Source organism: Vigna unguiculata, chromosome 4, assembly GCF_037176805.1.
Source record: "Vigna unguiculata cultivar grain cowpea cultivar isolate G323 ecotype 2 chromosome 4, ASM3717680v1, whole genome shotgun sequence".
NCBI classification, from domain to species: domain Eukaryota; kingdom Viridiplantae; phylum Streptophyta; class Magnoliopsida; order Fabales; family Fabaceae; genus Vigna; species Vigna unguiculata.
Window position 1 is genome coordinate 19,451,073 of NC_140795.1, and position 72,089 is coordinate 19,523,161.

The 72,089-nt window shown below is 37.0% G+C and overlaps 1 protein-coding gene across 1 annotated transcript; it reads right to left on the bottom strand.

Annotated features, from left to right (window-relative positions):
• Window positions 1–30,585: 30,585 nt before the first annotated feature.
• Window positions 30,586–31,570, bottom strand: LOC114180221 (ribulose bisphosphate carboxylase small subunit, chloroplastic 1-like). The gene is made up of 3 exons (XM_028066513.2): window positions 31,271–31,570; window positions 31,053–31,187; window positions 30,586–30,965 (listed from the first exon to the last, which is right to left on the bottom strand). The coding sequence occupies exons 1-3, from the start codon at window positions 31,445–31,447 to the stop codon at window positions 30,735–30,737; spliced, it is 543 nt and encodes a 180-aa protein (XP_027922314.1). The 5' UTR covers window positions 31,448–31,570; the 3' UTR covers window positions 30,586–30,734.
• Window positions 31,571–72,089: the final 40,519 nt, after the last annotated feature.

Sequence of the window (72,089 nt, forward strand, 5' to 3'; positions counted from 1 at the left end):
ATAGTAATTTTCCTTAAAACCATTTACAAAAATATTCATTTCTGAAAAACTTGGTTCACCAAAACTAATGCACCATTAAGGTCCATATAAAACCATTTCAGCATAAGGCATTAAATAAAACTTATTACAAATCCTTGTAAAAGAGAATCAACTTCCAAAAATCGCTAACTATTACATGGAAATCCAAAACAATTTCAAAATGCTTTAAGTAAAACTCCCAAGTCCTTCCCACAAGCTACTCACAAATATGCATCTTCACTAGCATCTGCATCAACATCTCCTCCTATATAACACAAGTTATACGATCATCGCATGTGAAAACCACAACCACAAACATACAAGGATGAGCTACCCATGTGACACATCACATAACAATGTACATTAACATAGGACTCAACTAGCATTACCATAATATAACATAACTCATCCAAGATATCAACTATCACATGTTCTAAACACCACAACATGTAATAATCGACATTACCACCAAGTAACATCCAACAATATTACATTCTCTCACAACCAACCACTCTATTTTTCCTGCGCAACAATTCCTCTTTGAAAAGTCCCTTCCCCTACTTTTCACAGACTTACAAACAATAACTCCACCTGCTTAACAAAGCCTTGCGTATGAGCACTCTTGCTAAGCTCATACCAAAGACTTATAAAGGAACAAAACCTTTTTACCCTGACTCGACAAAGCCCTCTAGGTAAAAGAACCATCCTGGCTATACGGTTGTTAGAGAATTCATACTATTCCATCACATATGTATACACATGCATGCAACATCCCATCAAATGATCAATGTAAAATCTCGTCTAGATATTACGAATTTTAAATAATAAAATAAGGAAATAATAACTAAGCATCATTTATTGAAACATCGTTTTCCAAAAACGTGGGAAAATTTAAAACTTTATTACATTATAAAGTATATCAAATCTTTGATTTATAAAGTCAAATATAAAACCCATGTCCATAATCCAAACATTTACATAATACATAAAATTCATAAGATAATAAGATTATGAATATAATTTTCCAACTAGCCCATGCTCCGACACTACGCCTCACCAGATCCACCTATAACATCATTTCCTCCTGTGTACCGCATACACGATCATTGTCAAACACAAGTAGATAGGGTGAGCTAACAATTAAAATAATCATACATACAAACATATATATATATATATATATATATATATATATATATCACAATCACACCAAAGGAATTCCATCTTTGATTCCATACCACATGGCCACCACCATGTTAATTGTGTTCTACGTCTTCTGATGAGTACCTCAAGATGTCTTGCTGCCACACCTACCAGCCACAACTGGTAGAGCACGTGAGGGAAACCATGCCACGGACCACACTCCGTAACGCCAGGTGTAGTTCCCAATACGAATAACATTTGTAACGTCCCAAGACTACCAAACTCATCAACTTAATACTGAGGAGGGCAATCTAACTGGACCAATCTGTACGCGACACCACACGCACACTCATATCGGTAACACTCGCCAACCCGAGCCACAACTCAATAGTTCCTTGTGTTCATCCACCATCTCGAGCCACAACTCAAGAGATGCCATTTCGAGCCACAACTCAAGGAATGCCACGTGTTTAACCCCTATCTCGTGCCACAAGTCAAGGGATATGTTCTGAGCCACAACTCAAGGAACACCAGCAAGCCGGTCTTTGAGATATCATCAAAGCCTTGTAGACCATGCATATCCAAATCATGCAAAACAACTTCTGTTGTAGCAACATCACTTGGTGTTGCTCTGAGTCGCCAAGCGCAACACACTTCTAGATCGCCTATCGGGGAAACACGTACTGTCAGGCGCCAAGCGTCTGTGCACCCACTGTTTGTAGGTATCGCCCGGTGGGACACACCTCATCGCCAGGTGCCACTTGTAACAGGACTCTTCTAATTTGGTAGCTTTCGCTTGGCATGTCAATCCCCACCGCTAGGCGCTACACCAGTACTTGCATAGTACTAGTTTTTGATAAGCACTACAGACCCCTATTTCACGTATTTCCAATCATGGCAACCATACTTACTCTCTAAATTAGATAATTCCATCTTGCTATGTTACTCATATAACATAGTTTCATCATTTTTCACTTAATCACTAGATACACCTTAGCTTTGCATTTATCAACTCTCTAAGTCAAGTATTTCATTACACCATAGGATCCATATTCCTCAGTACCATATTTCTCTAATTTATACCAGAGTCCTAAACGTACCTAGAACCTATCACATATTCCACTGTTGTGTCAATCCTAACTCAATTACAAGGAACCTGCCAATTATACCTTATCTTAGAATTTTTTTAACACATCTTTATCTTAGGCAACTTCCCATTACATTCCAACTCTTAATTCAAATTATGGCTCATCATCCAGTGATGTTCTAGTTTTAAATGATCTCTATTGCACTATCATCTATTCGATTATTTTAACACAACTTATTCATTATAATTCTTTCTAGTTCCACTCCATGCATTAATCATTCTCCCTAATACCATATCCAACCTTTTTCAGTTATGCTTTTACATATCACAACTAACCCTACATTGAATTTCACACTCGTTGCCAACTCAGGTTCACCCTCCACTGTTCTGCACATGTCGGCTGCGGCACGATATGCCCTGCCATGCGATGCATCAGTTTCTGGAATTTCCGGAACTGATTTTGCACCTGCATAAGTTCTCAGTCCTAATTTCTCTCGATTTTTCCAATTAATAAGCCACCCCAATGTGTTTAGGTTCAAAATTCTTTTACACTGCTTCCAACTCACGAAATTATATGAACATGTTCCCATTAATTGGATTCAGAATCTCAAAACCCCCAATTCTCAAACCCTAAAAGATGTTCATACAATTTTTCTTCCAATTTAACCCCCAATTACATATAATTCAACGAGATATGACTTATAATCACTCACAAACAATTAGTACTATCTTTCTCCCCGATCAAAATAATCTTAGAAACCCCCCAATACCAAAATCGAGTCAAATTGGCTGGCGTCGCCTGATGGGTGTTCATCACCGCCAGACAATTCAAACAAAACCCAGAAAACTAGTGAGCAGCCAAGCGTCGCTTGGCAGATAGGCTCTTACCTTCAGGCGGTTCCACCTATAGAACCTAGAAACAAGCATAATGGAATGAGTCGCCTGGTGGTAGTTCATGGTCCGCCAGGCAGTTTTTGGAAAATTTCCAAAAACCTAGAATTTTCGAGTTCATTCAAATGGAAGCATGTAAATTCACATCATACATCATGCAATTAACATAACAACATAAATTTTCGGGTTCAGCTCCCCTAATGATGAAGGATTATCTTGTTCCTTTATAAGATTATTGAATATGGTGTGAGTTGATTAAGAAAGCTAAGTGAAATCCCCACTGGACAATAAGATAGCAAGCTATCTAGATGTGAAGGTTCCTTTCACAAAGCTCAAGAGATGATATGATGGATTGATTCAAACAAAAAGGAAATGGAAAACACAAAAACCATAGAAAACCAAGAACAAGTAAAAGAAGTAGAAAACATAAAATGGATAGGAAAGAAATGGTAAAAATGTGAGAAGCACGCCACTACCAGGCTAGGCTAGAAGTCATGTCAACCTTGAAGATGAGTGGATGTGTGCCGCCACTTGCTATGCAAGATAAGGCTTAAAAGTATTCACTCCCTAGGGAGGAAACTCTCATAAATGGTTGAGACACAAAAGTGTTTTTACTTCAAAATGTTCAACCCTTTTACATGTCTAGGAGCACCCCTTATATAGAAGAGTTTAGGGGCCTCTAAGCAAATAAAAGATACCTAAGGATGTCTCTACAAAAACCTAACCCTAGCTTCTAGAAACTAGGTCAAATAAGGTTACAAAAGTGAGAGACAAAAGAGCCAACTATGGTGTGTGCAAGGCTAATTTCGTTCTAGCACAAAAGGAGACAAAGAATGTGTCTCATATGTCTCCAAAAAGTGGCCAAAGTGTGCTAAAAACAAAGGAGACTAAAGGTACATAGGTACACTTGTTTTATGCTTTTTACTTTATGCTTTATGTCTTTGCTTTACTCTCTCATCCACATCATTTATGCTCCCCAATCACCATGCGCCACCTAACATTGCTTTCTTACTCCTAATTAACCTACAAAGCAAATAAACATAGATTAGCATGTTGGCTTAAGTCAAGTCAACTATAGTCAACAAGTCAAACCTAGTCAAAGGTCAACAAGTCAACTAAAGTTGATTCAACTAAGTCAACTTAGGGAATCAAAAATAACAAACACAAATGAAAGGGATGAAGGATTAATGAACTTCCTTTCTAAACATGCTTAGTCTTCTTAAGCATGTGCCTCCATCCTTGGTTGGGGTCAATCCTTCATCATCCTTCCCTTCTTGGAGAGAATTTGACCACAAATTCTTTAAGCCTTTGTAGATGGAGCTTGACTTGATTTGGGGGAGGTTTTGTGCCTCCCTTTTATGCGCTCTTGTTCCATCCTTTCTAAGGGTATTGCCCCTAGCTTTGGTTAGGCCATCCCTCTTTTCTAGACCACTCTGCTTCTCATGCTTGCGCATTGGGTCTTCCTTTTGAGCCTTGCAAGAGAAGGAAGAATGGTGATGTCCATCTTGCTTTGGAAATCTATTTTTAGAGGCAAGTAACACTTTGGAGGTAACTTGCTCTTTTTCTTTTTCATCTTTTCTCTTATCTTTCATTTTATTTTGGTCCTCATTTGCTTGATTGGGTGAGAGAGGTAGGAGTGTGAACTTTTTGCCTTGTAAGGAGAAATCATAGGTGTTAGCATGGCCATCATAAAAGACCTTTCTATCAAATTGCCATGGCCTACCTAACAAAATATGAGTTTCTTTCATAGGCACAACATCACATAACACCTCATCTTTAAAATTTCCAATTGAAAAGTTAATGAGGACTTGTTGAGTTACTTTAATGTCTTCTTTCTTAAGCCATGATAGCTTGCAGGGCTTAGCATGAGGGATAGTTTTCAAGCCAAGCTTGTCCACAACCCTTGTGCTAGCCACATTTACACAACTTCCATTATCTGTAAGGAGGGGACATAGTTTGTCTTTGATATGACACCTTGAATGAAAAAGGTTTTGTCTTTGAGAAGGGTCAAGTTCCTTGGAAACTTGTCTTAGTTGGTGCCTTATCAATAACAATCCACCTTCAAGGGGTTTAATCCTTTCACTTGAAGAAGAAGTGTGGGAAGAAGTGCTTTTGGGGGAAGGGGGAGAAAAATGTTCACTCTCTATTTCTTTTTGAAGGTTTAAGGCCATGGTTCTTTTGGTAGGACAATTTGAAGTTATGTGCCCATATCCCAAACACTTAAAACATTTTATAGAACTTGTCCTTGTACCTTGAGAAGAATTAGGAGTTTCATTAGAAGGCCTAAATGAATTAGTCCTAGGAGGTGGGTCTTGGGAACTCTTGGGTGGTGTTTTATCATGTTTTCTTTCTTTATCTTTCCAAGTACTAGAATAGTAGTCATTGTATGAACCACTCCTCTTGGCCTCTTTTTTCTTTTGCAATTGAGTTTCAACTTTGGTAACCAAATGTAAAACTTTGTCAAGAGAGAAGTACTCATATAACTCTACTAAATCTTGTATGTCCCTCCTTAACCCACTCACAAATCTAGCTACTTTTTCCTCTTCACTTTCAAATTAGAGTCCTACTTTTAGAAGCATGAACTCCATCAACTTGTAATATTCATCCACACACATGGACCCTTGTTGAAGCCTTTGGAGCTTCAAAAGAGTCTTCGTCCTATAGTAGAAAGGAACAAATCTAGCACCCATCAAATTTTTAAGGTCCCTCCAAGAAGTCGCGAGTGACTCTTGGTTAATATTGTCCATACATAATTGATGCCACCAAGTCATGGCATAATCCTCAATCTCTAAGACTACCAAATCTACTTGCTTTTGATCACTAACTACATGAATGGTAAAAATTTGGTCCACTTTTTGTTCCCACTCAATGTAGATGTTTGGGTCATTTTCTCCTTTGAACTTAGGAATCTTTGGAGTTTGCTTCTCTTGTGATGGGTTGTGCCTAGAATGCCTTCTTTTCCTAGCCTTTCTTTCTTGCTCCCTAGCTTCAAGCCTTTGAATGTGCTATTGGATTCTTAGGTCACTTTGCTCCTTGTCCTTTCTCAATTGTTCAAAGGACTCCTTCCTAGACAACTCCAAATCCTGAAGCAATCTCATCAATGTATTGTTTTTGTTTGGAGTAGGTGCATTTGATGAACTTGCCATGATTCCTACAATAAAACACTCAAAGCCAAAACAAAATAAATGAATTAGGGGTTAGACAACATGAAAACCAAGACCAATTCCAACCCAAAATGTAACCCAAGTGTTTAGATCACTCTCCCAAAGTAACAAGGCAAGGCTAGCACTCAAAATCCACCAAAGGAGTGAAGCAAACACTTTTAAAAACTTTTTCAAAACCTTTCAAATGCAAGACAAGTGATTCGGCCACAACATCCCAAAAGTTTCAAGAAAAGAAAACTACTAAGACACAACAAAGAACACTTAGTAACAAACAAGAAAAGCACAAAAACAAGAAAGTTTAACTTCTAAGGAAATTTTGTTTCAAAGACAAAACTTGAACAAGACTAAAGCAATGAAAAACACTTTTAAAGACTCTATGGAAAGCATTTGAACAAGCCAAGATTATACCTCAAATTATGCATACACCAAGAAAGATCATAACCAAGTTAAAGCATGGAACTAATTTGCCAATATCACCCAAAATCCAAGTATAAAATTTGGTAGCATAACACCTAGTAAAAATGGCCAAATAGATTCACCAAGCAACACATTAGCTCTCGGCCAAACTATTTTTGGTCATGAAAATAATTTTTCTTTTCAAAACTAGGTACTTAAGATGATGAAAAGGATATTTTAGGGTGTCTTGAACACTTAGTTCCTTAAAAATTAGGTCAAAATCAATTTCAAGGAGCATGCTAAAACAAAAGGCATAGATCTCATGCAATAGCTCAAATACTTAGAAACAAGAATAAGAAAACTCAAAGAAGCATATGACATATGACTCAAGCAAAAGTTAGACACATTTAAAGACTCAACATGACATACACAAAGACACAAACATGTAGCTATCATGCATTTAAACTCATGGATTTGCGGCTCAAAGACTAAGCATCCAAAGACATGTTATCCAACCACATTTAGGAGTAAGAAGAGTAACAAAAATAGTAGTCAAAACTGCCCAACATAACCTGAAAAATGTTGATTCGCGGTGATCTCGGCAGCTCTGACCTTTGCTCACTATTTCAATCATAACTCTCTCCACAAAACTCCAAACGCATTGGTTCTTTTTTTTGTTAGAAAGTAGACTAAAAGAGCTTTCGTTTGCCATCAAGAACGTAATTTTTGGATGACTGAGCAGGTGCAGTTTAATCTTTTAAAATCGTGAACAGTTTCTGCCAGCATTGTTTTTGTGTGCAATGGAAGTGGATTTGAACCATACAAAGATAGCTACAACCAGACAAGGTTAGCACATGAAAAACACCATATTCAAGATAACCTAGGCTCTAGATACCAAATGATGAAGGATTATGTTGTTTCTTTTTAAGATTATTGAATATGGTGTGAGTTGATTAAGAAAGCTAAGTGAAATCCCCACTGGACAATAAGATAGCAAGCTATCTAGATGTGAAGGTTCCTTTCACAAAGCTCAAGAGATGATATTATGGATTGATTCAAACAAAAAGGAAATGGAAAACACAAAAACCATAGAAAACCAAGAACAAGTAAAAGAAGTAGAAAACATAAAATGGATAGGAAAGAAATGGTAAAAATGTGAGAAGCACGCCACTACCAGGCTAGGCTAGAAGTCATGTCAACCTTGAAGATGAGTGGATGTGTGTTGCCACTTGCTATGCAAGATAAGGCTTAAAAGTATTCACTCCCTAGGGAGGAAACTCTCACAAATGGTTGAGACACAAGAGTGTTTTTACTTCAAAATGTTCAACCCTTTTACATGTCTAGGAGCACCCCTTATATAGAAGAGTTTAGGGGCCTCTAAGCAAATAAAAGATACCTAAGGATGTCTCTACAAAAACCTAACCCTAGCTTCTAGAAACTAGGTCAAATAAGGTTACAAAAGTGAGAGACAAAAGAGCCAACTATGGTGTGTGCAAGGCTAATTTCGTTCTAGCACAAAAGGAGACAAAGAATGTGTCTCATATGTCTCTAAAAAGTGGCCAAAGTGTGCTAAAAACAAAGGAGACTAAAGGTACATAGGTACACTTGTTTTATGCTTTTTACTTTATGCTTTATGCCTTTGCTTTACTCTCTCATCCACATCATTTATGCTCCCCAATCACCATGCGCCACCTAACATTGCTTTCTTACTCCTAGTTAACCTACAAAGCAAATAAACATAGATTAGCATGTTGGCTTAAGTCAAGTCAACTATATTCAACAAGTCAAACCTAGTCAAAGGTCAACAAGTCAACTAAAGTTGATTCAACTAAGTCAACTTAGGGAATCAAAAATAACAAACACAAATGAAAGGGATGAAGGATTAATGAACTTCCTTTCTAAACATGCTTAGTCTTCTTAAGCATGTGCCTCCATCCTTCATCACCTAACCTCATTTCCTTGTAAAGATTTAAGAATTTCAAGTCTTTCTTAGTCAACAATGGCCTCTCTTGTCTTTTCCCTGTTCAGCTTCGTTTCACTCAAGATCCACAATTTCTCCCTGGAATTTCACTCCTCAAAATGCTCTCCAATGGCAGGCACCAAAACTCTCTCTCTCTCCCACCCCTTAATTCTCACTAAAATTTGCCTTAATTAGCAATGATGAAGGGGAAAACGAAAATTGGCATTAAGCTTACTTAATTGCCATTCAAGGTCCATTAGTGGCTATTTTTCCAGCCTCCTTGGTTGTCCATTGTTAGCTAAGGTTTCTCTGCCCTTTCACATTCATGCCAAAACTAATTTTAGCAAAAAGAAGGCTTAATTTCGATCTTCCAAGGCTTAAACCCATAACCATGCCAATGCCAAATCAATGCACAACCATTCAACCAATTCACATTTCGTCATAATTCTTATAATTCTAAGATTATATTATCACTCAACATGATCAAACATATTATTAAAATAATAATCAATTAAATAACACATAAATGGCATACATAGGACTTGAACCCAAGTCCTCTCACACAATCATGTACTCTCAACCACTTAAGCTAGTATTTTTCCATATCATAATACTCAACATTTAATGGCTAATAGGCTTCCACTACCTGCATTTATTAAATTTCGCGGGTCTTACAGATTCCTTAAACATTGCCCATAGTGTTGCACATTGTTGAACTCTTCCATAATACAAGTTTTAACTTTCCTCACTTGAACACCCCTTTGCCTAAGTCCAACAAAATCCTTCTAAGCCTTCTTGGATAACTTCACTTGAACTCTTCAACTTTTGATGCTTGAGTTGTTGGAGGAGAGTCTCAAACCCTTCAGTTCTCAACCATGAATATCTTTGCACCTAAAGAATGTTGATTTACTTTCTGGTCATCTCTATGAGGAACACTTGGATGTTGTCCTCATTTCCTTCAAACCAAGCTTCAATTCTCCCTCAATGTTCGTGATTTGGAGAGCTAGGAGTGGGAGGAGTGGAGTGTTCTTCATCAAATTAAACATGGCATTGTTAATGAAGAGGAATGATGATTGTGGGTGTGGTTGTTTCTAAGAGATTCGGATGCAAATGCATGTTTGCAAGTGTAGTATTTATAAATGAATACGTTGAATGGATAAGTAGTCATTTGAATTATGCATATTTATTTCATTTATTTTTGTTTAGGTTACCAAACCAGAGTAAATGCACCACATTTCATAATCAAAATAAAATGTTATGTTTCCAATGAGTTTTCATGAATAGATCAATCAGTTCAGATCATGTAAGGTGCATGCGCAATAGAATCACACAACACATATGCTTTATGGTCAAGATACGTAGCTGGTGCAATAGTTGTTGGGAGTAGTTTGTACCTGACCATATGACCTTTGCTTTGACCCACTCAACTTTTGAATCTATTCTATTCAAATATTTGTTGTTTAAGTTAAATCAACATAGGTTCTAAAAATCAACAAACTAAAAGTTCATTAGATCACAGTTCTCTGCACACAAAATCTTTTTTAGCATTATCTCTAATGAAGTGATGTCTTATGTCAATGTGCTTGGTTTTAGAGTGTTGCATTGGATTCTTAGTTAGATTGATTTCACTAGTATTATCACAATATAAGGGTACCACTAGTGCAAAAATGGCTTATAATGTCACCTATTCCACGTCTGTTCAAGAAAACCCTAACGTTAAAAATGACTGGTGGCATTTTTGTAAATGAAACATCAAAATTAACGTCGACTGCCAGACCAATCGAAGTTAATTTAAAAAATAACGTCGGCCCCTCCACCCTTAACTTTGAGTAATGTCAGGTGCCAAGCGACAGACGTTGATTAACGTCGGTGCTCCTAGCGACAAACATTGAGTAACATTTGTGCACAACGGGTTCGACGTCAAATTCAATCTATAGTTTAAAAAAACACGAAACCCTTTTTCTGGTTCGTATTCCTTCACGCTCCCCTTCTTCCATAGTGACCCCAATGGCGACGACGAGTTTTCCACCACCACAAAAGGTGATTTTTAATTCGTTTAACTCGAATGAAACTTGATTGGCACCTTTGGTTTACATTTTTAAATATTTTCACCAATCGTTTTGGCTAGGATTCGCATGGCAACAGCAGTGGCGAGGTTGTACAACTCTAGCGACCTCCAAAAGCAGTAACAACAGACAAGCAACTCCTATAGTGACCACCCTAAAAGTACTTTTCTCAAACGTTGGATCTTCGAATCTTCACCTGTCAACCCTGTGCTTCCAATTAGTAATGGTTTTCTTTTAGGGTTTCAATTTTTTTTTTCACTTTGCCGTTAATTTCTCACTTTGGCATCTTTGTTGTTTATTTATGTGAAAAGATTCAGTTTTAGATGTCGCGTTTCAAAATCTATATTGCATCTAAGACTGATTGCATTACTCATTCAGTGGCCATGCCATCTCTGTTTCGGGTTTGGTTGATTGTGGTTACTTCGTAGTTATTTCACGTGTTCAAACAGAACAGGTTTTTCCCTTCTTTCAACGCGAAAATGAACATTTGTTGTTCAATCCCCTGACGTTAATTGACGTTTATTGTTCAATCCCCTGGCGTTAACTAACGTCGGTGTATATTTTTTACGTTAATTTTGACGTCAACCAATACGACGCCGGAGTTTGGGCATACGTCAAAGGCCAAAAATATCAGACATCAAAAGCTTGTTTTTGTGATAGTGTACGTTTACCAACTTCACTCCATAATCCAAAAGTTGATATTTTAGCCAAATGATTTAAGCACAACCATGTCCAACTGCTATGTATTTTGCCTCAGTTGTGAGAGTGCCACGCAGACTTGCTTCTTGCTATTCCATGATATTAAGCTTGAGTCAAGTAGGTAACATATTTCACTTGTGTTTTTCCTATCCAATTTGCATCCTGCATAGTCAGAATCTGAAAAAACTACTAAGAGTTATCTTAGAGTCACTTGGATACCATTATCCAACATTAATTGTCCCTTTCAAATACTTGATCATCCTTTTTGCAGCTTAATAAGACTCCTTTGGATTGGATTGAAATCTAGCACACAAGCATACACTAAACTGAATATTTGGCGTACTTGTTGTTAGATAGATCAAAGAACAAATCAACCCTCTATATTTGGTTTAGTCAACTTGCTGCCCAACCTTAATTGCATCCATAAGATAATTTTTGGCAATATGAGTGACAACTTCTTTGCAATTCTCCATTTCAAACTTTTTTAGTAGATCAAAAGAATATTTTGATTGGCTTAAAAATGTTCCTTGCTTGAGTTGCTTAACTTGCATCACTAAAAAGTAGGTTAGCTCACCTATCATAGATATTTCAAATTCACCCTATATAGTTGCAATAAACTCTTCACACATGGAGTTATTATTTGAGCGAAAGATAATATCATCAACATAAAATTGAACAAGTATAACATCATTATTATGTTTTCTAATGAAAAGTATTTTATCAACAACACCACTAGCATAACATTTTGATAAAAGAAAGTTGCTTAACCTTTCATACCACTGTTGTGTGTAACACCCTAGACAAATATTACTTGGTATGGTAAATATACTTAAACAAATCGTCTAATTTCATTCCCAAATACGGGAAAATTCAAATCTTTAATGATTCATCTAAAATAAAACCAATAAATCTCAAATACATTATTACAAGTCTGAAATCCAAAAACCAACTTAAAATACAATATTCAAATTATGTTTCTTTATTAAAAACCCTAAGCTAGCCCGCATCAATTCACCTATGCCTCACTAACATCACTTGAAATCACATTTGCTCTTGTGTGACAAGGCCACACGATCATCGCCCAACCACAAATAGAAAGGATGAGCTTAACAGAACTAAAATACAATTATAACATGAATATCTGATGGAGCTCCAAGTATGGATTTGGAATGGAGAAGCTCCATGAGAGTGCAACGTAGTGGAATGGACTCAAGGAGGAGGGCTCTTACGACAATGAAATGCTTAGAGAAAGTAGAAGTCTAGAATAGGTTCTATCCTAGAGGAAGGTGGCTATAGGAGACTAAGGAGAATCCTAGTCATGGCTCTCAATAAGGTAAATGTGTAGAGTGTTCTCAACATCAAGGCATCTACTATTCATCAAGAGTAACCTTTACACAAGCATAGGAAGCTCTCATTTATAGTAGAGAAACCTTCCTTAATGCAATGTAAATGAGAGTGCAAATGAAATGGAAATTTATGACTTGGCCACCAACTTGGTCACGGATCCGTTGATGCAAGGATCACGTGCCAAGTGTCCTAGTCACACTTCTCATGCTTTGTCACGCTTAGCACCATGTGGAAAATGAGCCTTGAGATGAACTATTGGCAAAGTGCACAATTGGGTTTGAATTAGCTCAATTTTGAAATCTAATCACAAAGTTCAACAACCCATTATTTTCTAAAGTATGGCCTAACATATGGCCTAAAAATAAAGACTATACTAATGCTTTTAATCGAAACCCATCATATTTTCATATCCTCTTTAGCCCATTAGAAAAGCATTTGAAGGCTTTGAAATTTATTGCCATCTTGATGTAAGTCCTCTTCAATCTTTCTCATCATGCTTATAGTTATTGGGCCTTTTTGTGGGCTTGGGCCATGAGGTGAATGTGGGCCATCTAATCTTTGGGTGGATTCATCAATATCTCGCCCATCCAACGTAATCTGACAAGCTTACCATACTTTGACACCATACATCCCAAAGTAACTATGCAACCATAGTCTCACATCCTATATGAGACTAGCACATCCAACCACATTGATATACTAATCAAACATAGCCTTAAGGATACCACACCCCTGTATGAACATACCCGCTCGTAGTCCAACATATGTGAGCACAACCAAATACGAACATCCCCACTCATAAATAATCAAGTGTGAATGCAAATTCCTACGAACCTCCCTACTCGTACTACCCTCACAAGAGTACCAACAATACGAACCTCCATGTCCGCATTCATCACACATATAACTCAATTACAAACCTCCCTGCTCGTAATAAATTCAAGCATATTATAAACCAATGTTCTCAACGAGAATAGATTACTAGGTCATCACACCTACGCATGTAAAACACACAAAACCTATAACCTGCCACTAGACTATCGCTTGATAGAGGAGAAGTGCCGCCTGGCAATTTTTTATTGTTGACTGCCTAGTGGTTCAACGACACCGCCTAACACCACACACTCCAAGGCCTCCATGTTCCCCCTATCACCTAACGGTCCAACAACACTACCAGACGCTATACCAACAACGTGAAAATGCATATTTATAGTTCCTAAAATAGTGTCCAATCCACCAAACGCTCAATACAGAGCTGCCAAAATTACATTACATATATTCATGTGTCTCCACATGACCCAAAGTGCACCAACACACAACATATACCCCAATCTTAATTTAACACATATGCATTCACCAAATTGAGAGCATGTCAATACTTAAATTTATCAAGGAACCAGTCATGCTTATAGGGCACTGAAAACTAGAAGCAAAACAATGGACCCAATTCATGCCAACCTATAAACATACCTTAAACAACACCTACAATTGTTTGTTTACTCCAAACCCTCATACCAACCCAAGTTTAACATCATCACATAGTCATATATTCATACATTAGACTCACAACAATAGCAATTTTGCCCAATTTACCTAATTACCACATACATAAAAGCAAAGTAACCTCCAACAAATAAACCCAACTCAAAACAACCACAACCAACCATAAGGGGCTGTTGTGAACTAGGCATCGCCTGGCGGTGCATACCTACCGCTAGGAAATGCATCAAGATTCATGTGTAAAATCTGAAAATCTCTCCGCCTGTGAGAAACCCAAACCTAAGTACGCGACCAACATATTCAATTGCATGAGAATTCATCCAATCATGTTTCCAACATTCATACATGTTCAATTAAACTCAATCAACACAACATCGCAACAATTTCGAACATGGACATCAACATCAGGTTTTCAATATTTCCCCCAAACCCAAAGTTAACCCTCATGCCTATTCATTCATCAAATTACCAAGGTATCACCAAGTAGTGGCATTCCTAATGATTTATAATAATAAACATTCAACGAGAGTAAAAAAATTTGTAGAATAATCCAAATGTGCCACAAAACTCATAACAATGAAGAAAACAACTAGCGTCTCGTGTGCCTGGCTGTTTGTTTCTAGGCAAAAACCTAGAAAACACGATCCAACATAGAAATTCAAAGGAAAAGGGCACACAGGATCCAAGACACCACAAAAAAACACATGACTCATAAAATAAACATGTAATTACAGCCCCTCTTACCGTAGCAAAACAAAAAAAGAAAACTAAAGCGTAAAATAAAATAAATAATTAAACATTGCAAGGTTCGAACTCTCATCCACACAATTACCAAACATATGCACAACCAACAAGCCATTACATGTTTCATGAAAATCCACTCATATATACAAATATGATATCACATCACACGACCATGCATCCATGCAAAATAAAATAAATAATTAAACATCACATAATTGGCATATGCATGATTCAAACCCAAGACCTTTCAACACCATCCAACACACTCAACCACTTAAGCTACCATTACTCATTGTTATGATTTAACAAACTAATTCTTTTAGATGTACCTCCAATCCATAATTATCGGTAATTAAATATTTATTATTTTATTTAAGTTTTCTCTCGTCTTACATCGTGGTGCTTGTTTCAAGATAGAGGTGATCTTCAAAGGCAAGAGGTTGTGATACATACACTTTTTCATTTAAGGAACCATTCAGGATTCCACTTTTCACATCCATTTGAGACAATTTAAAGTTACACATGCTAGCATATGCCAATAGTAATCTCACAACTTCTAGCATAGCTACAAGTGCATATGTTTCATCAAAATTGATGCCTTCTTCTTGATTATATTCTTTAGCAACTAGCCTAGCTTTGTTTCTAATTATATAATTGTCTTCATCCATTTTATTTCTAAACACCCACTTAGTACCAATTACATTGATTTCATCACTTCTAGGACTTTTGAGACCATACATCATATCTTGTAAATTGATTTAGTCCATCTTGCATAACAATAACCCAATTACTATCACTTAAAGCACCATTCATATTCTTAGGTTCAATTTGAGACATAAATGCGACATATTCAAAGTAAGTAAGTATACGTCTAGTGGATGCTCCATGATTAATATCGTCAATGATGTTGTCCTTCGATAACCCTTTAGGTTCAATCTACTCCTTAGGCAGGTTTTTGTCTGCACCTATTTTAGTTATTTGTTTTTCCTTTTTAGCTTATTGATTTATTACACCAGATTGCTTTTCCAAGAGCATATATTTATCATATGCATTCTTAGACCCTTGATCTTGTAATTTTGGGTTAGTTTCATCAAATGTCACATGCATGGACTCTTCAACAACCATTAGTCTTTTGTTATATAATCTATATGCATGATTATATGTAGCATAACCAAGAAATATACCTTCATCCACTTTTGCATCAACAATTCCAAGTTGTTCTTTGCCATTATTTAAAATCAAGAATTTAAAACCAAATACTTTTAGGTGAGTCAAAACAATCCTTCCACCTTTGAAAAGCCCATAAGGTTTTTTTTTTTAAAATAGGCTTAATCAACACACGATTTATCACATAGCAAGCTATGTTGACTACATCAATCCAAAAGTACTTTGGTAATGAAGTTTCATTTAATATGGTCCTAACAAGTTCTTCAAGTGATCTATTCTTTCTTTCAACTACTCCATTTTGTTGTGGAGTTCTAGGAGTTGAAAAGTTGTGTTTAATGCCACATTTTTCACAAAAATGTTCAAACTTTGCATTTTCAAACTCTCCACCATGTCACTTTAAATAGACACAACTTAGAACTCTTTTCATTTTCTAAAAACTTGGCAAGCCTTTTGAAAGCATGAAATGTATCATTCTTGATTGTTAAAAACAATGTCCATGTAAACCTAGAGAAATCATCTACTATGACTAATACATAAAGGTTTCCACCAAGACTCATGGTTCGGATTTGATCCATGTGAAGAAACTTCAAAGGTCTTTTATTTGAAACACGACGTTTGGATTCAAAAGAGCCCTTGATCTGATTTCCCTTTTGACAAGCTTCACACACTCTATCCTTCTCAAACATGAGTTTTGGTAAACCTTCAACCAATTTTTTCTATTCAGTCGATTTAAATGTTGCATGTGTATGTGACAAAATCATCTATGCCACAACCAAGTATCATCCTCTTTCGTAAGCAAGCAATGTATGTTATATGATACATGATGCAAATCAAGCAAGTATATATTGTTGACTCTTTTTCCTATTAACACAATGCTACCACATGTATCAAAGATGAGATAATGACTAGGTTCAAAAACAACTTTAAATCCCTTATCACAAAGTTGGCTTATACTTATTAAGTTATTGTTCAACCCTTCAACTAGAAGCATGTTTTTTTATCTTGAATGAGGATCCATTGCTTATGATTCCATTTCCAAGTATTCTCCCTTTGTTGTTGTCTCCATAAGTCACGAAACCTTTATCCTTCAAATCTAACTTTGGAAATTTGGTTTTGTCACTTGTCATGTGTGTTGAGGGATGGTCGACCGAGAAGTACATTGTATGATGTAGGAGCGTCTACGATAAGGAAACGAATAGGGATTGTCTCGGTTTGAGTGCCATCACGAAAGACGGTATGGAGGTCGATGTAGCCGCGGGTGGAGACCTTCTCCCCAGAGAAGCCATATATGGGTTCATTGTAGAGCACCATGGCAGTGGTTGGGAGCTGTAGTTTCTGGTATGTCGTCCAATAGAGGATGTCAACTGAGCTGCCTTGGTCGATAAGAACTTTCTTTACTGCGTAGTTTTCCAATTCAATCATGATGACCATGGGGTCATCCTGCTGGTGATTAACACAATGGAAGTCATCGTCTATGAAGGTGATGGGAGGCATGCGGCGTGTATGGTGGGAGTAGGTTATGTGGTTGATGGACTAGAGGTGGCAAAGATGTTTCTTTCTAGTTGAGGAGGTGGATCCTCCACTAGCGAAGCCGCCAGAGATGGTGTTAATGGTGCCACGTAGTGGGGGGTCGGTCAAGGCAACATCAGTGCGGGCAGGTTACGGGTCACGGCTGGTGGGTTGGTTAGGACGTCTGTCGCGGCGAGAATCGCGAGGAGGATGTCGGTGGTCGGATCGTGGAGGTTAGGGGTGGTCGTCTCTGCGAATGAAGTGGCGGAAATGGCCAGCATGAACCAATTCTTCAATCTTGTCTTGGAATGCTTTGCATTCGTCTGTGGTATGGCCATTGTTACGGTGATAGCTACAGTATTTGGTCATGTCGGCGTTGGGAGGATTGGACGTCTTGTGAGGTGGTGGGATGAGGTCGGCTTGAAGAGCTTCATCGAGAAGGCGGGATCTAGGAACACTAAGAGGGGCGTATCTGGTGTAGCGAGATTGTCGGGGTTCCCTGGGTCTAGGATCAGGCCGTGAAGGTGGTTTAGGAAGGTTGGCTGCGAAGGGTGTGTAGTCGTTGTAAAATTTTGTGTAGAAAGTTTACATCTCTTCCATGCGGATGTAGTCCACGGCACAAAGCTTTAGTTCGTGCATAGAGGTGGGTGGGTGTAGGTAGACGTTGTTGGCGAAGGGGTCGAGTTTGAGAGTGAGTGTCATACACTAAAGTATCATCTCTTGGTTAAGGTGTGGTGTGCGAAGGGCGACCTTACAAAAGCGGTCGATGAAGGTCCGCAATGTCTCGTCTTGTTCTTGTCTGACACCGAGAAGAGATATGGTTGTTGTTTGATGTGGGCGGCTGTCGGCGAAGTGAGTAGTGAACATGTGGGAGAGGGTGTCGAAGTAGTCAACGGAGTATAGAGGCAAGGTGGTAAACCATTCGAGGACGGGGCCTTTAAGGGTGGTTGGAAAGACTTTGCAGAAAATGGCATCGTGAGAAGTGTAGAAGGCGACATGGGTGATGTATACTTTGAGGTGCTCGTCTAGATCGATCTCGCCTGTGTAACAATCTAGTGTGAAAGGCTCCCACTAGGCAGAGAGAAGGGTGTTGGCAATGAAATCAGTAAAAGGGTGGCGGCGCCTGGGTTGTGGGGATGGTAGCAAGTGAGGTGGAATGGGATGGTGGATGAGGGTAGGAAAGGTTGATGTGAGGTTGTGAGGTGGGATATGGGTGGTGGGGAGGGTGGAGGTGAAGTTGTGAGGTGGGATGTGGGTGGTGGGGAGGGTGGTAGTGGGGTAGGTGTTGTAGGGTGTCTTGGGAGGGTGGGATGGAAGTATGTATGATGGGTAGAGATGATGGGAGTCTGTTGAGTGGTGGTGAAGGTGTGCAGGGTAGGATTGTACTCACTTTCTTCTTCACTAGGCTAGAAAGCTGGGGACTTTGCAGCTTCAGATGTTTCCTTGGCTTTTCCCTTTTGGGTGGGATTGGCCTCAATCTTTCTCCTTATACGTGAGTTTTCCTGTCTGAGTGCCTCCATTTCATCAACATTGCGCTTTTTCAAATCAGCTAGCTCTTGTTGCATTTTTGCTTGGCCTTCCAGGATAGCGGCCAAGTCTGGGTGGTACCAGCTGGTGCTACAGGACCTGCTTCAGTTTGCTTGTTAACTCCTGCTCTACTGCGGGTAGAGACCATCTTCGAGAGAATGTGGGTTGATCCATAAAGTATCACTTCTTTCCCCACGGTGGGCGCCAATTGTTCCTACAAAGAACAAATAAGAGATGTCAGACACGAGTATCAGCTTCCCTCAATCCGCAATCTCCCTAGTAAGCTTTCTTTCGACATGTATATGCTATCTGCTGGTGTCTCGGTTTGGACCGATTTGGACTCGGGAGGGGTTACCTGCGAAAGAGACTCCGGCGCTCAAGTCAATTAAGGATTCTCAGGAAGTCAAATCTCGTGATTAAGGGATTAATGAATGCGTACCTTTAATCCTCCTCGAGATCTGGTACGAACCAAGAAACTTAGGAGAAAGCTTCCTCGAGCGGAGAGTCCTTCCCACATCAGTGGTTCGGGTCACCCTTAAGAACACGTGATCTCTACTCACAAATTCCAAAGGTCTCCTTATGCGGTCTGCATACGCCTTCTACCAACTCTAAAAGGCTTGCATCCTATCCCTCACCATTCTCACCTTCTCTGTAGTCTATTCCAATAACTTTGGCCCAACAAGCACTGCTTGCCCATCTTGATACCAACACAAAGGGGTCCTACACTTTCTGCCATAAAGAGCTTCATACGTCACCATGTAAATGCTTGCATGAAAATTGTTGTTGTATGTGAACTCTCTCAAAGGCAAAACTTCGTCCCAAGCACCCAGATGATCCAGCACGCATGTCCTCAACAAGTCCTCAAGCGAATGGATCGTTCTCTCAGATTAGCCATCGATTTAGGGATGAGATGTTGAACTCATTGTTAGTTTGCTACCCAAGGCACTCTGAAGCATATGCCAAAATCGTGAAGTGAACTGCGGATCCCTCTCTGAAACTATGCTTGACGGCACCCCATGCAACCTCACTATCTCCTTAATCTATAGTTGGGCCAACTTGGCCATAGGCATACTCAGATTCATTGCCAAGAAGTGAGCACTTTTGGTCAATCGGTCCACCACAACCCAGATTCTATCATGACCCTTAAAGGTTCGTGGCAAATGGTTCACAAAGTTCATAGCTATGCTATCCCATTTCCACATTGGTATGTTCAAAGGTTGTCGAATTCCACCGGGTCTCTGATGCTCTACCTTTGCCTTCTGACATGTCAAACAGGCTGATACAACTGAGCCACATCCCTCTTCATACCTTGCCACCAGAAGGTCACCTTGAGATCTTGGTACATCTTAGTCATGCCAGGATGCAAACTAAGACGACTCTTTTGCCCTTTCTCAAGGATTAACCTCTTTACCTCAGCATCGTCAGGTATACACACCCTACCCCGAAACCTTAGTATACCATCATCACCAAGGCAAAATCCTTCACTTCATCTAATCCAAATTCTCTCATTCATGCCAAACTAGCATATGCTAACTGCCTTTCTTGTACTAAGTTCAAGAAGTCACTATATATAGTCAAAGTACTACATTTAATGAACTCAGTTCCCAACTCCACATGTAGCTTCATATCCCTGAATTTCTCTAGTAGCTCCATCTCCTTGATCATAAGGTGTGCAGTATGCACTACTTTCCTACTCAAGGCATCTACCACCACATTTGCCTTTCCCGGATGATATAGTAGTTTGAAATCATAATCCTTAAAGAATTCCATCCACCTCTTTTGTCTCATGTTCGGCTCCTTCTTATCAAACAAGTACTTGAGACTCTTGTGATCACTGAATACACGAAACTGGGCACCATAGAGGTAGTGCCTCCAGATCTACAAGGTAAACACTATAGTTGCCAACTCCAGGTGATGAGTGGGGTAGTTTCTCTCATGGACCTTAAGTTGCCTCGAAGCATACGCCACTGCCTTCTTCTCTTACATCAACACACAGCCCAACCCTAAATGAGAGGCATCATAGTAAACCTCAAAGGGTTTACTAACATCAGGGATCACAAGTATTGGAACACTCGTCAACCTTCGGTTAAGCTTTTTAAAGTTTTCTTCACACTTTTATGTCCAAGTAAACGGTTGATCCTTCCTAGTAAGTTGTGTCAGAGGCGACACTATCTTGTAGAATCCTTCTATGAATCTCCTATAGTATCCAACTAAACCCACGGAACTTCTTATCTTTATTGCTGACTTAGGGCTCTCCCACTTAACCACTGCCTCAACCTTTGCTGGATTCACCGCTATACCCTAGGCAGATATCACATGCCCCAAAAATTGCACTTCATTCATCCAGAATTCATACTTGAATAGCTTAGCATATAGTTGCTTCTCTCTTAGAGCACTAAGCACCAACCTCAGGTGTTTTCATATTCCTCTTGAGCCTTGGAGTCAATGAGTATGTCTTCTATGAAGACTACGACAAACTTATCCAAGAATGGCCTGAAGGTCCGGTTCATGTAGTCCATGAATACTGCTGGAGCATTATTCACACCAAAAGGCATAACCACGTACTCATAGTGTCCATTTCTGGTTCTAAAGGTTGTCTTCTGTACATCATCTACCTTTACCAAAATCTGGTGATATCCCGATCGCAGATCTATCTTAGAACACACCGACACCCCATGCAACTGATCCATCAGATCATCTATCCTCAGAAAGGGCTACTTGTTCTTGATCGTCATCTTGTTCAACTACTTGTAACCCACACACAGACGTAAACTACCATCCTTTTTCTTCACCGACAACACAGATGCTCCCCATGGCGAAGTATTGGGTCGAATGAACTATTTCTCTAATAGCTCTTCAATCTGATTCTTGAGCTCTACCAGTTCTGCTAGAGCCATATGATATGGAGTCCTCGACATTGGACCGGTTCCTAGCACCAGGTCAATAGAGAACTCAACTTCTCTACTGGAGGCAACCCTGGTACTTCTTTCGGGAACACATCTTCAAATTCGTGCACCACTGGTATGACTAACGTCCCTTCTTCTTTCTCCACCCCTAGATGCGTGAAGATTATGAAGCACTGCAAGTCATCTTGCATCTCCTTCATAACCCCTAGAGACGATACCAACTCAGGCTCCTTTGAATTGGGGAACAACAACTTTTACTCTCAACAATCTATAAGAATGTGATTAAGAGAGAGCCAATCCATCCCCAAGATCACCTCCAACTCTTGTAGAGGTAGGCATATCAAATTTACTTTGTATATACGCCCCTCTACTTCCACTGGACACCTAGCACATAAGGACGACATCCTGAACAAACCCAATGTTGGAGTAGATACCGCAAGTTCACATTGCAGCTCACAAACCGGTAGACCCAACTTTTTCACACAAGCATCTGACACAAAAGAGTGTGTCGCTCTAGAATCATACAACACACAACAATCATTTCCAACTATTACACAATAACCCATAATAAGGTTACTTAAGCCTGCCGCCTCTGCTCTTGTCATCGCATAACCCTGACCTACTGCCTGAGGCCTACTACCTATATTCCTTTGTTGGTTCTGAGCTAGAGCCTGAATAGGGGTACGCGTCACTACCCTAGCTAGAGTGGGACAATCCTTGCCAAAGTGGTTCCTTGCAATAGTTGTTGCACCTTCTGAAACCTTCCATTTGAGGGCACACACTCCTCAGATGAGGTTCCCCACACTGGAAGCATTGTACCCTATTCTGCTGTGAAGTAAAACCCCTAGACCCTTGAGACTAATAGTGAGGTCTATCATACGATTTCCTTCTCTCTTCATGCCTCGGATTGGACCCAAATGGTCCTCCAATCCTCTGATGCTTCGGCCGTTGAGCTTACACCTCAACCTTCATCTTCTGCATAACTCTAGCCTTCTCCACCAAGGCTGTAAAATCCTTGATGGATAATGGGACAACCATGATGAAGGATTGACCCCAACCAAGGATGGAGGCACATGCTTAAGAAGACTATGCATGTTTAGAAAGAAAGTTCACTAATCATTCATCCCTTTCAATGTTTGTTATTTTGATTCCCAAAGTTGACTTAGTTGATTCAACATTATTTGACTTGTTGACCTTTGACTAGGTTTGACTTGTTGACTATAGTTGACTTGAATTAAGCCCACATGCTAATCTATGCTTATTTTCTTTGTAGGTTAATTAGGAGTAAGAAAGCAATGCTAGGTGGCGCATGGTGATTGGGGATCATAAATGATGTGGAGGAAAGAGTAAAGCAAAGGCATAAAGCATAAAGTAAAAGGCATAAAACAAGTGTAACTATGTACCTTTGGTCTCCTTTGTTTTTAGCACACTTTGGCCACTTTTTGGAGACATATGAGACACATTTTTTGTCTCCTTTTGTGCTAGAACGAAATTAGCCTTGCACACACCATAGTTAGGTCTTTTGTCTCTCATTTTTGTAACCTTGTTTGACCTAGTTTCTAGAAGCTAGGGTTAGGTTTTTGTAGAGACATCCTTAGGTATCTTTTATTTGCTCAGAGGCCCCTAAACTCTTCTATATAAGGGGTGCTCCTAGACATGTAAAAGGGTTGAACATTTTGAAGTAAAAACACTCTTGTGTCTCAACAATTTGTGAGAGTTTCCTCCCTTGGGAGTGAATACTTTTAAGCCTTATCTTGCATAGCAAGTGGCGGCACACATCCACTCATCTTCAAGGTTGCCATGGCTTCTAGCCTAACCTTGTAGTGGCGTGCTTCTCACATTTTTACCATTTCTTTCCTTTCCATTTTATGTTTTCTTCTTCCTTTAATTGTTCTTGGTTTTCTATGATTTATGTGCTTTCCATTTCCTTTTTGTTTTGAATCAATCCATCATCTTCTTCTCTTGAGCTTTGTGAAAGGAACCTTCACATCTAGATAGCTTGCTATCTTAATGTCCAGTGGGGATTTCACTTAGCTTTCTTAATCAACTCACACCATATTCAATAATCTTAAAAAGGAACAAGATAATCCTTCATCAAACCATCAGACAAATGTCTCCCTTGAGGTCGTTCTAAAACTTCCTGCATCGCCACTCCCCATCGAGTGACATGGTATAGAATCGACTGAGTTGTTTAAACTACTCTGCATACTCTGCTACAGACTTGCTCACTTGATTTGATTGGAGCAAATCCACCTTTTTTGTGTATCTAACACTGTCTGTGAAGTACTCGGAGAGAAACTTCCCTCTGAAGGCTTCCCACGGGACTGGCTCCTCCCTTTCTTCCATGATGGATTTCATGTTGATCCACCAATGCTCGGCTTCCCTAGTGAGCATGTATACTGCAAAAGTTAGCATGCTCTCCACAGGGCACATCTACGCATCAAAGATTCTCTTTATATCCGTCAGCCCTTGGTCTGCGACATTTAACTGGGTGGTGCTTCAAAAAGTCCTCCAAACTCCACTCCCGGACTGGAGGTCAGGGCTCAAGGTCGTAGGTAGAGGTAGCTGTCCTATTCTCCTCCAATTGGCGGAGGGCCACCATGTGTTATTTGTGAGCATATTCAGTAGCCACCCTTGCAGCCTCCATCTGCTGCATCACAAATTATTGTTATTCCAATGATGATGCCTAGCGTTGCATCGATGCCTCATGTTGTTGCATCATTGATGGACGTCCTTGGTGTAGGAGAGGAAGGAAATCCATAGAGAATGATAAGGAGGAGATGGAGTGCAGCGGAATTTATAGAAATAGATGAAAGTAGCTCTCGGAAATGGAGAATTTGGTGAAGATGAAGAGTAGAAGTGAAGCTATGGTATGGAAGGTGGCTAGAGGAGATGAAGGAGAAGGTTAGCCATGTATGCTCTCAAATTAATAGAAGTGTGGAGTGATCTCAAACACTAGCATCTATTAGCAATTCAGGAGTAACCATTAAAATATTTGAGTGGCTCTATTTATAGGCACATGGGCGACCAAATGAAGAGAAAATGCAACAAAGATGAAATGCAAATGTAGCTTGGAGAAGAAGTTTGATTGGAGACCATGTGATGTAGTAGATGAGTCTTAATGATGCCAAGTGGCATATCACACTCTCCTTGCCCAAGTCAAACGCACCATGCTTCCATCACATTCTCCTTGCTTAGTTCACGCTTTGCTTGCATCCAAATGGAGAGTCACTCAAGTAATTCTCGGCGAAAGGTAGCAAATTGGGCTCGGCCCAATTGATCCCAAAAAGTGTTCTAGGTTTTATTGAAAGCAAAGCCTAAACAATGGCCCAATTTAAATCTAGACTTCTTCCTTCATGCATCATCTCATATTTTAGAGATTTCTTTAGCCCATGTGAATAATGTAAAAAGCCCATGATTGACTTGATCATCTTGTGAGAGGCCCGTGTGAATCTTTCTCATCATGCATCATACTCTATTGAGTCACGGTTGCCACCATAGCTTTTATCGCCCTAACGATGTCTAGTGCGTCACCCTGAGAAGATTGAGGATTTCTACGAGGAGGTGCCATATCATTGGAACATAGGAAAACCATTAGTCAGACTTGATAAGACAAGAAACTTAGCTAATGACACTAGTAAGACAAAGTGAAAGCTAAGCAGACTCACAAGTCCACAGACTCTAAGGAACGACCACTCTGATACCATAAATGTAACGTCCCATTTAAATAATAACGTAACTAAATGAAACATTACGATGAATAATGAAAGGGCAAAGTCATGGAGTATAAACGCTACTCCTTACAGTAATCCAAGAATACTTAACAGGAAAACTAAGGCACACCATGATGCCAATAACAAGACATAGTAAGAAGTTTAACGTTATTTAAAATAAGTGCTCCAAGAGCAAGGAAATACATGAGCTACAACCCTAAAAGAGAATTTAGACAAGGTGTCCGACCCACGATAAGCTATGCAGCAGAATCTCCATCACCTTGTTGACCATGAGGAGTTCTCGCATCTGCTCCCATCAATAAATTGATGATCATCGCAAAAAGAGAAAACCACACACAGAACATTCAAACAAGTAGAAAGGGTAAGCTAGAGTAGAAAAACGATTTATCATACTATTTCATACAATTTTATAGCAAAAGATACATACATCAACCAAGCATGTGAAAACTCGCAAACAAGACACTACGACTCAAGACACGATTATCCGGATACATATAAATAGTCGGATTCACCGGATGCTTGCACTTGTGGTGACCTCTACTGCTCTCTAGAGCCAATTGCCAATGGGTTTCACCCTACCACTCACAAGGTTAGCCTTCAAACATCTAAGGCCATTTTCCTGCCAAAGACTAGGGTCTCCTGTTACTCACACCACTTGAGTCAGTACGCTCTACGTGAGACTTATTGACTCTTTAGAGTCTCAGGATGCAATCCTTACTTAAATCCTTACTAAATTCGATAATGAGGCACCACCACGAACTTCGTGGCATTACGTCCTAAGCATGAACTCCCACTAACAAGGGTTATGGAATTACGTCCTGACCAATGAGGCACCACCATGAGATCTCACCTAAAGATTCATGCAAAATCACTCATTTCATGCTTTAACATAGTACTCCAACCAAACATGTTGCAAACATCCAAGAATAGAGAAGAAAACAGAACATGGGCACATTCTCGCCTAGTTCTCACTCAAGCTGAAACGCCTCGCTCAGGTGAGAGGGTTGTCTCGCTCAAGCGAGCTCCTTTCGCCTAGGCGAGAGCTTGAAATGTGGGAACATGGCTGATTAGTTCAAAATTTTTCCCTTATTTAATATTTAAATTTGAGGATTTAATTGAATTTTTTATGCTTAATGATTGATTTAATTAGGATTTGTGATTATTGGATTTATTGAGTATGTTTGGTAAAAATGACGCATAAAATTGATTTTATTAATAGTGTGGATTTGAAATATTTAAAGTTACAAAATAAGTTCAAAATTAGTAAATTCTGGAAAAGAATAAATCAGGAGCTAAATGCACCCCTGTTTTCATTTACACACTCCTTCTAAAGTGGACCACCGAAAACTTGTTTTGCACCCCAGTTTTCACTAAGTTGCCCCCACTTACCATTTAAACTCCACTCAACCAGATCACGCCATGTGACAATCCCCACTTTTCAAATCAAACCAACCATATGTTGACATGTGTCATTATCCTTGCAAACACATATGCACCAATCAGGGCGTGCCACGTCATCATCTTCCTTGATCTCACACATGAAACCCTAACCCTAATTTTCCTCCTCTCCTACCATCACCATGGTAGTCGCCGACCACCATTCATGGACCTCGCCGTCAACAGATCCACCACCACCGCACCTGAACCTCGCCGACAACCACCGGAAATAGTCACAACCACCACTGCAACACGCTTTCACGAGCACACACAAGCATGGCAGCACCACCTTCGAACAAATCCACGTCGCAGCTGCACCATTCACGGACCTCACAATGCATTGTGTTCTCTACAACAGAACCAATGACAACCATGGCAACACCTCGCACCACCGTGACCTGCCATCAGCACCTGCAATGAAACCAGCGCATCCTCACACAACACCACCATGGGAGCGCGAGTCATCTTCACCAGACGTGCAATTTCGCACCACACAGATCCATGCGAAACAGCAGAAACCACTACAACAGCGCGTCATCATCACCACTGCAACGGTGAGTGAGAATGAGCCAGAACAGCAGCAGAAGCCATAGCCACCACTGCGAAGACGAAACAGCACCAGGTTCTGCACTTCACCTCGCCGGAGAAGAAGACCTTGCCAGAAACGCACCAGTAGCCGTCAGTCGCGCAGCTGCCAAGGGAGGGAGAGGAGTGTGAGAGCAAACCCTAATTCTGGAGAGAGACTTTGTGCGTCACGTGTCAGCATCTGATAGGCAGTCAACGGGTCAAACTCTGGTCAATTGGTCAAACTCTGGTCAAATACTGGTCAATTTTGTAAAAATGACTAAATAAGAGGGACAAAATTGGAAAATAGACAAAAATTAAGTTGCTAATTAATTAAATAAAAATAAAATATTTTAGCAACCGACAGTTAAAGCCCAAAATCTAGTTGAAGCGTATATAAAGAGACTTAAGGGAGTAGAAGGGGGACAACTTACAACTTGGCAACTCTCTGGTTTTGACAGATACCGTCTCCACCATATCTCTCATTCTCCCTTTTCTTTTATTTTCTTTCCTTCATCATATTATCATGTATTCCATATTATCATAATTTTTTGCCAATAATTGAGACTGTACTTTGATTAACGGTAATCACTTTAACTAAAATTAGTCAAGACTTTACTTTGATTAATTAAGTTTTCTATTTCGTAAAGAAACAAAGGAATAGACATGATTAGGCATAGTAAAATTTAATTGAGACTGTACTTTGGTTGAATTTATTATGGATAATCTAAAAGTTCTCACTTTTAATTGAGACTGTACTTTGGTTAAAAGTGAAAACGCCAACAAATTAATTGAGACTTTACATTGATTGATTTGTAAATCAACAACAATAATTAATTTAACAATAATCTCTAGATAACCGATGAAGAATCCTATTTTGAAAAAGTAGTGGAATTGACCTATTTATTATTACTGAGTTTACAATCTTTTATTTGCGTGTCATTTTCTTTGCATATCAAAACCCCCATATTTTTATTGTTACTAGTTTTAATTGCATTTTTATAAGAATCAAATATTTGAGATCAATTTCGTATTCGTTGTGAGACGACTCAGGGTTATCTTAACCCTAACTATTTTGTTCACTACTAATTTGGCAATACTGAAGTTGCTAAAGTTAAGTAGTGGTAATTTGATCACTTAACGACAACGATATCAAATTTGCTTCGCGTTCTCTCGCTTAGGCGAGACCTCCTCCCCTGAGCAAGATGGGCTCTCGCTCAAAACAAGGACGAATTACTACGATGAACCCTAAATGGAACCACAAGAAGAATCCAACTGAGGAAAAAGAGTAAGAGCTGAAAAATAACTTATGTGAGCGAAAAAGTGGGTTTGAGCTGACTTGAAGACAAATGGGATTCAAAACCCTAGCAGAGCTCAGTTGAGGGAAAGGAGAGGGAAAAGGAGCTGGTTCGTTTCTGGAAAACAAAAGAATGAGTGAGTTAGGCTGATCTAGGAGTTTTGGACACTCCATGGGCCAGCCCTAGGCCTAACTGATTTAAGCCAAACCCTTAAACATTGGGGCAGAAATAATTACGCCTTACAAGTGCTCAGTCTAATAATAAGAAGTCTTACTCCTAATTTAATATTTTCTTTTATAAAATATTAGACTTAATTATTAAATTTTTAATGCTACCTTGACAATCATCTTATATTTTTTCCTTTACTTATATTTTCTTTTTGACAGAATTCTGCATTTAAAAGTGTGCTATATCCATTAAAATGAAACTGATTAATAAAGTCTTATATGATCCATACATTTATGAAATTTCGCATAGTTAATCTATTAAGCATTATTTATTTAAAGTTGGATTGATAGAATCATACGTTGTAGAATAAGAAGATCTCATCCACAAATAAATGAAAAGAAAGTCCAATTGATTTGTACATTCATGACATTGAATATGTGATGATGTGGTCCTGAGGGCAAAGTAGGTGATACTTCTTATCTGTTTCTTTATCTTATAGGAGTATCCTTGTTCACAAGTGTAGCTATCAAAAGGGTTCAGTCTAAATATTAATGCAGCCTAAAGGGTTTATTTATCAGTTGCTAATCCATAACTATCACCAAGTTACAAACAAAAGAGAGGCAAGAGAATCATCTTCACACTAATTGTCAGATAATGATAAGATTCAGGTAATTCTAGAAAATAGAACCAGCTCATGATGACTAAATCATACTGCTTTTTGGTGCTTCTTTCCAAATCATAATATGAAAATTGCAGTTAAGAGAGTGACAAAGGGTTCGAAAGAAACGGTTTATTGGTAGTAAACAATAGCGTCTGAAAAACCAACATAACTTTGAATTTGACATCTCTTTCTTTGCACATATTTATTGGTGGCTGTTGATCATTATAGTGCTGCTACTATATACTAAACAAGTATCTTTGTTTTGAAAAATTACGGAATTCTTATATTGTTTTGGAATCAGCTTTCTAGCAATATCAGTGATTACATAAGATTGATTACAAAAAACATGAATAATTTATATAAAAAATAGGAGGATTAGCAGGAGAACGTAGGAGGGTTTGGAATCATTCTTAGATTACAACATATTCATGCATTATATCTGTGTGACAAAGTAAAGGCTAAGCTCTACCTTCTTAGGCTTCATTTATTGGCACTAACTTCAATTGACTTAATAAAGGTTAAGTTAAACCCATAGAGGGAAATGCTATGATAATGGTTCTTGAAGTTACTTGGGAACAAAGCAACAAGACATCAGCAGCTAATGCATTAATTATCTCATCCATTCATGTCTGAAAACAGAAACCAAAATTACAGGATGGTGGAATCTCAGAAAGAGAAAACGAAATGGGAATTTGGTTTAAATACAAACAAAGAAACAAAGTGGTGGTGGGTTACAAATGTAGCAGACTTAGAAGCCAGGGGCCTTGTAGGCAATGAAACTGATGCACTGGACTTGACGAACGTTGTCGAATCCAATGATACGGACGAAGCCGTTGGGGTGAGCAGTCCTGGCCTCTACAACCTCCTGCAACACCTGAGTAGCATCAGTGCACCCAAACATAGGCAGCTTCCACATGGTCCAGTACCTTCCATCATAGTATCCAGGTGACCTGTTTTGCTCACGGTATGGGAATGGGTCCTATAAACCAAAAACATCAAATCAATCATCAAAATTTAATAACAATCAATCATCAAATTCAACAAAAAGGGCTTCCAACAAATTCACCTGCAATGTAAATTCCAAGCAAGGGATCCATCCATTCCTAAGAAGGTAATCTATCTCCTTAAGCAGTTGTTCTTCAGTCAGGTCTGGAAGGTACGACAGAGTCTCGAACTTCTTCTTCCCAGTGGTTGGCCACACCTACTCATTTCCATCATAATTTCATTAACCTTTTCTACCCATAATTTATCCATCTAACTTCTAATTCCAGTTTTCTTAATTACCTGCATGCATTGCACTCTTCCACCGTTGTTTGCAACCGAAGTAATGTCATTGTTCGTCTTCCTCGTTGGGAACCCACCCAAGGACTTCAGGCCAGTGAACGGAGCCACCATGCCGGCACCGGCACCAGCACGGTTAACGGTCGTAACAGCTGGGGAGGAGATCATTGAGGAAGCCATTTTCCTTCCTTCTTACTTCTGAATCACTTGTTGTTCTGCTGCTAGATGGCCAAGCTGCTTCTCCTTCTTCCTTTATATAATACTGTGATTTCTTCACTGCTCATCCAATGGTGTCAAATCCAAGGGACTGCTTCCTCACATCTTACAACCGTTGGATTGTAAAAGTGATGTCATTACAGCATATTGTCCACACGAGTAAGGAAAATATTTGAATGATAGCCTTATCTTAAGAAGTGTCTTGCATGAGATAACAATTATAAAGCTCAAATCAAAAGTCAAGTATTATTCACAAGTAGCTCAAAGATTATGATCCTCATGTCCAGAAAAAAAAAAGCCGTTGTTATATATATATATATATATATATATATATATATATATATATATATATATATATATATATATATATATATATATATATATATATTTATTTATTTATTTATTGTAAGGCACTGATGTATCTATTCCAAAGATGATTTTGATAAATCTAGTCTAAGATGGTCCTCGTATATCTAGTCTAATGTTGTGTTTGGATTGGAGTGTGAATTTGAAAGAGTGGATTTGCGTTGATTTGAGTTGATTTGTAGGTAAAGATGAAATTGTTTGTATTAAGGAAAAGATGGTATGATTTGAGTGGATATAAGTGGAAAGTTTATGAAAGTTTGTGAATGATGTGATTAATAAAACTTAATAAATTATAATTTTGAATAGAGTAAATTGTATGATTACCATTTTACCCTTCAATGTAAATAAAAAAAATGGTATTAAAAAAAATTAAAAATTTTATTTAAAATTAGAAAATTATAATTTATTGATATCATTAATAACTGAAATAAATTATTATTATTCTCAATGATAACTTAAAATAATTTATAATATAGACTATTTAAATTATATATCGACATTTATTTAAATTTATTTTATTTTATATAATTAATTCATTTACAAAATATATTTATTTGAATAATAATATTAATTATTATTATATAATACTAATTTTTATATGCATGTAACATGTAGGAACCTATGTAGGGTGTGCAATCAGGAATCTTTCTTGCATACGTTCACAGGAAAAAAAGAAACTAATAAATATAATAAATATAAATAAATTAAATTGTTAAAAGAGAGGGACAATAAAGTAATTTTAATACGATGATCTGGCTTTCCCTGGACATCTCTTCATTTTAGTGAGTGCCAAATTTTACAACTCACTTACAAATCCACACTCGCAAATCAGTGCAAACAAGCATATCCAAACGCGTTTTCAAGTCACTTTCCATCCGCATGATAATACTTATGCGGATCCAAACACAACATAAGATGGTCCTGATATATCTATGCCAAAATGATCCTGATACATCTACCAATTGTGTAAAGTCTGATACATCTAGACTAAGATGGTCTTGACATATCTCGGTCAGGACAACTTTCATAGTGCAATAGTAAGAACCAAACTTATCACACAGAGCAAGTACATCTTGACCTAACAACGAGTACATCTTGGCCTAAGAACGAGTACATCGCGGCCTGAGAACGAGTACATCTTTGCCTAATAGAGGTATATAAAAAATATGCAGGTAAGAACTATAGTAACAATGATAATGCACATATGGAAGAATCCAAGCGTTACTCAAGGTAATTAGTAATATAAAGGTAGTTAAGACTACAAGTAAAATCCATGTAAACTTAATCTTATGCTTGTTATCCTTGCATATTCTGCTCCAACTGACTTGATCATTAGAGTACTTGCATGTACCTGCTCCCCCATGGTGCACTATATCACACTTGGCAAGGACATCTCAATCTTAAAGACATAGCATATCCCGATAAGCAGCAAGAGAATAATATCATACCTTGCAAGGCAATTTGTTTCCATATAGGAACAATATATATGCTCAATACCCGTGTATTATTTTGTGTAATTTTTCTTGATACTCCTTTTTTTTCCTTTAGAATATCAAGAAAATATATTTTAACAATATCCATCAAAGATAGTTGTGTCAATTGAAACTTTAAAATGTTTAACTAATCATTGTAGCCAAACTACTTCATTATCCATTAAACATAAAGCATGGTATTTTCATTCTATTGAAGACATTGTCATAATACCTTATTTGAGAGACTTTTACAAAATTGCAGAATCACTCAATGGTTGATTTTTTGGTATCAAAAAATTACCCCATATGCATTGACGTATGTTGAGATATCAAATGTATTGTGGGTGGGGAAAAATAGACCTTGACTTGGAATGGAGTTTAAGTACATTAATAGGATTATGCATGTATTAACCAAGCTTATGAATTCCAATGAATCTTCTGTACATTGTGTATTAAGTCTTCCAATCAATCTTCTATACATAGTGATCTTCCTCATAACTCCTTGAAGACTTGAGTTAAGATGGAGTCTCCATGGATGGATTTAGGTTGCAGAAGCTATTAATGGTGAGGGAGAATTGTTTAGGTTCGATGAAGAGGTAGATAATTCCTAGAGAGAGGTGAGGCCAACTCCTCGGAAAAGAAACTAGAGTAGTCTAGGGAGAAGACTATCCCAAGGAGAGCTCAGACATGTGCTAATGTGACAATTTGGGAGCACTTCATTACTCAAATTCAAGCTAAAAAATACAATAATAGAGGCCTTTATTTATAGGCTAAGTTCACCCTGGGTGTCCAAAAGGATAGTCAAATTTAAGTTCAAACTCTACAAATTTGGAGGCAAAGGAGACAAGCTTTTAGTGTGACTTGCCATTGTAAGCATGTCACACTTTCCTCTAGGGTTAAGAAACCCTAATTTTAGGTGTCTCTCCTCAAGACCCAAAACAAGGCCCATCTCCTTCTTGGCCCAATCTCCTCAAGTTCAATCTTCCTAAATCCTTTTAAGCATCAACGTATTGGTTATTAATGCAAACGTCATAGTAAAAGTTGCTAGACATATATAGAGTTTCTATTATTCTAGTTTAAGCTTGTTTACGACGAAATTGAGACATGTTACAAATGATGTAAGCGTGAGAGACAGAAACAAAAATATATATATTTTTTTGTTTTCACTTTGACTAGAATCGTGAAACCCAATCCCAATAAAATTTTTGTATTATATTTTTCTTAATCAAGCTATTTGTTTCCATTGTGCCAATTTCTCTTTATTATTCACGTTTAATTCTAAAATTATTTTTTATATAAACAAAAAATGTTGTTATTCTCACCTTTTATCAATAATTAACCAATTGCCAATTTCGTAACAAGTTTTTAGCATCGTTGCTAGGAACTAAAGTTGGTTTAGTTTAATTGTATTTGTTTACCAATTCAGACTTTTTATTTATTTGAAAAAAGAAAAGAAATCGTCTTTATTGTTTTACACTATTTAACGCGTCTTTTCTAGTTTTCTTTATTATGCATGAGACGTAGGATTTTGACTGATCAATTACTCTACGATCCGAATATCGATTGGATAGCTCAAAGAAACAACAATATAAGGAGAAGATTGTTCAAGGAATCATGTGAAGTTTCCTCCACAACTGTATAACACACCACAAATTTTTTAGAGTACGCACATATCCTACCATCAGATCAAGAAGAAAAGTTGGATATGGCTGAACAAGGTGAATACTTTGGGGGACTATGCAACATTTATGGGCCGATTCAATTTCAACAGCATTGCCAAGCCAATAATAACTGCACCGAATATGGAGATGAAGCCTGCCCTTGTACATTTTATGTAGAGTAATTAATTCCATGGGTTCTTGAAAATTTGCAACACGGTAAGAATAAATTAGGTACTTGATAATGCTATTCGTTTGAGTTTGTTTCCTTTTTCCGTAGTAGGGAATGTAGGTATGATTGCACTCTTCCTTTAAGAATAGCGTAAATGAATGGGATAATTTACACTACAAAAAAATTGAAATTACCGACGAAATTTTACTGACGAATATATTTTGTCGGTAAATTTGAATTATCGACGGATTTTACCGTTGAATTCTCAAATTTTAATTACCGACGGAAAAATCTGTCGGTAACACAAATTTCATTTATCGACAGAAAAATTCGTCGGTAAAATTCGTCGGTAATTCAAATTTTTTTTACCGACAAATTTATCGACGGAAAAATGTGTCGGTAAAAGAAGTGGGAAATTTCCCGCCCAAATTTGAATTACCGACAGATTTAACGACGAAGAAATCCGGCAATAAAAGAAGCGGAAAATTTCCGGCCCAAAATTTGATTGAATTACCAACGGATTTTTTCGTAGGTAAATTCGTCGATATTTACATAACTCTAAATCCGTAGATAATTTAATTTAAAAGAAGCAAAAATTTTCCTGCCAAGAAGAAGAAGAAGAAGAAGAAGAAGAAGAAGAAGAAGAAGAAGAAGAAGAAGAAGAAGAAGAAGAAGAAGAAGAAGAAGAAGAAGAAGAAGAAGAAGAAGAAGAAGAAGAAGAAGAAGAAGAAGAAGAAGAAGAAGAAGAAGAAGAAGAAGAAGAAGAAGAAGAAGAAGAAGAAGAAGAAGAAGAAGAAGAAGAAGAAGAAGAAGAAGAAGAAGAAGAAGAAGAAGAAGAAGAAGAAGAAGAAGAAGAAGAAGAAGAAGAAGAAGAAGAAGAAGAAGAAGAAGAAGAAGAAGAAGAAGAAGAAAGAAGAAGAAGAAGAGAGAGAGAGAAAGAAGAAGAAGAAGAAGAGAAAGAAAGAGAAGAAGAAGAAGAAGAAGAAGAAGAAGAAGAAGAAGAAGAAGAAGAAGCAGAAGAAGAAGAGTATGACGACGGCGGTGGCGACGACGACGGCGGCAGCGACGGTGACCACGAAAAAATATTTGAAAGAGGAGGAGACGGTGACCACGAAAAAATATTTGAAAGAGGGAGGAGGAAGAAGATGAACAGTGGAACAAATTTACCGACGAATTTTTTGGTAATTTCTGACGGATTTTTCGGTCGGTAATTACCGAAGGATTTTTTGGTCGGTAATTACCGATGAGTTTACCGACAAATTTTTTCGTCGGTAAAATTTTACCGACAAGCATTTTACTGACGGATTTTTGACCATCGATAATCTGTTAGTAATGTTGATTTAGCGACAGATTTTGACCATTACTGATGGATTTTGACCGCCGGTAATAAACAAAATTCTTCAAAAAATTTCCCTCATTCTAAGGTTAATCATGATAAATAGGAGACTTTCATCGTTCCAATAAGAATATGACGAATCATTGAGCCAATCATGGGAACAATTCATAGGGTTGTTATGGAAGACACCAATAGATGGATTTGATGATCCTACCCAAGCGAACTCAATTGTAGAAGAAGGGAGTGTTAGAACTTCAAATGCACAATGCATTGTTGGCTCAAAAAGAGCTAATGACACAACAAATGGAGGCACTCATGAACAAGTTATCATCACTGCCACAAGAGATCCAAAAGGCTTCCCAAGTACAACACCAACAACAAGTGAAAAGTTGTCTGTTATGTGGGGGAAATCATGTTGATGGGCAATGTGCATTGCAGGGTCATCCGTAGGAGGGAGTCAATCTAAATAGTTTGATGCAAAAGGTAGAAGGCACTATATATGCTGTTTAGTTGTATATGCTTCAATCTAAATAATAGCAAAGAAAAACTTGACAAGTTTGATGCAAAAGAAGATGAAGGAATCTTTGTTGGTTATTCTGCAAATAGTCATGCATATAGAGTTTATAATAAAAGTTCATAAAAACAATAATGATAAAACGCCACTAAAAGCTTTTCCTAGGTAACCCTCTGTCCGATTCTATGCCTCACAAGCACCACCTGCAACATCATTTGCTCCCGTGTAACGCATTACACGATCATCGCCAAACACAAGCAGAAAGGGTGAGCTCATGAACAGTTAACATAAAAGTTAATAGAAAAACAAGATACACCCATTTGTTTTATTCTAGTTAATTATTGGCCAAGACCTTAATCCCTAAGGCTTTTTAACCTTCACAACACACAAAATAGTTAGTCTCGGATTTAGGGTTTATGATGCTCACACGAACCTGCCCGCTCGTGGTCCTACCTCTACGAACCTCCCCGCTCGTAGTCCTACTCTGTGGACCTACCCGCCCGTAGTCCAACACACGTGATCCACCAGCTACGTACCTCCTCACGCAACATCTCTCAAGTGTGAGCACGGAACATACGAACCTACCTCGCTCGTATCCCCACACGAGAGTAATAGGATATGAACCTCCCCACTCATATCATCACGTGTTCACCACCATCCATGAACCTACCCGCTTATGGCACATCATCCCTTGATCCAAGTCTCACATCACAACATGATAATGAAAACAAGAAAAGCACACTACGCTACACAAGGTACATACTTAAGCTGGTCTTAAGGATTCCAATGCTTCCACGAACCTGCCCGCTCGTGGTCCAACTCTACGAAACTCCCCGCTCGTAGTCCAACTCTACGGACCTATCCACCCGTAGTGCAACACACATGATCCACCAGCTACGTACCTCTCTGCACGTAGCATCTCTCAAGTGTGAGCACGGAACATACGAACCTACCTCGCTCGTATCCCCACATGAGATTAATAGGATATGAACCTCCCCGCTCATATCATCACATGTTCATCACTAGTCATGAACCTACCCGCTCATGACAACATTAAGCATATCCCAGACCAAGACCAACACAACAAACCATGCAAAACATATCACAATGCACCCTGCCACTACACCATCGCCTAGCGCAGCCTAAGCGCCGCTAGGCGAAATGGCAGTACAGACCGCCTGGTGGTTCCACATGACCGCCGGGCGCCACAACTTACAAGACATTCCTGTTTCATACTATCGCCTAGCGGTTCAGTCTACACCGCTAGGCACTACACCAGTAATGTGACACTAATGATTTTAGGTACTCTAATTCATTTCCTAGAATTCAACCATTTAATTCTCAAACATCCAGAAATCGACATACACATTCATATATTCCAAATTACAACATCACAAAACATATGCATCTTTCAAGTATAAGCACACATTCCTCTCTTTTATAATTCATATATACTTACCTCTTAAATCAATTCCAACACACTTTATTTTCTTCTTCTCATTTTCCCAACCCTTTGCATGCTTACAATTCACAACCCCACAAAAGACACAATGAAAGTTATATACTTATTTTGCATGCCTTCGCAATTCCATTACATTTAAAGTATGATTATCATGTTCCCATACTTTCCCAAAACCCGTCATGATCATGCAACACTCGGTCATAGTGATATCATCAATAGTGGCCTTATTCCCACACTTATAACATCTTACATTCGAGCTAACATATATAGGTTCATATATTCAACATGTCTCAGCAAACACTACCAAAAACATACTCATCAATCATGCATCTATATATTTATATATATACATTCACCAATCAAGGCCATACCAACACTTGATCACACTTAATCATCCATTAGTAATCATACTATTAGGGAATTCAACAACCAATCATGAGTGATGTATATCTCCCTCTTCAAGCATCCAATTCAAATCTCCACCGTTCAAAGTGAAGAACAACATGTTGTGAAACACGTTACAAATTTCACCTAAATCAGACGGTTAACGAAGCAGGAAATGCAGTTTTACGAAAACTGCACAAACTAGAAAAATCATTGGCGCCTGGCGGCATGAAAATAGAGCTGGGCGGTTCCTGTTGCACGAAAAGTACGAAAAACAACATTTTTTCATGAATCAGAGCACTACGCCTCACTGGTATGGTGCCTGACAGCCAATGGGTTGCCGCTAGGCGGTTCCTGTTGTTTTAGGAACCCAAAAATCCTCCCTGCACCTATAAACCTTATTCCAACCCCTACAATTCTGATTTCATTCGATTTTAGACTCCATACTGACAGCTCAAGTGTTTAGGTTTACAATTTATTTCATACAACTTCCAATTCCATTCCGATTACAGCACATAATAGTCACATACAATGCACACCAACAAATTTCCAAAAGTCACGATGACTCTTATGCGAAACAACATAAACAACCAAGAACAACTTCACGCCGCCTGGCAGAAATACATGGCCCGCCAGGCAGTTCATAACAGAACCCAATAGTTAGGTCACTTCATGCCCGCCAAGCGGTTTCTGGGCGAAAACCCAAAGAATTACGAAAAACAGTGCAAAAACAAGGGAAAATCCATGCAATCATATTATGGCAAGGCACATTCTTTCATACACATTACAAAATACCCAAAATAGCTCCCCTTACTTGGAATTCGCGCCCCAATTGGTCCTTTAGCCCTTGTCCTTATGATGTCCAAGAGTTTCCCTTTTCTTCTTCACACAAAACTCAACTCTACCTCTCCCAAAACACCAATGACTCATTTGCAATCCTCTCTTGCCAGTACTCTCAACTGCAGTCCTGTTTTTCCTCACTCTCCCCAATTTCACTAACTCTTAATTACTCCTTAATGACTGTTAATGGTCCAAAAACGAAAATTAATATTAATCCTATGGTTAATTGCTATTCAAAGCCAATTATGGCTATTCTCTACCTTTCTTGGCTGCCACTTTTGCAGCTAAGGTTTTTATGCCTCTTCATTACCATGCAAAAAGAGAAACTTAGTCAAAAAGAAATTTAGTTTTGTTCTTAGCAAGCTTTGAAACCTCAACCACTCAACCAATTTAACCAATCATGTTTCGTGATAATTCCTAAAATTTTAGGATTACATTATCACGTCTCACATTCAAATATACATTAAAATAATACACAAGTTAGGCATCCCCAAAAGGAAAAAACTTCATCGTTAGATTACGGCATTTCATCCTTGTGAATGTAGGCGTCCCAAAAAGGAATAAACTTCATTTGTTTCAATGAGTTTTCAGTAATTTTGTTAGCGTCAATGGTGCGATGAAATTGTTCATCAGATATGTTGATCCCTTTGTACTCACAGATGCGAGAGATGAGCAAGGAGTAAGGTAATGGATATTGAGGGAGCCACTTTGCTTTGAGCATTGTGTCTAGGATGATACTTGGCCAGTGGATAGGAATATGATTCAGCAAAGCGTAGATTATCATGAGATCAACTTCACTACACTAAGCATGATTTGTTCCACAAGGACATAAAATCTAGACAATGAGATAATGAAGAAGTTGCTCATCCACTTTCAGAAGACCTGCCAGCAATTGTTTGCCTATTTCTTGATCAGGTTTTCTGAGGAAAGACCTACAAGCAAAGATTCTGTTAAAACCTTCAATTCTTGTAGTTAGAATTGGAGAGGTGCCGTCATGAATGGGAAACTTAGAACATTTTCCCAAAAAGATCATCGTCCAGAATGTTATCTACTCCCTTTACCTTGGTGAATCCAACTCCATTTCTGAATTTATAATTGTAGTAGAAGACTCTTATTAAGTTAGGATAGAAAGTCCCCTGCATTTCTACAAAGAACTTCACCCCTTGTTCAACAAGAAGGGCAGGAATTGTAAATCGACGGTTGACAAACCATTGAGATTTGATAAATTTAGGGGTGATGAAAGGCTTTTCTTTCCATAGAGTGATAAATTCTAATCTTCGCTCTTCATTTGAAACCCACCCCTCAATTGAAGTAGTGTGTGATGGAGGTTAAGTTGGACGTGATGTAGTTCTTCTGTGGGTAGGAATCTTTCTACGAGATGCTTCGACCATTTGATATCAACAAGGTTTAGGAGAAAGGAGGTTTTAGAGTTTTTGAGAGAAAAATAGGGTTCTCAAAATTTGATGTTTATAAGAAAGTAATAGTGAAAAATTTGGCCAGGATTTATAGGAAAAAGTCTCCGACAGTCAAACTTACGAATTTCAATGTCTATCTAGCCGTTAAAACAAATAGTTTTCTAAAAATTTTGCCTAACGACTCGAGATAATTGATTATCTAAAGGAGATAATCAATTATTGTTCAAAATTGTTGAGAAATATGGGTTCTGATAAACTGATAATCGATTATCTTAAGTGATAATCGATTATTCCTGAAAGATTTGGTAATTTTGGACAGAGATCGAGATAATCGATTATTGTACTTGATAATCGATTATTCCAGAAGGTTTTGGAATTTTAAGGAAAGTTGATAATCAATTATCCTTGGTGATAATCAATTATTCACGCGCTGTTTTTCAGAATTTTAGAAAATTTTAATTTTTGCGTTTCTAAGATACTTCTAGTATCCCCAAATCTCTCCTTAGTTCATAAAATCTATCTTTGGCTAAAGGTTTGGTAAAAATATAAGCTAATTGATGCTTAGTGTCTACATATTCTATCACACAATTTTCTTTACTTATATGATTCCTTAAAAAGTGATGTCTAATTTCCATGTGCTTTGTTCTAGAATGCATTATGGGATTTTTGGTTAAATTTATGGCACTTGTATTATCACACTTTAGAGGTATTTGATTTAGATAGATATTATAATCCTCTAATTGTTATTTCATCTATAGAATATGAGCAGAACAATTGCCTGCAACAATATATTCAGCCTTAGTAGTTGATAAAGCCACACAGGCTTGTTCCTTGGAGTGCCAAGAAACTAATGAACATCCTAAAACATGACAAGTAACACTGGTACTCTTTCTATCAATTTACAACCACCATAGTCAACATCGAACCTATTAAACTAGGGGAGGCTCCCAATGGATAACGGAGTCTAAAACAAGCAAATCCTTTTAAATATTTTAAAATGCTTTTTACAATAGTAAGATGTGATTCTTTTGGATTAGCTTGAAATCTAGCACACACACAAACAACTTGCATAATATCAGGTCTACTTGTAGTAAGATATAACAGAGAACATATCATACCTCTAAAGATGGTTTGATTAACTTCCATTCTTGATTCATTTTTTTCTAAATAACAAGATGTTCCCATAGGAGTACTTGTTTCCTTAGTAGTATCCATTCCAAATTTCTTAAGTACCTCTTTATTGTACTTGGACTATGATATGCAAATTCCATTTTCCATTTTCTTAATTTGTAGTCTTAGAATGAATGTCAATTCTCCCATCATTTTCATTTCAAAATATCCCTGCATTATACTTGCAAATCCTTCACACAAAGAGTTATCAGTAGATCTAAAAATTATGTCATCTACGTAAATTTGAATCAACAGAATATGCTTCTACTCTTTTGATAAACAGAGTTAGATCAATTTTACCTTTCTCAAAATCATTTTCTAACAAAAATGTTTTTAATTGTTCATAAGAAGATATATGTGCTTGTTTCAGTCCATAAAGTGCTTTATTTAATTTATAAATATGATTAGGAAGTTTATAATCCTAAAAAACCAGGAGGTTTCTCAACATACACATCTTCTTTTATAAATCCATTTAGAAAAACACTTTTAACATCTATATAATAAAGTTTAAATTTCATTAGAGAAGCATAGCAAGAAGTAAACGTATAGCCCTAACCATACAATTGGAGTATATGTCTCATCATAATCTATACCTTCTTCTTGTCTGTACCCTTTTGCAACAATATGGCTTTGTTCTTGGTGATGTTCCCATCTTTATCCAACTTGTTTCTAAACACCTGCTTTGTTCTTATTACTTGATGTGAATATTCTCTAAGAATCAATTCCTAAACCTCATTCCTTTCAATTTCAAATTGATTCAGTTCTTCTTGCATTGCAATGCACCATCGATCATCTTAAAGAGCTTCTTCTACATTCTTTGGTTCTACCTGTAAAACAAAAGCTACTATCATACGAAAATTTGACATATTTCTATAATTACTCCCTTTGATATATCTCCAATGATGTTGTCCAGAGATAATCCTCTTGGTGACTTCTAGCTCTTGGCAAGATCTTCATGTTGAGGCAGTGAGTTCTCATTTAAATACATTTCATCAAAAGCCTCTTTAATATATTCTTCATCACTTGCATTTGTCTTATTTGACTTGAGAGGGTTCTCTCAAGGTCCACAATTTCATCAGAAACAACATGCATAAATTCTTCTACGTTAAAGGTTCTTCTATTAAAGACTCTATAAGTTTTACTGGTTAGTGAGTATCCTAAGAAAATAGTTTCATCTGCTTTAGAATCAAATTTTCCTAATTTTTTCCCATTGTTTAACACAAAACATTTACATCCAAATATTTTTAAATGTGCAACATTTGGCTTTCTACCTTTAAACAACTCATAAGGGGTAATTTTTAAAATGGTTCTAATGAGCATTCTATTCAATACATAAGATACTGTGCTCACAGCATCAGCCCAAAAGTATTTAGGCCCTTCATATTCGTTCAACATTGTGCAAGCTAGTTCCGTAAGTATCTATTTTTCCTTTCTACAACTGCGTTTTGCTGAGGAGTTCTAGGAGTAGAAAAATTATTCATAATCCCATTTTCTTCACAAAATTTTTCAAATAATTCGTTTTAAAATTCCCCTCCATAATCATTTCTCAAAACTTTAATTTTTTAAATCTTTTTCATTTTGAATCATTTTTGCAATTTGTTTGAAGGCTCTAAAAGTCTCACTTTTTAATCAGAGAAAGAAATAACAAGAGCATAATAATCCCTCCAAAGCTTTTTATCCTAGAAGGACCAAACAAATCCATATGCAAGAGTTCTAATGACTTTGAAGTGGAAATAATATGTTTTGAATGAAATGATGATTTTACTTGTTTTCCTTTTTGACAGGCAGTACATAGTTTATCTTTTTCAAACTTTATTTTTTGCAAACCAGATACTAATTCTTTAGAGATTAGCTTCTTTAGATGTTGCATATTAATATGTGTAGCTCGTTTATGCCACAACCATAAATTTTCTTCTTTAGCAACTAAACAAGTTATATAACTAGATGATGCATTATTAAGATCTATTAAGTAGATGTTATTGTGTCTCATACCTTTTAAGGCTACTTCCTTAGAGTCCTTTTAATGAATGGTGCAGTAGTCACTCTCTAAGATGACTTTGAATCCTTTATCACATAGTTGACTTATACTAAGAAGATTGTGCTTTAATCCTTCCACAAATAACACATCCTTGATCTCCAATGTATCTCCTCCTTCAACATCACTATTTCCAAGTATCTTTCCCTTTTTGTTATCCCCATATGTAACAAATCCTTGTTCCTTTCTTTTAAAGTTCTTCAACTTCCTTTTATCTACAATCATGTGCCTTGAACAACCACTGTCAAGATACCACATTGATTTCCTGGATTTAGAAGTCATCTGCAAAATAAGGAAGTAATTTCTTTAGGTCCCGAACAACTTTTTTGGGTCCTTGGGGTTAGACAAAAACAATTACTTAACAACAAGCACCCAAAAATACTTTCCATTTGGAACACCAAAATATTTGATATTGTACTTATTTGAAGTATGACCCTTTTTCATGCAATAAAAACAAGTAGCAACACATTCATTCATGAGTAATTAGTTCCTTTTTCTACCCAGACTTTGCGAGTTCTTTTAGATTTATTTTTCTTATTATAATTAGGACTATACCTGTTTCTATTTGGATTTTTCTTAAGAGTAGGTTTTTCATAATTTTTATTTTCTAATGCATCTTCAAGTTGTTTTTCCAAAATACATATATCAAACATGTAACTTTTATAGGAAGCACATTCAAAAATTTCTTTTTCATTGTTTTCTAAAGTTGACATTTTATTTTTTAAAATTTCTTCTTCAAGAGAGATTTTTCAAATTTATTTTGTAACTCTTTAAAATCATATTTTAATTTCTTGTGGGCATTATCTAATTTACTATATTTAACAAGCAATTGTTGAAATCCATCATAAAGATCATCATAATCATTTCCATTGCAAGTAGAACTTACCTCGCTGTCAGAAAGATCATGATCAGCTATAAAATAAAGTTTTGCTTCTTCCTCATCAGAATCATTGGAGCTTGATGTACTTGAGGCATTATCATCCCATGCAATGTATGCCTTTTTCTTAAAAAAATTTCCTGCCTTTCCTTTCTTCACTTTTCTTTGAATTTGGGCAATATGCCTTAACATGTTCAGTTTCTCCACATCCATAACACTTGAAATTTGAGGATGATCCTTGATTCTCCTTCTTATTGCTCTTGAATTGACTTTTACTTTTGGCCTTCATGAACTTTGTAAATTTTTTTATCATAAGGCTCAGATTCTCATCATCATCAAAATCTTCTTCTTCTTTGTGCTTTTTGCCTTTAACGATCTCGGTCTTGAAGGCAGTGTTCTTCTTCCTTCCATGGTCTTCTTCTTCATTTAATCTACCTAGTTCAAGCTCGTGCTCCCTTAGTTTTCCAAATAAAGTCGTCGTTGACATCGTTGCAAGATTCTATGACTCCGTGATGGTTGTACCTTTGGCTGCCAAGTCCTGTTCAAGGATTTTGGAATTTTTATGTTTAACTCATCAGTGTCAAAAGTTTTACCTAAACCCGTGAGATGATTGACAATGTGTGTGAATCGCTTCTACACATCGTAGATGGTTTCCCCTTGCTGCATACGAAACATTTCGTACTCTTGGATCAAGGATTTCTTACGTGCCCTTTTTACATCGTCTGTTCCTTCATGAGTCACTCGCAAAATTTCCCACATTTCACGTGCATCGGTGTAGACAAAAATCCTTTATAATTCATCAAGGGTCAAAGTAGATGAAATTATATTCCTAATTTTGACATCATATTGAGCCTGTCTATTTTCATCCACAGTCCATTGTGAAAAGGGCTTTGGTTCTTGCACATCACCAACAACATTAACAGGCACAAATGGTCCATTTAACACTACATCCTAAATACCCCTATCAACAAATTCTAGAAAAATTTGCATCCCAACTTTCCAGAAGGGGTAATTTTCACCAGTAAAAAGAGGAGGTCTATTGGACACACACTTAGCAAAGGTTTGATTTTGTCCAACCATTTTCAATATTTTTTTGAAAAACTATCGAAGCAAGCTCTGGTACCAATTGGTTTTAGTAAAAAAATTAATACTTTAAAAAAAATTTCAAAATTTTACCATTTAATTTAAACCTTAGTTCCTTTAAATGCAACACTAGAGTCAATATTTGATCATAAAGCATGATGTTTCCCATGTGTTCTATGTGTTATCTGCTCAAAACACTTCACAATAAATGCTTGCACATTGGAAATCATGTAATTAAAGTGCTTTATGGTTAATGCAATCTGAAAAGTTGGTTTTAGTTGATGCACTAGCTGTTATTTACTACTACTACTACTACAGTCCAAACAATGTCACATGGTGACTAATTTGACTGCGTCAATCAATTGAATTCAATTCTGGCAGTTCCACATCAGCATAAGTGATACAGAGTTAGTCGATTAAAAATGCACCAGGTCACACAATTTGAGTACAGTGAAAGTTTTAAGTGAAATATATGTGTTCGTTTTGCAAATTTAACATACTAAAAATTTCAGATCACACAAAATTTATGCTATGACAGTTTAAGTGAAATCTATGTGCTATTTTATGAAAATTAACATATTAAAACAATGTCAGATCACACATTATGCATATTTTGACAGTTTAAGGAGAATCTATGTGTTGTTTTTCTAAAATCAACAAACTGAAATACTAGTAGTTCACATTTTATACAGATTTAATAAAACACATGATTTAATAAAATTAACAAGCCAAACAAATATCAACACACATTCTTCATGTCCAGAACACCTAATTAATTTCTAAGCTTGTTAAATCGATCACGTGCAAGAGGTTTAGTGAACAAGTCGGCCAATTGGCTGTTAGTTTTCACAAACTTCATTTCAACTTCACCTTTTTGAACATGGTCTTCTATAAAATGGTGCCTGATTTCAATATGTTTAGTTTTAGAATGTTGAATTGGATTCTTAGTTAGGTTGATTACACTTGTATTGTCACAATACAAAGGTACATTCTCTAGCTTTACACCATAATCTATGAGTTGATGCTTTAGCCAAATTATTTGTGCACATCCATGTATAACTACTTTGTATTTAGCTTCAGCAATAGAGAGTGCTACACATGCTTGCATCTTGCTATTTCATGAGATTAGGCTTGAGCTAAGTAGGTGATATGTTCCACTTGTGCTTTTCCTATTCAATTGCACCTTACATAGTCAAAATTTGAAAAACCACAAAGAATTATGTTAGAATCATTAGGACACCATAATCCAACGTTAGATATCCCTTTCAGATACTTGAGAATCCTTTGTACAACTTTAAAGTTTGACTCCTTTGGATTGGATTGAAACCTTGCACACAAGCATACACTAAATTGAATGTTTGGCCTATTTGTTGAAAGATAGAACAAAGAACCAATCAACCCTCAATATTTGGTTGAATCAACTTCTTGCCCAGCTCATCTGCATCCATAAGACAATTTCTGGCAATTGGAGTGACAACTTCTTTGCAATCCTCCATTTTCAACTTTTTAAGCACTTCAAAACAGTATTTTGACTCGCTTAAAAATGTCTTTTGCTTCGATTTCTTTACTTGCAACCCCAGTAAGTAAATTAACTCACCCATCATAGACATTTCAAATTCACCCTGCATATCTACAACAAACTCTTCACGTAAGAGTTATAATTTGAGTTAAAGATTATATCATCAACACACATTTGAACAAATATAACATCACTTGCATGTTTTCTAATGAAGAGTGTTTTATCAACAATACCTCTAGCATAGCCTTTTGATAAAAGAAAATTGCCTAGCCTTTCATACCACTATTGTAGTGCTTGTTTCAAACCATACAAGACCTTTTTCAATTTGAAAACATGAGTAGGATAAAGGTGATCTTCAAAGCCATGAGGTTGTGATACATACACTTCTTCATTTAAGAAACCATTCAAGAATGCACTTTTCACATCCATTTGAGAAAGTTTGAAATTACACATGCAAACATATGTCAATAGTAATCTCACAGCTTCTAGCCTAACTACATGTGCATATGTTTCAACAAAATCAATACCTTTCTCTTGATTATACCCTTTACCAACTAACCTAGCTTTGTTTCTAACTATGTTATCATCTTCATCCATTTTATTTCTATGCACCCATTTAGTACCAATCACATTCATTTCGTTAGTTTTAGGAACTAGAGACCACATTTCAATTCTAGTAAATTGATTTAGTTCATATTGCATAACAACAACCCAATTACTATAACCTAAAGCATCATTCACATTCCTAGGTTCAATTTGAGACACAAATGTAACATGTTCACAATAAGTAAGCTTGCTTTCTGTAGCTTTTTCAGTCGACTAATTTTCCTTTTCAGTTGATTGATTTACTGCAACAAGTTGCTTTTCCATGAGCATATCTTCATCATCTGCATTCTTAGACCTTTGATCTTGCAACATTAGGTTAATTTCATCAAATACCACACGCATAAACTCTTCAACAATCATTAGCCTTTTGTTATATACCCTGTATGCATTACTATTTGTGGCATAACCAAGAAATATACCTTCATCCACTTTAGAATCAAACTTGCCAAGTTGCTCTTTGCCATTATTTAAAATGTGGAGTTTAAGTGGTAGGAGGCATGCAACTTAGTAAATACTGGGGGTGCAGAACAAGTGCATTTAGCTCCTGATTTATTCCTTTCCAGAATTTCCTCATTTTGGACTTATTTTGTAACTTTGAATATTTCAAATCCACACCATTAATGACCAAAAATAAATTCCAGCTGCATTAACAAACGTTAGAATATCCAATAATATTTTATGCAACTAAAATCAATTTTTACGCCATTTTTACCAAACTTACTCAATAAATTCACTAATCACAAATCCTAATTAAATCAATCTTTAAGCACAGAAAATTCAATTAAATCCCCAAATGCGTAGGGTTGAAATAAAGAAAACTAATAAAGAGAAAATAAAAAGATTTGTGAGTGGTCTTAGGAGAGACATACAAGACCAAGTAGAGTTGTATGAGTACTCCACTCTTGAAAATGTTTTCACACTTGCCCTTGGGATTGAAATTCAATTGAAAAGAAAAAGAAGGACAAAGAAGAGTTACTCAGCCAACCACTACTTTAGTCACTCATGGAAGTCACCAAGTGATCACATTCATCATTCCACTTCTCAAAGATCAAGTTCCATTAAATGTTTTAAATGTTTAGGTTATAATCACATTGCTTTAAATTGCCTAACCAAAAGGACCATGATCTTAAACAAGAGTAATGATATTGAAAGTGAACACTCATCTCCCCATTCTCTTTCAAAAGAATCTTCTTCCTCTAGTAAAACTAAAACTTTTGAGAAAGACCCTATGTTATTAAGGTGCATGATAGGTCAAGATCAAAGTGAGCCTGAGCCAACTCAAAGTGAAAACATTTTTCAATCTAGATGCAAAATTAACAAATGGGTTTGCTCTCTAATTATTGATGGAGGAAGTAGTACCAATGTAGCTAGCACAAGGTTGGTGGAAAAGCTTAGCTTAAAGACCATTCCTCATGCTAAGCCCTACAAACTTGCTTGGATAAGTAAAGAGGGAGAAATAGATGTCAACAAACAAGTCCTTATTAACTTCTCTATAGGAAGCTATAAAGATGAGGTGCTATGTGATGTTGTTCCCATGGAAGTCACACATATCTTACTAGGTAGGCCATGGCAATTTGATAAACAAACTTTACATGATGGTCATACCAGCCAATACATTTTCTTCATAAATGGGAAAAAGATCACTTTACAACCTCTATCACCTCAAGAAGTTAATAAGGATAGAAATATAATAAGAAAAGATAAAGAAGAAAAATTAAAAGGGGCAAGCTTTCACTAAGGTGTTACTATCCTACAAAAAAATTCTCCCAAAGCAAGATGTGCATTACCCTTCCTTTTCTTCCCAAGCCAAAAAGGAAGGCCCAAAGCATAAGCAAGAGAGAAAGAGTACTCTAGAAAATAAAGATGGCCTCAACAAAGCTAGGGGTAATACCCTTAGAAAGGATGGAACAAGAGCTCATAAAAGGGAGGCGCAAATCCTCCCCCAAATCAAGTCAAGCTCCATCTACCAAGGCTTAAAGAATTTGTGGTCAAATTCTCTCCAAGGAGGGGAGGATGATGAAGGATTGACTCCAACCAAGGATGGAGGCACATGCTTAAGAAGACTAAGCATGTTTAGAAAGGAAGTTCACTAATCCTTCATCCCTTTCATTTGTGTTTGTTATTTTTGATTCCCAAAGTTGACTTAGTTGAATCAACTTTAGTTGACTTGTTGACCTTTGACTAGGTTTGACTTGTTCACTATAGTTGACTTGACTTAAGCCAACATGCTAATCTATGTTTATTTGCTTTGTAGGTTAATTAGGAGTAAGAAAGCAATGCTAGGTGGCGCATGGTGATTGGGGAGCATAAATGATGTAGAGGAGAGAGTAAAGCAAAGGCATAAAACATAAAGTAAAAGGCATGAAGCAAGTGTACCTATGTACCTTTGGTCTCCTTTGTTTTTAGCACACTTTGGCCACTTTTTGTCTCCTTTTGCGCTAGAACGAAATTAGCCTTGCACACACCTTATTTGACCAAGTTTCTAGAAGCTAGGGTTAGGTGTTTGTAGAGACATTGTTAGGTATCTTTTATTTGCTTAGAGGCCCCTAAACTCTTCTATATAAGGGGTGCTCCTAGACATGTAAAAGGGTTGAACATTTTGAAGTAAAAACACTCTTGTGTCTCAACCATTTGTGAGAGTTTCCTCCCTTGGGAGTGAATAATTTTAAGCCTTATCTTGCATAGCAAGTGGCGGCACACATCCATTCATCTTCAAGGTTGCCATGGCTTCTAGCCTAGCCTTGTAGTGGCGTGTTTCTCACATTTTTACCATTTCTTTCCTTTCCATTTTATGTTTTCTTCTTCCTTTAATTGTTCTTGGTTTTCTATGGTTTATGTGCCTTCTATTTCCTTTTTGTTTTGAATCAATCCATCATTTTCTTCTCTTGAGCTTTGAGAAAGGAACCTTTACATCTAGATAGCATGTTATCTTATTGTCCAGTGGAGATTTCACTTAGCTTTCTTAATCAACTCACACCATATTCAATAATCTTAAAAAGGAACAAGATAATCCTTCATCACCACAACTCAAGGGAAGTCATTCCGGGCCACAACCCATAGAATGCCACGTGCTTAACCCCTATCCCGAGCCACAACTCAAGGATATGTTTCGGGCCACAACCCAAGGAACACCAGCAAGCCCACCATTGAGATATCTTAGAAGCCTAGTAGACCACGTATTAAAATTCCAACACATCCAATCTGCCATAGCAGTAACACTTGCTTTGAACAAACAAAGCCCCATAGGTCGCTTAGGCTAAAAGACTTTGTCCAAACAGTCCAGCCTATCTCGCTTAAGCTAGGCCCACTAGCCTGAGCGAGCCCCTAGTACAGCTGGAGCCTACGAAGTCTCGCTTGAGTGAGCTCCTTCTCGCTTGGGCGAGACTATTCTTCGCCCAGAACTGAAATGCGTCGTCTAGGCGACGAGTTAAACAAAACACCATTTATCTCTCGTATTCTCGCGGAGGTGAGGGGCTCTCGCCTGAGCGAGACACTCTTCGCCCACCACACAGCTTCTAGTTTGAGCGAGATGCTTAAACGAAAACAACGAACCTCACGATTTCTCGCTTAAGCGAGGTGGCCTGTCGCCTAATACTAGAATCTGCATATCTCGCCTAGACAAGCCTGGCTCGCTTAAGCGAGAATTGCATACTCAGGCACTATTTTACGCACACAACATTAGCAATTGTACCCAAAACACACTCCCAATTCATACCAATTCAATTTGACAACATTGTACCAACATTACAAGCATAATTTAGACGCAATATAGGCCCCCAACCCTAAATTTGCACAATAGCAGCATACTCAGCGCAGAAAACCCATCATGTTCATGCAATTAGGTAAGAGTCTCAATGAAACAGTACCAAACCACCCAAACCCTAAATTCATCACATATACAACACGAAATCCGTAGCATATAATCATCAAATTCATGGAATAAGACCAAAGCATACTATTACGGGTTCAGCTCCCCTAACCTGAAATTTCCTTGCTTAAAACCTGAATTTGGGAGGTTCCTTTGATCGCTAATGACTTGCCTTATCACCATTTCAATTTCCCTCTCTAATTCACTCACTATTCTCTATTTTACCTTTAATTCGTGCACCTTACCAATTCTCAGAAAACCAACCTCCAAAACCCTTCTTTTCTCTCAAATTTTACCTTTTATAAGGCCTTAATGTTGGTAATACCAAAAAAAAACGAAACTGGTTTAATTTGTGAGTTTAATTGCTATTCAAGGCCATTATTTAGTGGTTTTTCAGCTCCCTTTTGGCTGCCTTTCTACTAGGGTTTTCTCTATCCCTTCATATTCATGTTATAGCTAATTTTTAATAAAAAGAGAGTTAAATATGGGTCACTATGGTTTGAACCCATAACCATGCTTATCATCAAGCAATGCACAACCACTCAACCAACTTATGTTCAGTGATAATTCCTATAAATATAGAGTTACATTATCACTCCTCACGCTCAATATATCATTAAAATTAATAATAAAACAAATAACACATACATGGCATACATAGGACTGGAACCCAAGTCCTCTCACACATTTAAGTACTTTCAACCATTTGAGCTAGTACTTTTCCACGTCACATCAAACAATATTTAATGTCATAAAGGCTCCCACTACCCGCATTTATTAATTAATTATTTAATTAATTAATTTTCACGGTTCTTACAAAAACTATTGCTGCTAATTCTAGATCGTGAGTTGGATAATTCACTTCATAAGGTCTTAATGCCTTGAATCATATGCAACAACTTTTTGTTCTTGCATCAATACACAACCTAATCCTTATCTTGATGCATCACAATAAACTTCAAACTTCTTCTCAAGATTGGGAAGAATTAAAATTGGTGCAAAAGTTAATCTTCTTTTGAGTTCTTGAAAACTAGCTTCGCAATCATCATTCCATTTGAAATCTTATTCTTTTCGAGTTAACTTGGTTAGCGGTAAAGCCACACAAGAAAATCCTTTAATGAACTTTCGATAGTATCCAACTAATCCTTAGAAACTACGAATTCTGTAGGAGTTGTTGGTCGTTCCCGTTGTGTCACTACTTCAACCTTTGATGGGTCCACCTTTATTCCTTCACTTGAAACAACGTGCCCTAAGAATTGGACTTGACTTAGCCAAAATTCACATTTCGATAACTTAACACAATCCTCAAATGCTTTGAATGCTCTTAAGGGCTTTTTGAATAGATTAGGATGTCATCGATAAATACCACCACAAAGTTTTCCAAAAATTTGTGGAAAATTCTATCCATATAGTCCATGAATACTGCAGGAGCATTTGTTACGCCAAAAGGCATAACTTAATACTCATAGTGACCATAACGGGTCCGAAATGCAGTCTTTGGAATATCTTTATTGAGTTGAAGTAATCAATGCACATTCGCATACTACCATCTTTCTTTTTCACTAGTAGTACTGGTGCTCCCCAGGGGGATACACTTGGTCTCACAAACTATTTTTGCAACAGTTCCTCCACTTGGTTCTTTACCTTGGCTAGTTATACTGAAGACATGCAATATGGGGCAATAGATATAGGACTAGACCTTGGGATTAGGTCTATTGTTAATTCAAGCTCTCTTTCTGATGGTAACTCAGTTATGTCTTGAGGAAAGACTTCTGGGAATTTGTTAACAACAAGAATGCTACTCATATTAAGAGATTCTTCTACAATAGAAGAAAATAAGACCATAAAAGCTTTGACATCTTTTATTAGTTTAGAGTCCTCTCTAGTTACAAATCTAGAGTTTTCTTGTGAAGGTGTACTAAAGATCAAAGTTTTATCTTTGTAGTTGAGAAGGACATGATTGGTTGATAACCAATCCATCCCTAATACTATGTCTAAACAAGAGAATGGCAAACAAATGAAGTCCACTAAGAAAGTTCTACCATGTATGATGATAGAACATCCCAAGCATGCATCAAAGGTAGTAACTGGTTTATCAGTAGGAGTGGAAACCACAACATCATAAGGCATAGTTGTGACAGGAAAATCAAGACTTTTCACACAATCCAAGGATATAAATGAATGGATGGCTCCAGATTCATAAAGAACATTAATAACTCTATCACTTATGATGCACTTACCTCGAATGAGATCATTAGAGGTTGTTGTGTCAGCTCCACTCATGGAGAAAATTTCCCTTGAATTTTTGGTTTAGTGCCATTATGATGTGTAGATTTCAGAATTCCCTTGGCATTGTCAACTTTTTGTTGTGCAAACCAACAATTGCTCGCAAGATGTCCAGCATTTCCACAGTGGCTGCAAGAAGGAAATATTTGATTGCAATCCTTCCTCAAATGTGGTCCTCCACAATGATAACATTTTATGTCATTATTAATGTTATTGTTGCCATTACGATTTGTTGTTCCGCCAAGATGAAAAGTGTTAGGTCTTTGATATGGCTTTTCGTTGACATGAACCTGATATTTCTTGTCAGTACTCATTGGTCCTCCTACTCACATATCCACATCTTTTCTTTTCAGGCTAGACTCGTAAATTCTACATTTACTTACCAAAGTTGAAAGATCAATAATTTGAAAGATACTGACTACTATACGAACATCTGCTCTTAACCCATTCTCAAAATGCGCACAAAGTTCTTCTCCATTATTTTGATGGTGTGGCCAATACTTCATAAGTTTATGGAACTTAGAAGCATATTCTCCAATGTTCATGTTCCCTTGTTTGAGCTCCAAAAACTCCCTAGCTTTTTGTTTTTTAAGATCCTTTGGAAAATAGTTTTCTAAGAAACTAGCTTTGAAATCTTCCCATGAAATTATTCCCCCTTCATGTGGTAATGTTTGATTGACAACCCTCCACCAATTCTCTACCTCCCCGGTCAACATATATGTTGCATATGTAACCTTGTGTTCTTCATGACAGCCCATGGCATTGAAAATCTTTTCTATTTCAGATATCCATCTTTGAGCTCCTTCTCGGTTGAATTTTCCCCCATACCTAGGTGGGTGATGTTTTGTGACAGCAGACAAACCCCAATATTCTATTGGTTAATTGCCTCTATCACGCACTAAATTTTCTAGAATTTGTGTCATTCTAAGTAAGAGTTCACCATTTGTTTTGTTGGGTCTACTTGCCATGATTCTCTAAAACTAGTGTATTAGTTTCATAAAGAATCATCTTATATACCTTTTTTTAATGTTTATTTTTCATTTTACAAGAAAAAAATATATTTTCAATAAATCACAAATTTCCTAATTAAATTACCATGTAGGTTTCATAACAATATTTCTACATTCTTATTTGTCAAAGAATGTAGAAACACACAACACAAGCAAAGTTAGTCCATACCCAGTCCTCTTGGAATAAACTGCTCTGATACCACTAATGTAACACCCCAACTAAAACCCGGTGCTACTAGATGTTTATTACTTGTGTAATGTATCATTTACATATGTAAGGAAAATTTATTTGTATTCATTTAACAAATACAAAAAAAAATAATAATACATCACTCGAATGTATCATCTGTTAGACATACATGATATTTATGTGAATAAAATTTTAACATACATATAAGTGTTTGTAACAGAAGTTTGTTTATACTTTTACAACCAACTAAAGGTACTTTTAGTTTGAAATACATGACAAACAAGTTACACCATATCAGTTGTAGCTTTAACATAATCCAAAGTTACAAGAAAAGTTAAACTAGACAATCTCATTATTACATTCTAGGTCTCCAATTTCTTCCTCTGAAAAATAAAGAAAGTAAGGGTGAGTCTTTCTCTTAACTCTAAAACTTCATCATAACATTTCAAAGTATGTTCATTTGAATAGACTTTCAATTGAATGAAAGATTTTCACAAAAGTTTAAATCTTCATAATGTCATAACTAACCATGCCAAAAATATCAAAATCAAATTAATCAATAAAATAATCATTTTTGTATTTTTAAATTTAGGATATCAAAATCCTCATTTTCAATCTTTTAATAATCATATTCGTATAATTCCGAGTTTCAACTCATCAGTATATTCATCTCATATTCTTTCTTTATATACTTTGGGTCCCAAACATTGCCATTAGACTTTTTCGAATCATAATGGTCTTAGGCCAATATGGATAGTGCCAGCAGGCTAAACGTTCTCACGGATACAACATGTAAGTTATTCCACCTTCCTGGTCTTACAGTATAGTCAAGAGGACGATCGAGAATAGAGTGCGAGGCTTGTGAATTTTCGAATACTCGACTAATTGTGTACGTCAATCCAGGGTATCTATATCACCACCCTCCATTCTCCTAGGTCTATCAGACCTTTCTCTTGACTCTATACCCATGTATCTCTGTACTATCTATACAGTCCTTTTTATTCTTTATTTCTGTACTTTAATTTATAATCATCCTTTTGCATTACCTTTATAATTCTTGAGACTTTCACAAAATTTTGGCAGCATAACAATGGTATTTCTAATTTGTCACAATTTTCAAAATAGTAAAGAAAACCAAGTTAAAAAGAATTTAAAATCAACAACCAAACATAAATCATTCTTGCACAATAACTTCACAGAAAATTAATCAAAACAGTAATAACAATTAAAACGTAATTTTCGTCAAAATTTTATAAGTAAAATAGCAAACTTGTTTTATTTATAACTCTTTGTGTAAAGCTTCAAATAAGATGATTCTTGAACCTAACCCTAGGTTTTCATACCCAAGGAATCCATTTTTCAACTCTAAATTTCAAGATAATGTATGAAAATTTCAAAATCAAGAAGACAAATTTTATACTTAAAGAAAACTTGTTAAGATAAAGACTTAGAGATTTGAGATAGACCCTCCATACCTTAGAGATGCTAATTATACTCTAAGACTAAAATGAAGACCTCAAGATTCTGGATTTCTGTAACGCCCCATTTAATTTAAGAAACGAAATTAAAGGAAGCATCACACTAAATACTATTTTAGTGCAGTCTCGCAGTTTAAAAACCAATCCTTACCACCCAAGGCACATCATGATGCCCAAAAAGAAATAATTTATAAAGTTTACTAGAATCATATAGAAATCTGAAAGACATGCTAATACATGGGCCATGGCCCCAAAGAAAAGTCCAACAAGAACATGAAGTCTAGCCCAAGTAGACTATGCAGCGGAATCGTCTCTCTCCCGTTGACCATCAGTACCTCTCGCATCTGCTGCTATCAATAAATTGATGATCATCGCAAAGGTAGAAGAACAACATACAAGCAATTCAAACAAGCAAAGTGTAAGCTAGAGCCAAAAAGATTTTCATCATGCAATCAAATATACTTTCATAGTTCAATATACACACATCATCCAAGCATGTTATGACCTTCCAATCAATACACTAAGACTCGACTCGACTCATCTGGATATGTATAATTAGGTCAGATTCAGCGGATGCTTGCGCTTGTGGTGGATATCTCTGCTCAACCGCGAGCTGTTCACCCTCGAGCTAAGTGTTACAAGTGTTACAATATATCCAAACCCCCACACACAAGGTTAGCCCTTAATGAGTTTCAAGCCTCTTGCTACTTTCACCAAAAGAGTCAGCCTGCTCTAACTGAGACTAACTGACTCCTTAGAGTGTCAGGATGCAACCTTACTTTGAATCCTTACCCAATTATATAGATGGGGCACCATCATGAATTCCCACTAACAGGGGTCATGGAATTACGTCCCGACGACTGAAGCACGACCCTGAAATCTCACCTAGAGATTTCAAGGAAATTACGCACTAACCACAGACGAATTATATACAGACAACCAAGCAATATTTATCATGCGTGTGTGTGTGTGTGTGTGTGTGTGTATATATATATATATATATATATATATATATATATATATATATATATATATATATATATTACATCAACCTTTATAACCAATCCCTTTCATGTTCCAGATCAAACTCATACCAACTCATCATATTCCATCCATGAATATAGAATTTCAACTCATCTTATTACCATGCCTTTTTCATAACCAACCATTCCATGTTCATTACATGCCAAGTATTATTCAAGTTCATCATTCGCAACTCGTACACCCTCCCACTCATGCATATTCATTCCCCTCATGCCATTATATAATAATCCAATCAAACGCAAGCCAAACATCCAAGAGCAGGAAAAACACCAAACTAGAACGCACTGTCGCCCAACTCCTCGCTTCGACTGAAGGGTCTCACTCAGGCGAGAGGGACTCTCGCTCAGGCGAGCCCCCTTCGCCTAGGCGAGAGCTCGACATACAGGTATAGTGACTTCTGAACATTCTCACTTAGGCGAGACGCTCGCTCGCTCAAAAACAGAGCTAGTCGCCTGAGCGACCCTTCGCATGGAAAAACTTGGGCGAGCCTCTGTTAATCTCGCCTAGGCGAGGCAGGCTCGCTTAGGCGAGAAGACCAATGCTCACCACTGTTCTCTCGAGTAACAGCCACCCGCACACATCCAAACAGTTCAAACAGGCATTTTCAACCGATTATATTCTCACATAGGCCATCCAATCATCATATACTCATCAAATAAGCAGATTCTACCGAAGATATAGTGAAGTCTAGCTTCCCTTACCTGGAAAGGGTTAGCCAAACAACTCCGACACTGAAGCGAATGAGTACAAGCACTCCCGGGCTGATTTAAGATCTGACGAACCCTAACATATATGAGGCACGAGATTAATTACACAGAGCCCTAATAGGAAACACGAAGAACTCAACCAGGGATGAAGGTTAAGGGTTCGTGAACAACTTACGTGGTAAAACGAGGCCAAACCAACTCAAATCTGATTGAACTTCAGAACCCTAGCAGAGGTTTTACGGTTGCTCTATGAAGGAATGGAGGAACTGTTTCTGCAAAGTGATAGGGGATGGAGCATTTTGGCAAACTTAGGGTTTGTTTCCTCTTTGGGCCAGCCCTTAGGCCCAATAGTTGGGGCAGCCTTTAAAAATAAAAGGACAAATAAAAGTGGGCTTTATAATTTCCCTCTCCTACTTCATTTTTCTCCCAAGAGTTTAGACCTCTCCTTCTCGATTGTTTTGGATTTTTCTGAAGAAGATGTGTGAAATGAAGTACTATTTATAGGAAAAAATCTTAGACAAAGGGATAAGGATGTAGTGATGGTAAATTTATGAGATTCCTTAGTGAGGATAAGTTTATCTTGACCATATAGAGAAGCTTGGTCGAAATTCCCATTGTAGGAAACTTCATGGAAGTTGCAAGAAGACTTGTTGACTTTCTAGAAGACTTGTTTTTACTCCAAAGTGTAAAATTCATATCTATTACCACATAGCTCTATTTGTAAATCCCAATGGTGAAACAAAACAACTATGTTTCTAAAACAGGTCGAACAAATTGGAGCTCAATCCAACGGTTAATAAAACTGGAATCTAATTTTTACTAAAATAACCCAAAACAAGACGTAACTGACGCTAGTTCAAACTACAAAAGTTATTTCTCTAACCACAAACCTATGAATCCAAATCCAAACGGTCTAACTTTAGTACTATGTCTTAATAACTGATAAAAATTGCATCTTTATCCAACAGTTAACGAAGCGGGAATAAAATATTTACCAAGGTAACTCAGAATTGGACAATAGTTGGAGACCTTACTTTTACACTAAAATGCAGAAGTAATTGCTCCTTGCATAAACCTGTAATTAAAAATCTCACCGTTCATATTGAAGAACTATTTTAAGAATGCTCTATAAAAATTTCAGCCTAATCCAATGGTTAATGAAGCCTTAATCACACTTTTACTTAGACAACTTCAAAATAAGAAGTAGTTAACACAAAAAAAAAATCATCTTTTACATCTATAAAGCCCTTTGTCAATTTACTTATGAAATCATAAAATTACTTCATACTATATATTTAAACAAAAAAGTTAAATATAATCAGTATAAAATAGAGGTTGTTACACCATTAATCCTAGTTAAGGGTGAGGGGTTGTGGAGAGTGTATTTTGAGAGCGTAAACGGGGGCTAAGAAACGTTGGTGCGTGCTCTTGAGTGGACGCCCTCACGGAACAAAAGCAACTCTAGGAAATTTTGCAAACTTAAGCAAGGAAACCAGGTTAGGGGAACTGTCATTCCCTGCTTAAATGATATTATCTGCAATTGCATAACGCTTAGAGTTTTTCTTCTAAATACGACACATTTATTATTGTTATTATTATTAGGTTAAAATACTCCGTTGGTCCTCGTTTTTGTACCAGAATCTCAATTTGGTCCTTGTATTTTTATTAGTCTCAATTAGGTCCTCAATTTTATAATACGAGGACCAAATTGAGATTTTGATACAAAAATGATGACCAACGGAGTATTTTAACCTTATTATTACTATTATTATCTTTATTTTATTTTATTTTATTTTATTATGATTATGATTATATTATTTTATTATTGTTATTATTTTTATCATTGTTTTATTTTATTTATGATTTTATTATCATCATTATTGCTTTATTTAATTATTATTATTAGGCTTAATTCATCTTTTGGTCCTCTAATTATGATGTCGGGTTCATTTTGGTCCCTTAATTTTGTTGAGGTTCAATTTAGTCCTCCAGTTTTTTAAGGAGGTTCAATTTTGCCCTTGACGTTAAAAACGTTAAAAAAATTAACGGCAGACTGTTTTAATGTGATACTGTGGCAACAGTACATTACGTGGCAGTGTATTACGTGGATGTGGATTTAAGTTAAACAAAATTACTTTGTTTTGAAAGGGGGTTAGGGTTCGAAGGTAATAGGATTAGGGTTGGAAGGAAATAGGATTAGGGTTGCGAAGGAAATAGCGAACACAAGATCAAATTGGGGAAAGTGGTGGAGAAGAATAACCAAAACGAAGAAGGATTCGAAGGTTTGCTATCGTGTTGGCTGTGGCTTGCCGTCGTCGTTGCCAGTTCAAAGGTTAGTTTCTGCGGTATTTGCGTTATGAAGCGAATTGACTGTGTATTTGTTTCATTTAACTTATTTATTGTTGAAAGTATGTTGTTTATGAGGGTTGCTGGTTTTGTGTGTGATTTTGTTTGTTTTTGTTTGTTTATATGGTGAGTGGGTTGTGGTCCCGTTTCTTTTTCGTCAGTGGGTTGTGAGACGAAATATGGTTGCAATATGGTGCTCCACCGTGAGACGAAAAGCCACCACCGTGAGAGGAAAAGCCACCACCATGATTGGATGAGCTTGGATTTTGCGATCCCCGCGAATTACACGACCAAGAACAAGAAGACTGCCCCCTTGACATCATTCACGAACAACATCCACCAAATGAAGAAGAACTCCCAAACAAAGAAGATGAATCGTGAAATTAGGGTTCACCAATTCTCCCTCAATATAATTCATTGCTACCTCATCACAGTACATTCATGCTCAGATATTAAAAAACCTGCCACGTTTCTGTTCCAAAGTGACACAGGTGCACTGTTCTGACGCCGTTTAACCAAAGATAACGGGAGGGACCAAATTAAACTGTTTTAAAAAACTGGAGGACTAAATTGAACCTCAACAAAATTAGGGGACCAAAATGAACCCGACATCATAATTAGAGGACCAAAAGATGAATTAAGCCTTATTATTATTATTTTTTTATTATTGTTTTATCTTATTAGTATTATTGTTTTATTATTATTGTTTCATTTTATTTTATTATTATTATTATTTTTATTGTTTTGTTTTTTTTTTATTTATTATTATTATTATTATTATTATTATTATCATTATTACTATTTTATTGCCCGTGCGATATTTTGGGGCAATGATTATGTGTTCTTCCTAGTTTGTATATTGTTTGGTTGTCTAGGATTGTGTGGGGTATAACACTTTGTTTTGATGGTTTTATATGAATTTATAAAGGGATAGATGTGTGCTTATACTTGAATGATGTATATGGGTTGTAATGTTGTAAATTTGAGTACATGTAGTATATGAATGCATATTTTGGTTTTTGGATGTTTGAAAATTGAATTGCTGGATGCTAGGAACTGAATAAGAGTACCTAAAACCAGTAGTGTCACATTATTGGTGTACCGCCTAGTAGTGCAGAGTGAACCACAAAGCAATAACAAGAAATAGGGAAGCCCGTGTAGTGGCGCCCAACGATGTTGTGGAACCGCCAAGCGATCTACACTGCCATTTCACCTGGTGGCGCTTAAGTTTTGCCAAGCGATAATGCAAGCGACAAGGTGCGTTTATGAGGCATTTTGCATGGCTTGTTGTGTTGGATCTGATCTAGGATATGCTTGACCGTATCATGAGTGGGTAGGTTCGTGATTGGTGTCAGAACGCGTGATTAATATGAACGAGGAGGTTCATATTAATGATACTCTCGCGTGAGGATACGAGTAGGGAGGGTCGTATGTTTCGTGCTCATACTTGAGTTCACATTAAAACCACAAAGCTAAAACTGTAAATGCACCAATTTGTTTACAAGTTCAAAAAGATGGCACAACCTTCAAATTCTGGTTTGAACTAAAAATAGACTAAACTACAAAAAATTCAACAATATGCATCAATTTTAAAAGCACAAGACTCTCGCCTAATCATGAAAAGAATAAAATGTGATTTAAACTACGTCACGTGAAACTCAGTCAAGGCAAAGAACAATCAACAAAATTAGGTACTGCACACATTCAAATGCAACTAGAACATACTAATTAGTGGAAGCAAAATAGAAATGAAATTGCAAGATATTTGCTAATGATCTAATAGCAAATTACTTAACATCACATAATATGAACAACACATAATTGGATAGATTTAAAATCTACACAACTCAGTTTAACAACACCTGAATTCACCAAAACAGATTCAAAACAACGTAAAACTCTATGGAAAGATGAACATATAGAGAGACTACACAAAACCTAAGACAAAACACAAGATTCAAAAATTGAAGTTATGTAATGAAAAAACGAAATCAAATGTAACGGAAATGCATCAAGTGGCACCATAATAGAGATATAGACATTGCAACATTATGGTATTGATTGATGGCAAATTTTAACGAATTCAGTGAATCAATTTAAGCAAAAACATTTTCAATAGAGCTTCGCATATGAAGAAACCAAAACAAAATAGATTAAAAGAATTAAGCACAAGACATAACTTGAGACAATTAGAAAAAGTAAACACATAAGAGATAAGTAGAAGACAGTTATGTCTCGTAGACCTCCAATCATGAACTAGGTGCTCTAAATACCATATGATGGTTGTCGTTGATCGAGGTCGTACCCAACCAAATAAAACAGTTTAAATGTAGTACTTAGGAAGTGACCTAAGGTCGTCTCCCAATGATCAATATTTTCATTCAAAGGTTCAACATGTAACACAGGTGAGTTTTGGCCGATTCACAAAACAACTTCAGATTTAATAAAATAGTTTATAAAACATGTAGATTATCTTATTCAAATGTAATTTCACCTATCGCAAATTACCAAATTTCACCTATGGAAAACTTGACCTTTACTTGATGATTGACTGCCAAATCCCCATCTTCATTAAGCCAATGAAGTTTGTAAGGTTTTGGATGAGGTAAGACAGTTAAAGACAGCTTGTCAACCAACCTAGTACCGCAGCAGTTACAACACGAGCCACTATCCACAATTAGAGAACAAGTGTTTTCCAAAATTTTACACCTTATGTGAAATATGTTCTCTCTTTGTGTTAGTGCTTGTGGACTAGGTTGATTGTTTAGGATCCTTCTAATCATTAAAAGGACCCCATCACAAGGGTGAGCATCTTCTATATTAGACTCGTTGGCTTCCTCACTTCCACTCTCACTTTCATTTTCATCTTGGCTGCTATATCTATCAACACCCCTAAGAATCATGGTCTTTTTGGTGGGGCATTTAGATGCTATGTGACCTCTACCAAGACATTTGAAACATTTGATTTCACTTGTGCGAGTGTGTGATGATGCACTCCCCTCTTTACCTTATCCTAGATTCCTAGGTGGCTCCTCCTTTTTCTCTTCTTTCTTAAAATCTTTCTTAACATAAGAGTTAGTTTGAGCTTGATTTCTTTTTGAAAAAGATTTTCTCCAATTTTGTTGTTCTACCTTAATGCATATTTGCACCAAATCATTCAAATCTTGGTAAGGTAAAAGCTCAACTCTATCTCTTATATCAAGGTTTAAGCCACTTAAGAATTTAGGAATGGTAATGGACTCTTCCTCAATTATTCCTGTCCTCATCATAAGTAACTCCATTTTTTGTCTATATTCTTCCACAAACATATTTCTTTGTTATTGATCTTTCACTTTGTAAATTGCCTCTTATTGTCTCCATAGTTCAAGTGATTTGAGTTGTTGAGAAACATGTTTTAAACTATGAATTGAATCCTCATAATCACTTGCACTATGTAGGGAGGGTTGACTAGCCATGATTACTAAAAGCTAACTAAGAAATTCTAAAGAAGAAGTAAATAGCAAACTTCTTGAATTATCTTCCAGGAAAGAGAGGTGAATCACTTGGATTTCTTACTTACCAAGTCTTTCCTTTCCAAAGTAATTAAAAGAATATTGCACAAAACTTCTAAGATAGAATTAGACACACACTAACAATTAAGCAACAGAGAAAAAAAACAAAAAGATTTGGAGTCTAACTATGCGGCCTACTTTGGTGAGGCTTGATGTTGCAAGACACACTCACCGTCTACAAGCGCTTTTACTATTTAAGAAGGTTCTAATTAAGAGATGAGAGAACACCTAAGGCTCCCTCCAGACACTTAATTAGTCCAAAGAGATACAAGAAAGAAAACTTGAACAAATACAACTCAAATGAATACAATCACAAATTTGCGCAAACTTTAAAAGTCTTCAAGTGTTTCACTCCACTCTTTTCTTTCTTCTTTTGTCTTACTCAAGTGTTTGCTTTGAATTTTCTCCTTTGTGAACTTCACTTGTAGCTTGGAGTTCCACTTTGGTTTCCACCTCCTAGGATGCTACCTTGAGTATTTGGTTACCTCCAAAGAAATCTTCCACCAAGAATGTAACACCAAACCAAAGAAGCCAATAGGGAAAAACAAGAAAAGCTTAAATGAAAGAAGAGCTAAACTCAAGTGGAATATAGTTGAAACATACTCAAAGATTTAACAAAGAAAGACAAACTAGAAATAAGGCAAAGAAACAAGTTAAGCACTTAAATGAATTACTTAAAGAATGGCACTAGAATGGATTAAAAACAACCAAAATAAGCTAGAAATCTGCATAGAATTTGAATTTTCAGCCATTGCCAGTCCAAAAACGTGAAATTCAGCCTCTACTTCAGCGATTTATGATTTTTTTATTTCTCAACATTTTTCAATGATTTTTGTTTTCTTTTTTTCGTCTATGTTTTAGCTACAAGAGGCAAAAATCAGATCTAGATTTGCAATAGCCAAGTGATAAAACAAATACAAAAAGTGTGCAGATAGACAGAACTGGAACAATAGTAAAATGCAACAGAAAAATGCTCTCAAACTCAAGTGATGGTTGTGATTCTAGTGTACTTCTTTTGCCACTTTCTTTCGATCTTTTCTTTTGATTATTTTTGGCACTTTCTTGTACTCTTTTTGTGCTCTTTTTCTTTCTTTTTTTATAGCTCTTACAACATCTAGTTTCCACCACAAATTAGAATCACCACCACATTATGCTTGATCATTTGCATTTTAATAGAAACAAAAGAGAAGGAAACTTAAAGGAATCAAAAGAAGATTATGAAACTCAAGGAAACACAATGGAAATTAACTCTAAAGAACTTGCCAAGAACTAATTAACAAGTATGAACTCAAATGCGAAAATTAAAAGCACACAAAGCACACTAGAAACGAAAATGAAACTTAGGTGATTAAGCAAGCACAAGGAAAATTCCCACTGGACATTAAGATAACAAAGGTTATCTAGATGTGAAGGTTCATTTCCAAGGCTCCAAGGGAGAAGAGAAGGTGTATTTATGAACCAAAAACAACAGCAAAACAGTAGCAAAACAACAGCAAAATGGAAAGCTAAACAAAGGAATTTAAGACATAATTGAACTACACATTACTCTAGACAAAACATATGGATGAGAAAATTAAAATGACTCAAATAGATGAAATAGAAAATGAACAAGACTCAAATGAAAATGTAAAAGGCATACAAATTCACCATGGTTGAGTTCTTAAGCACAATGGCCGAATGGTTCCAAAGGAACAATGATAAGAACCATATAACCAATGAGGTGAAAAGAAGAAAAACAATAAGACAATCAAAGGAAGTAATGAACAACACGGAAATTGAAAGAAAAACCACAAGGAAGATGAACTTATCTCTTGACGTCAAGCTTGATCAACCAAGGCTCTAGATACCACATGATGAGTCCATCTTCAAGAGTAAGGAAGCCAAGGAGAAGCCATGCGGAATTGATGAAGCTTCCATGGGAAGGATGAAGGTGTGGAAGTTAGAAGATGAAAGAAGAAGTGGTGCGACAATGGTGTTTGGAGAAGCTCTCAAGTGAGGTTGGGCCAACACTCAAGGAAGGGCGCTAGAGGAAACCAAGAAGGAGAACTCTAGCCTAAGTTGATTCACAAAAAGAGAGGAGTCCGGAGTCATCTCAATAGAGTTTCTCTACTATATTCATGAATGAAAATACAAGGGTCCTAAGCTCTCTATTTATAGTAGAAAAGGAGAGCCAAGTGGTCTAGAAAAATGGAGGGAAAAAGGATCCAGAATGTGGTATTTGGAGCCAAAAAGAGAGCATGAGGCAAGTGTGACTTGCCACCTAAGCAAGTCACAAGGGACTTGCTTCTAGGCGCATAAGAGAAGCTTGGTGACCAAGCTTGGAGCAAGAAGGATCTAGATCCTCTCACAAATGCACTCTCTCTCTTTGTTGGGCCAATTTCAAGCCCAACTCTTCTTCGGTCCAATTCTCTTCAAAGCCCAAAAACCCTCCAAGTCCCAATACATAACCCAAACAAAAACCCTATTCTACAAAGCCCAAAATACAAGGCCCAAAAATAAACCCTATTCTAATATTTACAAACAAAGAGTTTTAGGCTAGGTCTTCACATCTTCCTTGGCCCATGTAAAGTTCATCTTGGGCCTTGTATGTGCATTGGAGGCCCATTCCTCTTGTATCCTCCTAGCCATGGCTCTTGTTGTGGGTCCCTTGGTTAGAGATATCTCATCAATGTTAAAAAGTGCGTGGACAAAACCATGTAAGGCCAAAAAGGAACACAGACAACCTATCTAGGGAGGTTATCAAGACATAGACTAAGATGCACAATGGTTAGCCTAAGGTGTTTGGGATAAAAGCGTGGATGTGTAGGTAGAACACGACTAATCCTCATCAGGGTCTTGCTCTGAACTCCCACTCTTTATGCCCTCTTCAGAGTCATCAGTAACATTCTCCTGTGGAGTACCACGACTAGTGTTGAATAGGGCAAGTTGTTCCTGAACAAAATAAATTTGTTGCTCAATGGAGTCCATCTTTGCCATCCAAGTCTAATGATGGTCAAGCAAAGTGGTGACCGTCCGGACCATTTCTCGCTGATAGAGGTCGTACCCCACCAAATTAAAACATATTAAATATAGTATATGAAAGTGAACCAAGTCGTCTCCCAACGACCAATATTTTCATTTAAAGCGAAATTTCCAGATGAACACAACAATAAAACACAAGGGGGGGGGGGTTGGCAGATTCACACAAGTTGCTAAATTCTAATCAAAACACCAAAACTAAATTAAACACACAATTCAAAACGTACTGGTCACTTGATTCCACTGAAAATCAACCAATCACAGGTTACTAAATCAAGTCTCTTATCCAATTTACTCTCATGAAATTTGAATTAATCAATTATGCGAAAATTAACACAGCTTCATTATGCCATTAAGCATAGCACACATCCTTCTTTCAATTTCACACACACACACACAGATTAAGCAACTGTGGCCAAAACCCGAACTCACTAAGCATGACAAGGATTTTGAAATTGTGCAAAATATGAACCCACGATTAAGCATCACAAATTCCATTTCATTCAAAGCTACGAAATTGAATAGGATGAAGAGAAATTAGGAATTGGAGTGCACTGCAAAACATCAACCTCATGGTTTCAAATCAGTTTCTTCAAGGAACCAATACGAAAAACTTAGCTAGACATGGAAAATGAACAATCAAACACTTCAAAACTGCAATAACAAAACAGAACCAAGAACCCTAATTTATGAAATCTGAAAAGCGCAATTCAAGAGCAAAAATAGAGATTTCAAAGCTTAAATGGAATGCAAAACGGTGTTGTCATATATAAATGCGAAAACCCCATGAATGGGTATTGTTCCAAGTCAATAAAACCCACAAAACGAACTGCCCAAGCAAGAAAACGAATTCAAAACGTAAAACCCTCAATGGGTGCTGTCAAATATGCATAAAAACGGTAAAAATGAGCCAAAAACATGAAAAACCGCAAGGGGGGCGTCCATGGAAGCTTGGAGAACGAAAATGGAGGTTTTTAAGAGAGGTTGAAGATGATGGAGCGGCTGGCCTCCTTTCATGCAGACCTAATTCGTGTTCATATCACCCCTGCCACTCATATTTACAAAACTGCCACTCTGCCACTCAGATTTACAAAAATGCCACTTTAGGCCTCAAATGTTGACCCATTGACTTTGCTGACGTGGAAATGACATGGAAATGATGTGGCAATGATGTGGAAAGTCTCTTCAACTAAATATTAATGTCCAAGCTCCAAAATTGCTTCACCCAAATACCTAAAAATAATTAAAAACAAAAATTAGGCCAAATAATGTGAAATTAGTCCAAATTCGGAACAGTGGCCCAATAAAGCCCAACAGATGAAAAACACTCTAATGATGAAAGCACTAATCAACTGTCTAATGGGTGCACAAAGGCTAGTGGAATAGAAGAAAATAATGACTCATCACTCGCTCATAAGAATTTTAGGGAATAACAGCGGGTTGAGGGTCTGCATTTTCCGCTTGCTCTTCAACTGGTTCATCCTTGAAAGCCCAAGTGTTGGCCCGGAAAGTCATGCCCATGTGGTGAAGGGCATTGGAACCAATCAAACTGGTGTAATTATGTCCATAGGAAGTTTCCCTAAAGAAGTCAACATTATAGTGCTTGAACACTTTGCATAGAAATACAACATAGGGAAGGGGATATTTTGGCAGCTTAGTGGCCTTCATAATGGTATCGGTAACAATTTCTTGGGCTTCTCCTTCATTGATCCATCCATCGAGGTCAGCGACATGACGACGTTTGATGTTGACACGCTTGATGTGCTTGCGGGCAAAGGAAGAGGATGCCATTAATGTGGTAGAAGAGAGAGTGAGGTTGTAGAGAAAGGAGGAGTAGTGGTGTTGACAAGGTATGGGAATAGGGATGGCCTAGAGTTTTAAGGGTTTAGTACAAAGTCTCATAGGTTCTTTAATGGGAATTTTCCACGTGATAGGACAACACAAAACTAATAGATTAAGATACCCACTAATTGATTATCTTACAATCAGATGCAAAAAGGGTGGAGAAGAAGCACGATAATGGATTAGATACTTACCTAATCAATTAATTAGCAAGCAAACACACAAAATGCACACCAATAGAGGTGATTTAAGTATCAAGCAAAATAGGTACATTAATTACAGAAGCAAAAACAAGCAATTATTAGAACACATGAATAACAACAAGAGAGGGTATTAGTAATCAAGGCAAGCATTTTGTATACACAAAAGAAACAAAAAATATGAATAAAATCTATTTGAGGCAACGCTAATGGATTAGAATTATGCAAAAGCTTAATTTGAGCATGCAATGTCTAGGATGCCCAATTCATTTGTGAGAGTGTAAAACCTCTCACGTGCTAGGGGCTTAGTAAAGATGTCAGCTAACTGATTTTTAATGTCAATGTATTCAACTTTGCACTCTGCCTGGACATATGATCTCTAATAAAATGGTGTCAAATTTCAATGTGCTTAGTCTTAGAATGCAGAACAGGATTTTTAGTGAGATTTATAGCACTAGTGTTGTCACACCTAAGAGGGATATGTTCTAGATGAATGCCATAGTCTTCCAGTTAATTTTTAATCCAGATGGGTTGTGCACAACTGCTAGCAACGATGTACTCTGCCTTAATAGCAGAGAGAGCAACACATGCTTGCTTTTTGGAGTGCCATGAAACTAGGGAGCAATACATGCTTGTTGATTGTACCCTTTCACCATCAGTCTAGCTTTGTTTTTTATTATAAAGCCAAAGTCGTCGAATTTGTTTTGGAAGACCCATTTTGTGCCTATGACTTGTTGAGCTTTTGTTCTTGGGACTAGGTCCTAGATGTCATTTCTCTTGAACTGATCCATCTCATCCTGCATTGCTAGAAACCAATTATCATCCTTTAGCGCATCATCCAGTGTCTTTGGTTCAATATGGGAAACAAAGGCCACATTCAAACAAAATTGACTAAGTTGCCTGCGAGTGGATACTCCTTTGGAAATGTCTCAGTTGCATGATATGGAGTTGTATCATCACCAGGTTGCCTTTCTGCTTGAATTTTAGAATTCTCCTTTGTTAAATCAACACCTGTTGCATTTAAATCTACATTATTTCTTGGTTAAAAGGAGTTAGTGTAACTCTCAATATGCTCATCAAATGCAAAATGAATGGTTTCCTCTATTGTTAATGTTCTTTTGTTATAAACTCGATAAGCTTTGCTAGTTAAAGAGTAACCGAGAAAGATGCCTTCATCGGCTTTAGAATCAAACTTGCCAAAATTAGATTTGCCATTATTTAGTATGAAGCACTTACAACCAAGTGCTATGAAATATGAGACATTTGGTTTTCTTCCCTTGAAGATTTCATAGGGTGTAAGCTTCAAAATGAGTCTTATCAAGACTCTATTCAGTATATAGCAGGTTGTGCTCACTATATCTGCACAAAAATATTTATCAAGGAGTCTTATCAAGGAGTTTTCATTGAGCATTGTTCTTCCCAATTCTTCTAATGATCTATATTTTCTTTCTACAACACCATTTTGTCGTGGTGTTTTAGGGGCTGAGAAATTATGAGAAATGCCATGTTTTTCACAAAACTTTTCAAAGATTTCATTTTGAAATTCACCTCCATGATCATTTCTAATAGACTTAATTTTTAAATCTTTTTCATTTTGGACAACTTTGGCAGATTTTCTAAAGACTTGGAAGGTGTCACTTTTAGATGAGATAAAGAAGTTCCAAGTAAACCATGAGTAGTCATCAACTAGCACTAGTGCATAGTAATTTCCACCTAAGCTTTTGGTCCTAGATGGCCCAAACATATCCATATGTATAAGTTCTAATGGATTAGCAGTGGAAATATATTGTTTTGACTTAAAAGATGTTTTTACTTGTTTACCTTTTTGGCATGCATCACACAATTTATCTTGTTGAAAGTTAATGTTAGGAAAACTAGTGACTACAGGCTTTGAAACAAGCTTGTTTTAATGTGCCATGTGTATTTGTGCAAGTCTCTTATGCCAAATGCAAGGTTCATCATTTTTAGCAAATAGGCAAGCAATTGAATCAAATGAAGTATTTTCAAAACCTACCATGTATATGTTCTAAATCCTTTTTCCAACAAAGATTAGTTCGTTTGATGAGGCATGGCAAATCAAGCAATGATTAACTTCAAAGGTAACTTTTAAGTTCTTATCACATAATTGGCTAATACTAAGCAAGTTGTTCTTGAGTC

Excerpts from the sequence above, each read along its gene's own strand:
- LOC114180221 (XM_028066513.2), bottom strand. The coding sequence starts at position 31,447 with ATGGCTTCCTCAATGATCTCCTCCCCAGCTGTTACGACCGTTAACCGT. Across the intron at positions 31,188-31,270 it reads GAAGAGTGCAATGCATGCAG|GTGTGGCCAACCACTGGGAA; the intron begins GTAATTAAGAAA and ends GGAAATGAGTAG. Across the intron at positions 30,966-31,052 it reads GCTTGGAATTTACATTGCAG|GACCCATTCCCATACCGTGA; the intron begins GTGAATTTGTTG and ends TTTGGTTTATAG.